The sequence below is a fragment of the Rhinolophus ferrumequinum genome, chromosome 16 (assembly GCF_004115265.2).
Source record: "Rhinolophus ferrumequinum isolate MPI-CBG mRhiFer1 chromosome 16, mRhiFer1_v1.p, whole genome shotgun sequence".
NCBI lineage: Eukaryota > Metazoa > Chordata > Mammalia > Chiroptera > Rhinolophidae > Rhinolophus > Rhinolophus ferrumequinum.
Genome location: NC_046299.1, coordinates 48,367,780 through 48,432,175, shown reverse-complemented (window position 1 = coordinate 48,432,175; position 64,396 = coordinate 48,367,780). Strand labels below are relative to the sequence as shown.

The 64,396-nt window shown below is 41.5% G+C and overlaps 2 protein-coding genes and 2 pseudogenes across 2 annotated transcripts in view; 3 read left to right on the top strand and 1 right to left on the bottom strand.

Annotated features, from left to right (window-relative positions):
- NPFFR1 (neuropeptide FF receptor 1) overlaps positions 1-16,085 on the top strand; it is a 16,683-nt gene extending 598 nt beyond the window's left edge. Inside the window, exons 2-4 of the mRNA XM_033129975.1 lie at positions 6,229-6,574; positions 8,707-8,806; positions 15,184-16,085. Coding sequence (XP_032985866.1) covers positions 6,229-6,574; positions 8,707-8,806; positions 15,184-16,060 — 1,323 coding nt within the window. The 3' untranslated portion in view covers positions 16,061-16,085. The remainder of the gene's footprint in view (positions 1-6,228; positions 6,575-8,706; positions 8,807-15,183) is intronic.
- A 2,832-nt stretch (positions 16,086-18,917) lies between these two features.
- Positions 18,918-20,351, bottom strand: LOC117036247 (methylosome subunit pICln-like; annotated as a pseudogene).
- A 10,512-nt stretch (positions 20,352-30,863) lies between these two features.
- On the top strand, positions 30,864-63,847 carry PPA1 (inorganic pyrophosphatase 1). Its single transcript, XM_033131073.1, has 11 exons — positions 30,864-31,070; positions 32,642-32,700; positions 44,197-44,250; positions 44,981-45,100; positions 47,178-47,264; positions 48,157-48,283; positions 58,387-58,514; positions 58,783-58,868; positions 61,800-61,869; positions 62,891-62,933; positions 63,486-63,847. The coding sequence occupies exons 1-11, from the start codon at positions 31,007-31,009 to the stop codon at positions 63,515-63,517; spliced, it is 870 nt and encodes a 289-aa protein (XP_032986964.1). The 5' UTR covers positions 30,864-31,006; the 3' UTR covers positions 63,518-63,847.
- Positions 50,782-54,458, top strand: LOC117036276 (insulin-like growth factor 2 mRNA-binding protein 3; annotated as a pseudogene).
- Positions 63,848-64,396: the final 549 nt, after the last annotated feature.

The window sequence follows — 64,396 nt, the reverse complement described above, 5'->3', positions numbered from 1 at the left end:
CTTACGCCCCCACCTTCTCTTTGGCCCTGGGTTTTCAGTGGCTCAGGGCTTGGTGTCTGAGACCATCAGAGTGCCCTAGAGGGAAACATTATTATATCTGAGACCTCCAGGAAGATCCCCCAGTAGGGGAATGGCTTAATTGGGTTCAGCGATTGAAATTTTCACACGCTGTAATGTATCCACAAGGGTACCAGGCAGATGCCAGAAAGGACAAGCCCTGGGTGTTAATGAGGTCTCCAGCTGCTGGCCTGGAGCCCATGTAGGGGGGAAGGCCTGCCTGCCTCCACCCCATCGCACCCCAGCCCAAGGGAGTTGCCGGGAATAGGAAGTTTTTCTTCCTTTAGAAAGGTTAGTCTACAAGTCTGGAAACTGGCCTAAGCGTAGAGGCTGATGCCCAGGCGTCACTGAGGTTCGAGAGATGGACAGGGTCATTCCCAGACACTTGCCAGGAACGGACTTTGGAACACGAGCTCACTAAGCAGTTCTCTGAGGCTGAGTGAAGGCAGTGGGGGAAACAGACTGCAGTCTAGCCAGGCAGTTTCTAGCATTTTCTTCTCCCCATCCACACCCACAGAGTTCCCCAGGTCATGGGGACTGATTCGGAGTTGATTTTGAGGCTCAGCAAAGGCGAGCTGCCTGGGAAGACTCCAATAGGCTCTGTGACGGGGATTCTTTCTGGAGGACCCTGGAGAAGGCCGTCTAACATCAGCAACGCCAGTTTTGAGCAGGACCCTGTCACCTGGTGTCAGGATCCATCTTTTTTTCTTTTTCCCCTTCATACCCATATTTATTCATTCAACAACTGTTTGCCAAACCATTTCCTAGGGGCAGGCATTGACGAGAGGCTAGGAAGATGGCTGCCAACAAGACAGTGAAGGTCCCTGCTCTGTAGGAGCTGACTTTCAAGGGTGGGGGGAAAATACACCTGAAAACAAATACAATATTGACAGATTGAAGAAAATAAACACGATGCTGTGCTAGATCCTAGTGGGGCACCTATTTTAAATGGAGTGATCAGGTCAGGCTTCTCTGAGCAGACAGCATTTAAGCGGGAGCTAAAAGAAGGAAAGAGGCAGAAGGAATAGGAAGAGATAAAGGCCTTGAGGCTGGAAAAAGCAAGAGTGTGTGGGAGCCATCACGAGATGGCCAGAGCATAATGCAGAGAGCGGCAGGGAGTGAGGCCAGAGAGATGGCAACCAGAGTCAGAAAATGCAGTAAAGAGTCTGGATTCTATTTGAGATACAATGAGGGGTCGACGCAATAGACCCCTCGTGGCTGCTGCTGGAAACACTGGTGAAAAACTGAGAGGAAACTTGACAGTGGAGGGATCAGGCTGACATCTCCTGAGCCCACGGATCAAGTTTAGCATCAAAAAAAGACCACTAGATGGCAAATTGGTGGGGCCGTTATGGAAAATGGTGTGGACGTTCCTCAAAAAATTAAAAATAGAACTACCTGATGACCTAGCGATTCCACTTCTAGATAGTTGAAGAAATTCAAAACACTAATTTGAAAAGATATGTGCACTCCTATGTTCATTAGAGCATTATTTACAATAGCCAAGATATGGAAGCAACCCAAGTGTCTATTAATAGACAATTGGATAAAGAAGATGTGGTGCATATATACAATGGAATAGTACTCTGCCATAAAAAAGGATAGAATCTTGACATTTGTGACAACATAGATGGACCTGGATGGTATTATGTTAAGTGAAATAAGTCAAACCGAGAAAGACAAATATCGTCACTTATATGTGGAATCTAAAGAACAAAATAAATGAACAAACAAACTCATAGATGCAGGGAACAAGCTGATAGTTGCCTGATGGGAGGGGGGTTCGCGGACGGGATAAAAAAGGTGAAAGGATTAAGAAGGACAATTGGTAATTACAAAATAGTCATGAGGATGTAAAGTAAAACAGAGAGAATATAGTCAATAATATGGTAATAACTATATAGTGCCAGGTGAGTACTTGTCTAGTCAAGGGGATAACTTTGTCAATTATATAAATGTCTAACTACTATGCCATACACCTGAAATGAATATAAAATAATATTGAATGCCAACTGTAACTGAAAAATTAGAGAGGTGGGGGGAATAGGTAAAGGGGAATAAGAGGTCCAAATTTCCAGGTATAAAACAAATAAGTCATGGGGATGTAATGTACAGTATGGGAAATATAGTCAATAATATTGTGACAGCCTGGTACAGTGTCAGGTGGGTGCTGGACTTATCGTGATCACTTCTTAAGATTCGTAAATGTTGAAGATTCGTAACTATGGTGGATACCTAAAACTAATATGATACTGTCTTAGCTACATTTTAACAAAAATCTGTTTTTTAAGAAAGAGAGACCACCAGACAACTTGATTAAGCCTCTATGTCTATGAGTTACAGGAAATCCAGGGGACAGAGAGTAGCCCCGGAAGGTGACATCACGAGGGAGCCCTCAGCAAAATCCAGTCTGCGAGAGATTCTACAGAAAAATGACCCAGGGGTTTAGATGACAAATCAATTGCAGTGGGTAAAGAAGCAGAGTGGGAACCTAGAAACTAAAAGAGATCTAGGAGCCACACAATGAAATGCAGTGTGGAGATGGTGGTGGATTTTATAATGGACCTTAATGAATCATCGGCCTTGTGTCCACACACTTTTTTTTTTCATTAGTTTCAGGTGTACAAAACAATGTAGTAGACATTACACCCCTCACAAAGTGGTAACTTCCCTCCCCCAATTTATTGCCCTTCTGACATCGTTTATAGCTGTTACATTTCCATTGACTCTATTCCCTGTGCTGTACTCCACATCCTGTGACTATATGTATATTAAATTATAGCTGACATTCATTGTTATTCAGCTTCAGCTTCAGGTGTGCAGTGCAGTGATCAGGTATCTACATCATCCCTGAGGTGGTCTCCCTAATAAGACAAGTGCCCATCTGACACCCTACAAAATCTTTACAACATTATTGATTATATTCCCCAAATTGACTTTTGTATCCCCGAGGCAATCTTGTGGTTACCGACTGTGCTTTCTAATCCCCTCACCTTCCCCCTTATCCCCACCCCCCTCCCATCTAGCAACCCTCAGTTTTTCTCTATATCTCTGACATTGTTTCTGATTAGTTTGTTCACTTATTCTATTCTTTAGATTCCACATATAAGTAAGATCATATGGTATTTGTCTTTCTCCATCTGACTCATTTCACTCAGCATAATGTTCTCTAGGTCCATCCATATCGTTGCAAATGGTAAGATTTCATTCTTCTTTATGGCCCAGTAATACTCCTTTGTATAAATGTACCACAGTTTCTTAACCCAGTTGTCTACCGATGGGCATTTCGGTTGTTTCCACATCTTGGCTATTGTGAGTAGTGCTGCAATAAACAGGGGTGCATAGATTTTTTCAAATTAGCATTTTGGATCTCTCTGGATAGATAACTAAGAGTAGAGTTGCTGGATCATAAGGTAGTTTCATTTCCAATTTTTTGGGGTACCGCCATACTGATTTCCATAGTGGCTGCACCAATCTGCAATCCCACCAACAGTGCACAAGGGTTCCCTTTTCTCCACATCCTCGCCAGCACTTGTTGTTTGTTGATTTATTGATGATAGCCATTCTGACCGGAGTGAGGTGGTATCTCATTGTGGTTTTTATTTGCATTTCTCTAATGATTAGGGACGTTGAGCATTTTTTCATATGTCTATTGGCCATCCGTATGTCCTTTTTAGAAAAGTGTCTCTTCAGGTCCTCTGCCCATTTTTTAATTGGATTGTTTATTTTTTGGTGTGGAGTTGAATGAGTTTTTATAAATTTTGGATGTTAACCCATTGTCAGATGTGTCATCACACACTGTTTGCATTGTAATATTGCTATTCCTCCTATCAAAAGGTGGAAGCCATTTCTCCTCTGTCATGAATCTGGGCTGACCTCGTGACTTGCCTTGGCCAACAGAATGTGGCATAAGTGATGATGTGAGCCTAGATCTTAAGAAGCGTGTAGCTTTTTCTCTTGCTGTCTTGGAACTCTGAGACCACCACGCTGTGAAGAAGCCCAGTCTAGCCTCCTGGAGGATGAGAGGCCATCTGGAGGAGAACTGAGACACCCCAGCCAGTAGCCAGCACTACACACCCGCCACGTGAAGCAGCTCAGCTTGGGCGTTCCAGCTCCACTGAGCCATCTGAGGACCACAGCTGCATGAGTGATCCCAAGAGAAACCTGCAGAAGGACCACCCAGGTTGCCAAGCCACAGTGCGGCACCACTAAATTTTGGAGTGATTTGCCACATAATAATAGATAATGGAAACAAAAATCTTATGTGGATCCTCAAACAAACCAATTATTGAAAAAATTATGTAACAATCAGGGAATCTTGAGTGCTGGATGCTGGATAATTGATAATATTATGACATAATTGTTAATTTTGTTAGGTGTGATAATAATACTGTAGTTATGTTTTGTTTGATTTTTTTTTGAGTCCTACTTTTTAGAGATATAAATTGAAATATTTATGGATGAAAGGAAGTCATATGATATTCACTTCAAAATAATCCAGAGAGTTGGGAGGATGGGGAAACGAGATTGACCTTGAGTTGATAATTGTTGGAGGTCGGTGATGTATACACGGGGTTCTTTATTCTCTTCTCTTTTGTAATGTCACTAAACGACATACTCTTGTATATGTTTACTGTAACGTTCTCTTTTGTACATGTTTGACCTTTTCCATATTAAAATAAAGCTGCGTGGGCGCAGGTGGACACTGCGGGAGGGCCTAAGCATGGGACTGTTAATCTCCTCCTCTTACTGTGCACGGGAAGCTTCCAGCTTCTCCACCTCCACCAGCAGGCCCTCCACGGCCCCTGTGCCACCTGCTGGTCCCTGTGGCCCCACTTGTGCCAACTCATCGGGTCTGCTCCCCCCAGACTCTTTATTCTTCAGGTCCCAAGCCTCCGGTGGGCCTCCAGGCTAGTGGCTGAGCTCTGGATGGGACAGAAGACTCCTCGAAGACTCTTTACCTCCTGGCACGGGCCACATTCCATCCCAGAGGAAGGCAAGAGGAGAGTTTACAAGATAATATTATGAGACCCTACATCGAAAGACTTCCCAGCAGAGCTGTGTTTAGACTCTGAGCGGCTCCCTTCCGAACGTGGCTGGAGAGACACACACTGAAACCTGGGACTGAGTCAGACACACGGAGCAGGGCCAACTCTGCTGCATACTCTTGTACCACTCTGAGCAATCATGGAACCCCTGTGATCCCAGTTCTCCCATTTCAAATGGGGCTAATACCTAACCTGTTTACCTCCTAGTGGGAGGGTTAGATAAAATAATAGATATGGAAATGCTTTGTTAAATGCTGTGCAAATGAAGCAGCTGATTACCACAATGGGAGGGGCTGCACGATAGGTGGTAGCCTTGGTTTTGGCTGGTTTCTGGTGAATTTAATGTGTGCTTTTGCTCCTTTGTCCTAGTTCAGGTCCCCTTTCATTCTCCTTTTCCCCACTGCCTTCTTGCCTTTCCCAACTAAAGTTCCGTGGAGGAGAGGATGCAGAAGGACATCAAAGATCTTGGGAGTGTAACAGTCAGGGTCTCAGAAGAAAACAGGGGATACACTCAGAAAGTGTGTAACTGAAGAGAGTTTAACAGAAGGGAAAGTCTACAGGGGGGAAAGGGAGGGCCAGAGAACTAGCCAGGGGTGGTGAAGCCACCTGGGACTGGCACTCACAGGATGCAGTGTCAGTGTGGTCCCACAAGAGCTCGGGTCATAAAGAGGAGACCTAGCAGGAGCTGTGCCCAGAAGACAGCCCCACGGGCAGAACTGGACCAGGCAGGGTGTGAGGCAGGCGGTGACTATCCTGACCTCTTTCTTCTCTAGTCCTTCCGTCTCCCTCAGTGCCTCCATTGACTGAACCTAGTCAGCAAACCAGAGGGCAAGGTGCCTGGGCGATGTGGTCCTTAGAGGTCAGGCTCTGGGGCACAGAGCACGGCTGAGAAGGATGGAGCCTAGATGGGGCAGAGGAGGGTTACGTTTACATGGAGAATAGCCAACATTGGGAGATGAGTCATGCACAGGACAGGGTGGGAGGTGTGACATCAGGGTGGCTATGGGGGGCAAGTTTTAGATCCGAGCATCCATTGACAATTGGAGTTGAGCACATGATCAGGGTTTGGAGCACAGAAGGATCTCACCCATGGTGAGAAGTCCGTCATCTCTTCTTTGTCTAGCCTCCTGACCCCTATGTTCCTTTGCTCCTAGGGGCGCCCTCCCAGCCTTCCAACAGCAGCTGGCCCCCAAGCCAGAACGGGAGTCACACTGAGGCCACCCCGGCCGCCAACCTCACCTTCTCCTCCTACTACCAGCACTCCTCCCCAGTGGCAGCCATGTTCATCGTGGCCTACGTGCTCATCTTCCTCCTCTGCATGGTGGGCAACACCCTGGTCTGTTTCATCGTGCTCAAGAACCGGCACATGCGCACTGTCACCAACATATTCATTCTCAACCTGGCCATCAGTGACCTGCTGGTGGGCGTCTTCTGCATGCCTACCACCCTGGTGGACAATCTCATCACAGGTGAGTGTAGCCCACGGCGGCCGTGGGAGTGCCCTCCCCGGAATCGCTGCTGGCCTGCTCTCTCGGCCAACATGGCATTGTCTCAAACTCTCAAGGCAGTCTGATGACACAGGGATTCGATACTAGATACAATGAATTAGCCATTTTCTTTGTTCCAGCATTGTGTGACTTAACTCTTCCTGCATAGTCTTAACTAATCCTCACAACAATCCAGTGAAGCATATATTATTATTATTATTATCCCCAGTTTAGCAATAAAGAAACCGATACTCAGAGTGATTAAGGGGCAGATAGTTACACAGCTAAGTGTCCAGTCCCACATTCTCACACCCATATTCCTAACAACTATACAACATTCAGTCTTACTCTCCCAGGTATCTTGCATGGGAAGCACTAGAACCAGTGGGAAGGAGTGGGAAGGAGGCAGGTTTTTTCTGAATAAGGACCTAAAAATCAACTGACTTGTGCTGTGCTCCAACAAAAGACAGTTCTGTCCTACAGGGAGCGAGCTCCCTATCACTGGAAGTGCCTAAGTAAGGACGGGCTGGCCATTTAGCAGGGATTTGGGAGAAGGAATTCAAGCAGGACTAGACTACCTGACCTCTCGATTCCTGCCTGTTAGTCCTGCAAATGCCAGAAAGATCCCTGTGTCATCTACTCTCTCCGGGTTCAGAATAAGGCTCCGCAGACCCTGGGACTCTGGATTTCCTGAGCTGTGGAGACCCCTAGAGGTCTGAGCCTGCAGCTTCCGAGCTCAGAGCCCCATTTGGAGTGACTTAACTGGACTTGGGGCAGGGGAGTCACAGCCTGAGTTTCTATAGGTTCTAGGACCCAGGAAGTGGAACCAGAGCAGTTAATTTCCCCTCGGATATACTGATGGAGCCTTTAATTACTGCTGAATACCAGGTTCTTTCAGGGATGCTGATAAAATGCATCCTTCTTCCCAGCAAACCTAGACACATACATATGCATGCATGCACACACATACAGGCGCGTGCGTGCGTGCACACACACTCACACACACACACACACACACACACACACACACCAGTTAACAATGATATGATCACTAGTTGGTTAAAGTGGTTTTGCCAGTCCTTTCCAAATGCCTAAAATTTTTAAATTGCTTGAATAGATAACATATCTACATGGTTCAATAGTCAAAAGCTCCCAAAGATACCCAGTGAAAAATCTCTCCACACAGTCCTCTGGTCTCTCAGCAACTCTCCTGGGAGGGAACCAATCTTGCCAGTTTCTTGTGTCTCTTTCCAAACATATTTTATACAAGTACAAGCAAATTAAGGAAAAGCTAGCTTTTCAGTCAATTCTGCACCTTTACCTTTTCTTTGCTTAAAAACATAATAAATACGTTATAAATAGGATTCATTAAAATTAATTTACGTGAAGTTATTTCATTCTTTTTACAACTGCTTAGAATTACATTGTATGGATGTGCTACAATTTATTTAACCAGTCTGTTTTTGATGTGTATTTAGAAATTTTCTAATAGAATGTTTCGCTATAAAATAAAACTTCATATGGTTTTTCCCTTCCCTTCCCTCCCGTTCCCTTCCCTTCCTCCTTCCGCCTTCGTTCCCTTCCCCCTTCCCCTTCCCCTTTCCCTTTCTTCCTCCCTCCCTCCCCTCTTCCCCCCCTTTCTTTTGGAACACAGGTACAAATGGTTGAATTATTCACATCCACAGTTCATGGCAGAGTGACTTCACTCTGATGTGAAGCCTCGTGTTTATTTTTTATTTATTCATTCCTTTCTATACCCCTGCCCCACTCCAAGTCCCCTTCCTCATAGGCAAACATTCTATTAAATGTCATGTGTGTCTTTTGGTTTGTATGCATTCTTACAGACTGTACATTGGGCTAGGTGGACCCAAATCTCATGGCAGGAAATCATTGGTTGGTAATAAAGATTGTCTCTCCAATAGGCAGAATTGTTGATGGTGGTATGGGCTGGTGAGTTTCTCATTCCTGGAGATGTGTAAGCAGAGAGGATGACCACCTCGCCAGACATGGAGGAAAGACCCAAGCTGCAGAGGGGACTGGCTTAGCCGGTGTAAGGTTCCCGGCTCTCTGTGGGTGAGACATCCCTTACTCTGTGCTGGCCTCTGTCATTGCAGGGTGGCCCTTTGACAATGCCACATGCAAGATGAGCGGCCTGGTGCAGGGCATGTCCGTGTCAGCTTCCGTTTTCACACTGGTGGCCATTGCCGTGGAAAGGTAAGAGGGTTCCCAACTAGGTTGACCTGGGTCGATTGGGCCTGGCACTAGGAAGAGCCACTGTCTTCACTGCAGGACCGGGGGCGGGGGGGGGGGGGGGGGGGGGGGGGGGGGGGGGGGGGGGGGAGGAAGGCTGGGGCTGCTCTGTGGTGGGTGGGGCTGAATCTGAGCCATAAAGGGAAGGCTGCTCTTTACATTTGGGGAGACTGGATCCCACCACCTCTTCTCAGAAGGCTTGGAGGCAGCTCCTAAGGACATTTAATAGGGACTCCTGGGGCTTCTGAGGAGCTTGAAGGCAGACCTTGTTTCCTGCGGAGCAGGAATCCTGCCTTCCATGACTCTGAGCAGGGGAGCAAGCTTAATGGGTGGCCATAGTATGGCTGGGGAGGAAGTGTGTCCCCCTGCTCCTTCACTTCGTCTCCGCAGCCTCCTTGCTGGGCCCTGGCAGTCCAGGCCCTACTGGCATCCACCTCCACCCTATCACCAGCTACTTATGGTATTTCAAGCGTCAGATTCCATCAGATTCTCTGATAAGCATGGCTCTGCTAATGGAATGCAACCAGGAGCCAAGGAGGCTTTGCAAGCAATAAAATTCTGACGAACTGCAGTAAGTCCTCTTCCTCCTCGGTGAGCCCTTTCACTAAGTTACTTAACTAGTCAGAGCCTCGGTTTTTCATCTGTAAAATGGGAAATTCCCTACAGGATGGTTGGGAGTCTTCAGTGAGCTTCTCCTTATAAAGCTGATGCATACCACCTGGCGCAGGGTCCAAATGTCAGCTATTAATGTTATTTTCTTTCTTTCTTACACTCACACCCAACTCCTTGTCTGCTTCCTAATACAGGCACTTCTTAGCTCTGCCCTTTCTATTTATTTACTGATTTATATTACATTTATTGGGATGACATTGGTTAATCACATATACACTTCAGGTGTACAGCTTTATAATACAACATCTGTGTACTCTATTGTGTGCTCAACACCCAAAGGCTAGGGTCCTTCTGCCACCATATATTTGACCCCCTTTACCCTCTGTCCTCCTCCCACCCCCCTTCCTCTCCGGTAACCACCATTCTGTTGTCTGTATCTATGAGTTTTTTTGTTTGCTTTGTTTGTTATTGTTTGTTTTACATCCCCCATATGAGTGGGATCATGTAGTTCCTTTTTCATCTGACTTATTTCACTTGTTTCTTTATACTCTCAAGATCCGTCCTTGTTGTTGCAAATGGCAATATTTCATCTGTTTTATGGCTAAGTAATACTCCATTGTATATATGTGCCATATCTTCTTTATCCGATCACCCGTCAAAGGACACTTATGTTGTTTCCATGTCTTGGCCACTGTGAATAATGCTGCAATGAACATAGGGGTACGTATATCTTTACGAATAGTGTTTTCAAATTTTTCGGGTAGATACTGAGAAGAGGAATTGCTCGGTCATATGGTAGCTCTATTCTCAATTTTCTGAGGAACTTCCATACTGTTTTCCATAGAGGTTGTACCAATTTATATTCCCATCAGCAGTGTGCAAGGGTTCCATTTTTCCCACATTCACTCTAATATTACTTCTTGTCTTATTGATAATAGCCATTCTAATAGGTGTGAGGTGGTATCTCATTGTGGTTTTGATTTGCATTTCCCTGATGACTAGTGATGTTGAGCAGCTTTCATATATCTGTTGGACATATGTATGTCTTCCTTGGAAAAGTGTCTATTCAGTTCCTTTGACCAATTTTTTAATTGAGTTGTTTGTTTGTTTTTGTTGTTGAGTTGTATGCGTTTTATGTATTTTGGATATCAGCCCCTTATTGGAGGTATCATTTACAAATATCTTCTCCCATTGAGTTGATTGCCTTTTTGTTTTGTCAACGGTTTCTTTTGCTTTGCAGAAGTTGTTTAGTTTGATGTGGTCCCGTTCATTTATTTTTGCTTTTATTTCCCTTGCTTTTGGGGTCAAGGTCACAAAACCCCTCTGAGACCAAGGTCCATTAAGTTTAGTACCTATGCTTCCTTCTATGTATTTTATTTTTCAAGTCTTATATTCAAGTCCTGAATCCATTTTGAGTTAAAGTGTCAGCAGTCTAGTTTCATTCTTTTGCATGTGGCTTTCCAGTTTTCCCAACACCGCTTATTGAATAGGCTTTTCTTTTTTCATTGTATGTTTTTGATTCCTTTGTCAAAACTTAGTTGCCTATATATGTGTGAATTTACTTCTGGGCTCTCATTTCTGTTCCATTGGTCTCTGTGTCTATTTTTCTGCAAATACCATACTGTTTGGGTTATTGTAACTTGGTAGTATTGTTTGAAATCAGGGAGTAAGATGTCTTCAGCTTTGTTCTTTTTTCTCAGGATTGCTTTGGCTACTTGGGGTCTATTGTGTTTCCATACAAATTTGAGGATTTTTTGGTTCTATTTCTGTGAAAAATGCCGTTGAAATTTTGATGGTGATTGCATTAAAACTGTATATTGCTTTAGGTAACATAGCCATTTTAATAATCAATGAACACAGAATATCTTTCTATTTCTTTGTGTCTTCAATTTCTATCAACAATGTATTGTAGTTTTCAGTGTACTTCACTTCCTTTAAGTTTATTTTATCCTTTTTGTTGCAATTGTAAACAAGATTGTTTTCATTTATTTTTCTGATATTTCGTTGTTAGTATGTAGGACTGCAATGGATTTTTGCATATTGATTTTGTATCTTAAAACTTTACTGTATTTGTTTATTGTTATCTTTGTTTTCTGGTTGCTCTGTATCTCCATTGTTTCTTTTTCCTAGTGTTTCTGTCTGCTGTTTTAGTTTAGTAGTTTTCTATAATTTTTTTCTGTTCCCTCTTTTTTTATGTTACGTGTCTCAGCTCTAGATTTTTGTTTTGTGGTTTTCATGAGGTTTATGTCAAAAAAAAGTTTCATAGATAAAATAGTCTTTTTTCTTCTGATTACATCTTATCTTCACCTGTGCAAGTTCAGTCCTTTTTCCCCCTCCCTTTTTGTTTTTGTTGTCACAAATTACCCTTTATTATGCTGTGCATTCATTTCCAAATTGCAGAAGTTATAGTTTTTTTAAAAAAATTCTTTTTGTTCCCTTTAACTCTTATGTTATAATTAAAATTTCAATACCTTATTCTGAAATAGAGTTGCTATTTCCTGCTTCTGTCTGTCATCTTACTCAAAGTTTTACATACTTTTATCTTTTTGTTTCAGGTAGAAGAGCTTCTTGAAACATTTCTTATAATGCAGGTCTTGTGGTGGTAAATTCCTTTAGATTTTGTTTGTTTGGAAAAGTCTTTATTCCTCTTTCATGTCTAAAGGATAACTTTGCTGAATATATTATTCTTGGCTGATGTTTTCTCCCTTTCAATATATGGAATATTTCATTCTACTCTCTTCTGGCTTGTAAGGTTTCTGCTGAAAATTCTGATCATAATCTAATGGGGTTTCTTTTGTTGGTTACAGTCTTTTTCCCCCCTGGCTGCCTTGAGAATTATTTCTTTATCATTAACTTTTGACAGTTTTAATATAATGTGTCTTGGAGAAGGTATTTTTGCATTGGAATAGTTAGGTGTTTGTTAGCTTCCTGAATTCGAGGATCTAGCTCTTTCCATAGGTTTGGGAAGTTCTCATTGATTATTTATTTCAGTTGGCTCTTTTTTCCCTTCTCCTTCTCTTCTCTTCCTGGTATACCCATTATTCTTACGTTGCTTTTGCTAATAGAGTCAGATAGTTCTCACAGAGTTCTTTCACTTTTTTCTTTTTTAACTCTCATTTCTCTCTCTTCTTCCACCTGAGTCATTCCTGGATTTTTATCTTCAAGCTTGCTTTCATCTTTCTTTCATCTGGTATGCTCTATTTCCAATGCCCTCAAATGCATTCTTTATCGCATTTGTTGAGTTCTTCTGCTTCAGAATTTTTCTTTGGTTCTTTTTTATAGTTTCAATATCTTTGGTAAAATACCCCTTTTGTTGATTTTATTTTTTTAGCTGATTGAGCTGTCTTTCTGAGTTTTCTTGTATGTCATTGAATATTTTCATAACTGCAATCTTGAATTCTCTGTCATTTAAATCACAGTCATTTATGTGTTTGAGTTTAGTTTCTGGAAAGTTTTCATTTTCTTTCTGAGCTGCCTTGGTTACTCATGGTATTTGATGGATTGTTTCTCTGCGTAGGCAGTTGAGGTAGTGAAGTCTTCTTTCTTAGGCACTGTTCTGCTCTTAACAATTCAGCAGGTTGATACATAGAGGTCTTTCTTTTGTTTTCTAGTAGATGCTATAGCACAAGTTTTTGTTTCCTCTTCCCTGCACTATTGGCACCTCTGGGATCTTAGTGGGGTGGTGTTGCCTCAGTTGTGGAAAATGCTCCATATTCCCCAAAGAGGTGGGCATCCTGTCTGTGTCTGAGATGCCTCAATCTCAGGTACCACCCCCATGGTGGGATGTGGAGGGAGATAGGGCTCTGGGCTTGCAGGTTCCTGGTACTGCCTCCTTGTAACCAGAAACTACCAGCCACACTGTACTATTTGAGGTGTTTCCACTTCTTCCACCAGGTTCTACCACAGTGGGTGGAGGTGTGGTGAGGTGGGGTGGGTTCAGGAGTATGCAGCTTTGCCTTCTTGCTAGTAATGGCAGATGTTAGTCTGCTGCTGCCATACCACTGTGCTGTGTCTCTGCCTGGGTTTAGCAGCAACTGATGCCAGCTACTCAGGCAGAAAGGTTGCTTCTGCCCCTCTGGCCCTCCAGGATGCTGAGTGTGGGCTGCAACCCAATTCCTTCCTTGACACCACGTTATCTGGGGCCGTGACACGTGCTAGGTTGCATCTGTGGCCCCTGTCTCTGTCCTTCCCCACATCTGGCATTTCTTGTTTGGTCTGATACCTCCACCTTCATATGTCTCGATGCGTGCCTCTCTCAGATGTGTTTGTGTACTGAGCGGGGAAGCCTTTGTTGAATTGTAGTTGTCCAACTTGTAGGGAATTATAGTTGTCCAACTTGTAGGGAAGAAATCAAGGGGTCTTCTCATTCCAGAATGATCCTGACTCTCATTCACCCTTTTTAGAATCTAATGTCTTCATCCTCATTGCACCTCTGCCCTTCTCAAATGCAGTCTTTTGTGACCCAGTGATGTTGGCAACTGGGGTGATAGAACTAGATTCCTGTCTCTGCAGTGCATACAACTAGCTGGGTAATTGGGGGGAATCCCTCTCCTTCACTCATGTTCATTTTGCTATCACTGTTAATGATATGTGAATGTGCAACCTCTTCTAGTGGTGTCTGCCATATTCTTCAATTTCTCATCTCCTCCAGGAAGCCTTTCTAGACTGCCCCAGGGTTCTCCTCCATCCATTAACTGATACTGCACTATAGCTAGTACTGCATGCTTTAAGAATTATTTGTTCTCTGGCAATTTCTTAAGTGTGTAATGCTATGAAACCAGTAAGCCAGCAAGGCTTGAGACAGGCCATGGAAGAGGTAGAAGGTGCTGTCAGGCAGCGATAGGGGAGGCTAGGCAGGAGGGCAGGACACAGTTTGGTGAAGTGGAAAGAGCACTTGGCTGAAAGTCAGCTCTAGGCCTGTGTTTTAGTACAGGTTCACTCTCTAAATTGCCACGTGACCTTCCCAGATTAATTAGATTGGAATCGTTGGCCAGGAGAATTGGGCACAGGTATTTCTTAAAATGTTTCAGGAGGTTTTAATGCACAGTGAAGGTGTATAGCTGCTGGTTTATATGGCTTAGTGGAGCAAGACAAATCTAGGTTCAAGGCTGGTCCTTGCTGCTTAGTAGCTGTGTGACCTTGAGTCAGTTGCTTAACATCTCTGAATCCCAGTTTCCTCAACTATAAATTAAGGGTGTGATAATAATCGCTGTTGAGATGTTCTTTTGAGGAAACGGTGCAGATCTGTCCTAATACTATGAAAGCACTGTGGGAAGGATGCTGGCTAAGATGACATAGGGACAGCCAGTGTGGAGGCTCCCAAGGTTTTCTGAAGAATCCACAACTAGCTAAAAATTGTTTTCTTTGATACACCTACCTAATCGCCTACTCGAGGACCGAATGTACAGACTGATCCCTCTGCTAGCTGCGGGCCAATCAGTTTACCCCCAAAAGTGCACAAACAGGATTCATGTTTCCCACACTGCCTGCGGTTTCCTTCTCCCCTCTCTCGTAAATCCTGTTTTTGCCTTTGTTCTTGGCTTCTGAGACCAAGAGCTGACTCCTCACATGTGAGAAACTCAATTAACGTCAGAGCTGCTCTTTGACGCTCAGGTGAGGTGGTGAATGAAACGGACGCGTACCCACCAGCCCTCAGTCAAGGTTAGCTCTCACGTGGGGCGACTGGGACCTGCCCAGACGCGCTGCTTCTCTTTGCTCCCGTGCCGCAGATTCCGCTGCATCATGCACCCTTTCCGGGAGAAGCTGACCCTGCAGAAGGCGCTGGTCACCATCGCGGTTATCTGGGCCCTGGCTCTGCTCATCATGTCCCCCTCGGCCGTCATGCTGACTGTCACGCGCGAGGAGCACCATTTCATGGTGGACGCCCACAACCGCTCATACCCGCTCTACTCGTGCTGGGAGGCTTGGCCCAAGGAGAGCATGCGCCAAGTCTACACTACCGTGCTCTTCTCACACATCTACCTGGCGCCCCTCATACTCATCGTCGTCATGTATGCCCGCATCGCCCGCAGGCTGGTCAAGGCCTCGGGCCCCGGCCAGGCCCGCGAGGAGGCAGCGGCGGACGGCCGGCGCGGGGGCCGGCGCAAGGCCAGGGTGGTGCATATGCTGGTCGTGGTGGCGCTTTTCTTCACGCTGTCCTGGCTGCCGCTCTGGGCGCTGCTGCTGCTCATTGACTATGGGCAGCTCAGCGAGCCGCAGCTGCACTTGATCTCAGTCTATGGCTTCCCCTTCGCCCACTGGCTGGCCTTCTTCAACAGCAGCGCCAACCCCATCATCTACGGCTACTTCAATGAGAACTTCCACCGCAGCTTCCAGGTGGCCTTCCGTGCTCAGCTCTGCCCACCGCAATGGGGGAGCCACAGGCTGGCCTACTCAGAGCGGTCCCGCAGGCTCCTACGCTCGCGGGTCTTCGTGGAGGTGCAGCCCAGCGACTCAGGTCTGCCCTCCGAGTCGGGGCCCAGCAGTGGCGCCCCCAGGCCTGGCCACCTCCCACTGCGCAATGGCTGGGTGGCCCACCAAGGCTTGGCCAGGGAAGGCCCTGGCTGCGCCCACCTGCCCCTCAGCATACCGGCCTGGCATATTTGAGTAGTATAGGGACCCTGGCTGGACATGTGAGACCTAGATGTGATAGCAGATTGGTGTGGTGGTGAAGAGGGTGCCATGATGCCTCCCTCGCAAATACAAGGTAGTGGGCGTCTCTGCCTTGTGATGTCTTCTCTGCTACCTCCCCCCTCAGAGAGAGGCAGAGGAGGGAAAGGGGAAAGGAGCTAAGTTTCCTCCAAACCCTTCTGCCACAAACTTCATCTCTGAATTCTCACAACATTTGGGGAATAGGCTTTCCTTATCCTCCTTCTACAGATGGCAGACTGAGGTCTGGAGAGATGTGGCCAGCCCAGTCTCTCAGCTGGAAATCTCATAGGAGCATGGCTGATTCCGATGTCTCTATGGTTTTACCTCTCCAGCTATCTCTAGAAGGGCCCGTTAAGGTGGAGCACAGTGATATGTGTAAATAGGCTGCTGGAAAGAAGCAAAAAGCAAAACTGGCCTGTCTGTTTGATGCTTTGTGTCCATGTCTTGGAGTCCCTCGTGTGTTGCTGAAGCCACTCCCCTTGACCCCTTCCGAGAACATGGAGTACCCCTCCTGCCAGCTCTGTGTAAGTTTCTCTTTTTGGTGTCCAAGGCCATTCACTTCTCCCCCAAACTACTACAACAGGACGTCATGCCTGAACAGCTGTGGAATATACCCTGGGAAGACTGCAGCAGTTGCAGGTCCTCTGGGTCTGAGCCCTGTGGGTGTAGGGGGTAGGGGTGGGCTCATAGGGGGACCACCACCATCACCCAGGCGCAGACAAGTACTTATAGTGTGACAGGTAGCTACAAGTCCACATGGAGGTGTCAGTTTATTTATTCATAGACAGGAGGAAGGAAAAGCACAGTACCCCCTTTCTGCCTTTGGAAGCACTCGTATGCTTGCTGGAGCTGCCAGCCCAAAGCCTTCCCCCAGGCTTTTTTTCCCTGCTCCCTCTTGGGGGAAGATGGGGAGAAGTTGGTCAACGGAAGCTGGTGTGTCCTTTGGGGCCTCCTGGAAGACAAATACTAAATCCCCAACATGGATAAGTCATGTATCCTCTGATGGGTTTGGGACCAGGAGGTCCCTTGTTTACTCCGGCTCACCCAGCACACCTTTCATCACCTTGAAGAACACAAGGCTTCTTTCTAGGTTATGGGAGGAAATGAAATTGCCTCAGTGATCCTTACACAGCCCCAATAACCTTGCTGGACATTCCCCCTCATTTCTATACAAAACACAGTGTTGCTAGAATTTTAGTGATTAAAAAAGAAACATTTCCAGGGGTCAGGGCAGAGAATGGGACTCTGAGGCTTCATTTGTCTCCTTAATCTATACAGAATAATTTAACTTTGTTTGTTCCACTCTAAATACAGACGTAGGGGCAAAAGAAAATTCCTAAGCAACTGTGTAATCCCTTCTCGGCAAGTCCCCAGGCACTGTCTTGTTTGATTCATACAAATGAGATAGAAGGAAATATTATTGTTGCCATTTTTTATAAACAAAGTAACTGAGGCTCAAAGGGGCCAAGGTCACAGGCCCCAGAAGAGCAGGGTTTGGATTAGAATTTGTCTTCTGATGGTTTCTTGCTGAACCTTATCTTGCCCCTAAGGAAGGTAGATTGGGCATAACAGGGAGGAGAGCTGGAAATTCCCACAATGGTGTTCTGCCTGGCGGTGAACCAGAATGCTTCTGGAACCAGCATCCCCACCCTCAAGCTCTGGGGCTGGGAAATGAGAGTCTATTGTGTTGACTCTTTTAATATCCGGCCTGAACTGCTTGCTCTGTGTGTACTATCTCTAAACCTATGTGTGGTACAGGCTGCTAAGATCCAGAGGTCTATCACAACCCCACCCAGTGTCCGGGAGTGATGGAAGATGGTCTCAGGGGAGGGTAGCCATTCTATCCCTCATTAGCTAATACACGTATGGGCCCCATCTTCGGTGTTGTATCAGTGTTATGTGTCACACAGACTAGACAGTTAACTCACTGCAGCTTACTGTGAAGAACTCTGACTCCAGGCTCTAAAAATAGGCCAGAGAAAGAGCCATCTCCAACCCAAATGCTTGTCCCTGTGGCTGGGTGAGATGAGACACTGGTTTCTTCTCTGGGGTGTGTTCCTCCTTTAGCATGGACTCCCCAACCACAAAATCACAGCCTCTACAGCGGAGGGAGACCAGGGCTCTCACCCAAGCCAACATTTCCACCAAGGCCCCTTTGTTTCATTTCCCACAAAAGATGCCATGCTTTGAAAGACTGTACCTGCCAAAAAACTGCTCGAGGTCGTAAATGATATATTTTGCTGTTATTTTTATTTATTAAAAAAAAATCAATCAATGTCTATGCTTGCCCATTTAGAGATTGGATCTAAATGGTCACAGACACGACTTGATGCTTTTATAAGGGGGTGAGGCATTGTGGGTACCTGTGGAGTGCTTGGTGTTTTGTGTATGTGGTAAAATATACACAACATAAAATTTTCCGATTTAACCATTTTGAAACGTACAGTTCAGTGGCAGTAAGTGCCTTCACATTGTTGGGTAACCATCACCACTATCTGTTTCCAGATTTTGATTTTGATTTTGATTTTATAGAAAACCTAGATTTATGTGTTATGCTACTACAAAAACAAAAAAATTATCATCTGAAGTACTTTGAGGACTTCATCCCAATTTCACTTGTTCTGTTACAGGAACTGACCTAAAAGGCTGGAAATTAAAGGATATAAAACCTGAGAGATTCTAACAGAAGAAACTGGTGGAACATGATGAAAGGAGCAAAAACTAGTTAGAAGCACTTGTGTTAGTGGTAGTTTGTGTGGCTGAGATGTTTCCGAAGAGGTTCCCTAGAGACACCTGAATGAATTAATCTGGGTTCCAAATTAGTAAAAAGATCCTTACCCCTGTGGAGAATGAGTAGAGGCCAAGATTTCTCTGAGATCTCTTTGTCTCTTTCTTTAAGGGATAAGGGTATCCTTAGGCCCTAAAGAGGGTTTATCTTAGATTCAGCTTCTGTCCCATCCTAGACCTTTAAGAGCCTGTGCATTTTCATATAGCCCTGCTGGGTTACGGAAGATGCATACACTGAAGGCACGAATATAGACCCAGTCAGAGGGCACCTACACACAGGAAGTTTGAGGGTAAATGATAAACTACCATACTCTCTTAGTTAAGTTAATTCACCTTTGTTAATAAAGGTCATACGTAGTTTCTTCTGCTGCTGACAACTTGTTTCAGTATAATCTGTCTCAAGAAAGAACTGGTTCAGGTAAGTTTTGGAGAAGGAAAAATACTTTCATCAACACCCACGCCACAGTGAAAAAGGCACCAAGTTCTCTCCTACAGTTAGTTATGAGCAGAATCCCAAAGCAGCGTAAAATCATTTTTAGTGATCAACAGCTGCGTCCTCAAACTGCCCAGCAACTGTTGGTGTCGTATCTACCTCCATCCCATCTTCATAATCTCTTACTGAATCTTCTGCCTGGACTCCAGCCATGATACACTGGCTGCTCGCGAACTGAGAAAGCATTCCTTCTTGTCTCTCCAATGTGGCCTGGCCTTCTGCTGTTAAATGGGATAATCCTTCTTCATAGGTGTAAAATGTAGGAATATCCCCCTGCCCTTGTTCGTGTGCTTCTACATCATATTCTCCATCGTCATCATCTGGATCTGGATGCAAAGCCTGGCATTCACAGATTGCAGTGACCATTGCCTCCAATGATGATTTATCACTAGACACAAATCTAAGTTCAGGAATAGGTTCAACATCGTCATCATCGTCTTCCTCTTCTTTGTCAACAAGAGTCATTCGTTTCTTCTTCAAATTCAGCATTCACCATAACATACAAGTGTTCTCGTGGAGATGCATTCAGGTCCCTGGACACTGCGTGCAAACTAATGGTGGGGTATTCCAGTGAGAATCCTAACCCAGAGCCGTCTAACCAAGACAGGTGGCTCAAAACTCCCCCGGCATTGTCACAGTTCAGAAAGAAATATTCCAAATTTGGCTGTCCAAATTTCAAATATCCAGAGCCAGAAAACTTTCTTTCATGACTCAGTTAGGAGATGGAAAAACTCTCAGCAACATAAAGGATGTCAGTGCCAAGGCCCTTTCTATTCAACATAGCCTCCATATTAGGCTGCTGCCGCCAGAGCCCTCAGCTGACTCTGGTGGTGGGAAACTTTTGAGGAAGCTCATTGTAGAAGTGAGCACCAAGATACAGCTCTAGATTTTTTTTTAACATCCCCAACTGCAACTCTGTACCCATTCAACATCTCCCCATTCCTCCCAGCCCCTGGAAGCCACCACTTTCCTTTCCATCTCTACGAATTTGACTATCTAGGTACCTCATACAAGTAGAGTCATTTAGTATTTGTCCTTTGTGACTGGCCTGTTTCACTTAGCATAACATCTTCAAGGTTCATCCATATTGTAGCATGTGTCAGTATTTTGTTCATTTTTAAGGGCTGAATAATATTCCGTGTGTGTGTGTGTGTGTGTGTACATTTTGTTTATCCATTCATTTGTCAATGGACATGTGGATTGTTTCTACCTGTGGACTATTGTAAATAATGTGTGGCGTTTTAACATGTTGGAAGTAATTCCTGAAAATAGTTTCTGTATGAACCTGAGGACAGAGACCCCAGGTTTGGAACCTGAGATTTCTCTCAACTTAGCATTTATGGGGAACAAAGCAGAGTCTCTGAGAGAAGCTGATTGTCCCCCTCCCCTGGGCCCAGCCCAGCTGCTCTGAACTCCTCTTGCTAGGCTTCCCTTCTTGACCAAAGTGGCTAGAAAGTTGCATGTTCCCTCCACAGGATGATATTTTATGAAGCGATTTTTATAAGTATAGCTTTATTATCTTCACCAGAATCCTGTGTCCTGACACCTGGGCCTGTCAGGAGTCTTGTCCAGCTACCCCCAAGGCATGCAAGGGCAAGCAATGCAGACTTCTCTGGACATGCCCTCCTCCGCCAACGGGCTGCTTGGGTCTCCTAAGGTCGCTGTCCTCTCAGGAACGGAAAGTTCAGAAATGAATTGGATGTATGATGGAGGGAAAGGGCCAGAGGCCTGTTGACACTGAGTACCCCCACCCCAGAGGGGCTCCTGGAGGGACTCTGTGTCCTGTCCTGCCATGTGCAGCACAAGCGGTTGTGCTAATCATGGGTCTTCACTGATGAATGGTCTCTTGACTTCACCAAGACCATGTAGCACTCAACAGACCAACGTGAGCTGGAGGTGGGCACCCGGCCTGGACCCCACAAACCACAATCTGCCCTGCCCTATGCTGAGGACTTTCTCTTAGGGCCTGGAGGACGCATGAGTTGATTTGGGTTGGAATGGAGGGCGGAGTTGGCAAAGTAGGATGACAGCCCCCTATCATTAGTCTACTGTGTATTCATCCAAAACTCAAGGTGAGAGCCAAACCGAGAGCTGGATGGACAAAGCATTGCTATTAAGCTCTGTACTTTTTGCATCTGTTTCCTCAGCTCACCCCTCAGAAGTGCCACTGAGGAAAGATAGATGAGAAGGAGGCGACCCAAATGGGCTTCATGACAAGCAAACAATGTTGAATTCACAATAGATTCCTTGTTAAATAACCCAATTATTTATGTTTATGGCATTTTATTGTTTTTCCCCTCTCTCTCTACAAAAGCACTCCACAATCACTGTGGAAAGTTTATAAAATTTAGATAAGCCAAAGGACGAAAATAAAAAGCACCCAAATCCCACCGCAAGAGATAAACATGGTCATTTTCTATGTACACATCTACCTATATGTTTAACTTTTTTCTAACAGCTTTACTAAGACATCATTTGCATACAATAGAATTCACTTATCTTAAGTATGTTTTGATAAGTCTTAGCTATTGAATACAATTGTGTCACTACCATCACACTCAAGGTATTTCCAGCATCCACCCCCTAAAATTCCCTTGTGCCAGTTTGTAGTCAACCCTCTGCGCCTACTCCTGGACCCAGCTAACTACCCATCTGATTTTGGAATGTCATATACATAGAATTATACAGTGTGTAGCCTTGAGTCTGTCTTCTTTCACTTAGCATGACTTTTTGAGAGTCATCCCTGTTACAGCATATGTTCGTAATTTGCTCCTTTTTACTGTTGAGTAGTATTCCATTATAGGGATATATTGCATTTTGTTTGTCATTTGTTCGTTGATAGACATTTGGGTTGTTACCAGTTTTTCATGAATGTTGACTAATGCTGCTATGAACATTCATATACAGGTCCTGATATGTATATCTGTTTTGAATTCTCTTGGTCAAATACCTAGGAGTAGGTTTGCTGAGTTGTATGGTAAATGTATAGTTTAATTGTAAGAAACTGCCAGTGTTTTCCAATGTTGCTGTACCTATCTGCAGTGTATGGGAGTTCCAGTTGTTCCTGCCAACACTTAATAGTATCAGTCTTTTAAACATTTTCCTGATAACTAGTGATGCTAGGCATATTTTCATTTGTTTATTGGTCATTCTTATATCTTTTGTTATAAAGTGTTTTCAAATCTATCCTTTAAAAATATGATTATATTGTAGACACTGTAGGACAAAAATGTGCTCCAAATCTAAGGGGAACTTATCACTAACAGATGATTTTTAAACCCATCAAGAATGGGTTTAAAGCAAAAAAAGAGTATAAACTATGATAGAGGCAGGGGCGGCTATTTTAATAGGTGGTTAGGAATGGCCTCTCTGAGGAGGTGACATTTGTGTACAGATATGAATAAAGTGAAAGAGGGAGCCATGTAAATCAGCTATTTACATGGCTCTCTCTGGGAAAAACAACCCAGACACAGAGAACAGCATGTGCAAAGGCCCTGAGATACAAGAGGGATCAATGAAAAAAAAAAATTATATTGAATTTCAATAATTACATTTCTGGTCAACTCAAAACATTTATTGAGTTCTTGTTAAAAGCCAGACACAGCTTTGTGTCTGTTATTTATTTCTCATAACGATTATAAAGCTCCATGAGGACAGGGAGCTATTTCACTCACCTTTGTGGACTCAGATTTAGGACAATGACTGGTACATTGGGACTCAATAAATGCCTGTTGAATGAGTGAAGTAATGCAATAAGCAAGTATTTATTATTATTCCCATAGTATAGCTGGGAAACCAAGGCTCAGAAAAGCTAAGTAGTTTATTGAAGGTCATAACAAGGAGATGCTGAAGATGGGTTTAAATCTCAGTTCAGCTGACTCGGAAGCCAGGTTTTTTGCCTCTCCCCCAAACTACTGTGGATTCAACTTCCTATATTTGGGAAACTGAGGTTCAGCATAAAAGAAAGAATTTTGATGGAGCTCCCTTTAATTCTGAAAATAAACCCAGCTGACCACAGGCTCCAGACTGCTGTTTTGGCCACAAGACCACATTTCCACATCATTCAGTGGCTTCCAAAGATTTGAGATGGAAGGAATACCAGCAGTTTAAGTAAAAGGTGTAAATTTAGTTTGATCCAACACTGCATCATGCTTTCAAGGTAGCCATGGGCTGAAAGAGATCCTTTCGACTCCTCTGCCTGAGGTCATTGACGGGGCAAAAGCTGCCCAACTGGCGATGGTGTCCTGCCTTGAGTTGTGTTCTCTTGCTAGCTGCCATGCCCAGACCTTTGAATCCTGTCACCAACAAATGCTGCCGTTGTCATGTGCGAGCAACCAAATTAATGAGGATGGAAAAACCCAAGCTTAGTGATTTAGGCAAATTAATTTATCTGTCACATAGCCAGCGGTGGTGTTAAATCACTCTCTGTGTGAGGAGTAATCACTCCCTACCCCACTCTGTCTCCCTCTCTGCGGGGAGGTTAGAACAGCCAAAGCCAAGCTGTCTCAGTGGCTGAGCGACCTACATTTATGTGTTTTGACCGCCCCCAAGGAAGAGCATTTTGCATAGTGTATTTGTTCGTTCAGAGTGCTAGCTGGCAGTCCTTTGAAGCACCTCTAATGATCATAATCACCCTCTTTATTCTCCTCTAGCCCATGTCTTTGGAAAATGATTCTCTTATTTATGCTATAAATTATGGAAAATAAACTCACTGTGAAAGAGTTCGGTATTTACTTTTTTCTTTCCATCGAATTCGTACTTTCCCCCCTTTTGCATCTGCACTGTGAATGAAAAGTTTCCAGGCAAAACAGTCATCCTCCCCCCAAAAGGATAGACAGTAGGCTGTGTTACCACCAATATAACTGCAGTATTCCCATTTTACAGATGGGAAAATGAATGTGTAGAAGCCAAGGCATTTCCTTGACATCTTCACAGCTCATAAGTAGTGAAATAAAAAAATTTTTCAGGCTTTCTGGGTTGCAATCCAGTGTTCTTGACATTACACCTAATTACCTACTTGGTTAGCTTCTCACTTTTAAGTGTATATGACAGGCTAGACAAAACTTAATTCTGGCATGTGTACACTCAACAAACGTAGTGTCTGTTGAGTTTGGGAATATAGGGAACCTCTCCACAGTCCAGAGAGCAGACATAGAAAAGAGAATCATAATGTACTTTCTTGATGGGATATTGTACTTGGTCAAAGAAGCAATGGAACAGCTGAGGGCATCATAAAAGGGATCCGATAAAAACTTGAAATAAGTCGTAAAGACTGAGCAAGAGACAACCAGGTAGAGAGGAGCGTTTGAAGAAGGGAAGTGGTGTACTCAGATCTTCATCTGTTCAAGTTCAAGCCGGCATCAGGTAGAGAATGACTAGGAGGGAGATGAAACTGGAGACCAGTGAGGCAGGAGGTATTTGTGGGAATCCAGGTGAGAAATCCTGGGATTGGCTACGGCTGTAGAGATGGAGAAGAGGCGACAAGTTCAAGAGGTGTTTGAGAGATCCATGCACTATTAACTGGTAACTGGTAGGTTGTCGGAGGATGGATCATCATCTAGGATGCGTTTAGTTGCCATTACAGAAATTTGACTCAAACCAGCTAAATTGAAAACTAAAGGGATACATTGGTTCATAGAACAGTAAGTGCAAAGGATTGGTTGATCCAGGGGCTCAACAATGTCACCAAGGACCCAGCTTGTCTCCATTCCTCTGCTCCATCTGCAATGTGACCTGCTTCCTTGGCTGGCTTCCCTCGTGGTGCAGAATGCAGCTATCAACAATCAGAACTGCATGTTTTCTTGTTTACATTGAGAGAGAGAAAGTGAGAGGGAATATCTCTTCCATGACTTTCTCCTAAGAGAGCAAAGGAACTTCTCAGAAGGAAGCAGCAAACTCATTGGTTGAAAGTGGATCAGGTATCCACTTCTGAACCAATCCCTGTGGCTAGGGGAATGCCATATTCTGAATCCCACGTTCTTGGATGGGGTTCTGGGATAGTCAAAGGGGCTGGGATTTCAACGTTTGGTTTAAATGACTCAAGGCCCATCCCTGGAACTAGAGGCCATCTCCAATCATATTAATCTGGGAGAGGGGGTTGGGAAAGACTGTTGGGAAGTTGTGTTCGTTAGAATGTTTTTTAGCTGCGAGAAACAGAATACTCTGAGTCAAACTGGTTTAAACACAACAACAACAAAGTCACGTGAGATAATCTCACACAATGTATTACTTATTAGTGAAGTCAACTTATTATCTCCTCATAAGAAGACCTGAGGCAGGGAAGGCCCAGAGGTGGTTAAGTCAGAAGCTCAGTGACATCAGCAAGACCCAAGGTTCTTCCACCTGGCATCTTCATTGTAGGCTTGTCGCTATTACCTGCAGGGTACCTCTCCTCCAGCTTGTAAGACCGCTGGAGATGGCAACCTCCGTGACAATGTCCAAAGGAAGAACACAGCCTTTTCTGCTGTATCTCTCATAGAAGCAAGAGAACCTTATCCAGAAGCTTCTATCACACTTCCCCTTATATCACCTGGGTGAGAAATGTGTCACATACCCACAACCAAACTAGTCATTGGCAAGGGGAATGGAACCACTGTGACTGACTTAGACTCATCAGGCCCTCCCCTGGGCCTGAGATGGCACCGAATTCCCTGAAGCACATGGCCATGCAGGGGTAGGTGCCTTTGTCTCAACAACAGAGTCCTGTTGGGAAGGAGAATGGAAGCATACACAGGCACTGAGCTGGCAACCACCAGTGGCTGCTGCAGAGATTATCCAGGAGGAGCCTAGAGGAACTGAACTTCCAGGTAGGCTGACTGGACAGTTGTGGCACGTTAACTGAGTTAGAGGACTCCAGGGAGCAAAAGGTGAGCTCAATTTTTGACTTGGTGGCTATGAGATGCTCATGGACCAGCCAAGCAGAGAAGCCCTGAAAGTAGCTGCATATAAGTGTTGACCACTCCTTCTTCTTAAAAACCTCTTTCCCCAGCTTCCAAGACACTACGTGCCCTGTTCTGTCTCCTACTTTATCTCTTATCTCTATGGTATTCCTTTTCGGATCCCCTTGTGGACGCCTCTTCTGCCATCCATCCCTGGAATATTGGGGTTCCTTGGGATTCTGTTCTAGGCCCTCTGCTTTTTAAAACTATTAGTATTTCTCTATGCATTTCCTCTAGGTGGTCTCATATTCTGTGGCTTCAATTGTCTGAATCGATGACTACAGCCAACCTTCCTTTCTCTTCTGAGTTCCCGGCCTCATATCTAATCACTCACTGGGCATCTCGAATTGGACTTTGGTCTCTCCCCACCCCCCATACTCTCTATACGATTCTCTCCGTTATTCGATCATTTGGAAGACAGATAATGTACCAAGTACCTTGTGATTTTAGGCAAAGAGGTTGAGAAATAGATTATTACTAATGTGCCTTGGTTGTTTTTAACTGCATTTGACAGGATACTACAAGAAAGAGATGAGCTTAGAAAAGAATTGGCTGTTTTATAAGCAGGGATGAAAGGGAAAAGAGAGAATCAGAAGTTCCAGGACGGGCAGGGCGGAGAGATTCAACTGTTGCTCATCTCTAACCCATAAAGGATAGAAATTGAGAAACACTTTGAGTACCAAGGCTGATTAAGTCTCAGATTAAAACTCAGCCTTGGGACAGAAACCAGAGTAAGGGCACAGGCAGTGGCTTCCAGTAAGTCCTTTGTTGGATAAAATGGCTCAGGGGAAATAGACTAAGGACATGCTCTCCAACTGAGGCTTGATAGGTTCAACTGACCTTACCAATTATGCCTGGAGAGAGGCATGTCTTGAAAGAATTATGGGTGTGGTGATTGGTACAGAATCAGCTGACCAGAATCAGGTAAAGCACTTTCCACGTTGTAAAGAGAGATGTACAGCCAAGATACACCAGTTTGGATTAAAAGATCATGACTTTTACAGAATAACTTTTGGGCTCCCAAATTTCTGTGGACAGGAAGGAAGCTGAAAAAGCTGGCCTTGTCCCAAGGAGTATGTATTTTCCAAATGTGACCAGGAAGGATAATGGAAAAGAAAGGACCTTCTAGAGAGTAAAGCGAAGAGCTATGGAAGAACAATAACGGGGAGCTACTCCCAGGGAGCTGAACTGAAACTTAATGAAGGAATGTTTCTTACACCCGACGGGATTTTGGAATTCCAAGAACCAGTGATGGTTGTGTGCTCTCCCACATTATTTCTTTTTATAAATTAGAATGTTTACTTCTGTGTTTATTCTGTCCTTAATACTGTCCTTAATACTTTTCATATTAAGTATAGATGTGGGAGGCAATAGATTACATTTGTTTGTTTTTAAGTTTGTAAGTGTCTGGATGAAGAGGAACTGTATCTGGACATAATGCAGAAACTATCATGAAACTATCACTACTAAACTTTGAACCTGATGATTGGTTAAGACTTTTGGCTATCACTTTTTGTAAGTTGAGTGAGTAATTTTCATGCATAAAAGGGATAAACAAATATTTATGATCAAAGAAGTAGACTGTGGTAAGTCATGATTTTTTTCACCTTCCATGGCAACCAAACTATCTCAGTAATTGACACACCAATCAACCAGTTGTTGTAGCCAGAAACCTAGAAATCATCCTCAAATCCATTTCCCTCGTCTTTCATTTTGTCCAACCAATAATCAATTTCATTAATTCTATCTTGAATATAGCCCTGTATTCAACCTTCTCTTTTATCACCCAAATCCAGGGAATCACCATCATCTTTCACCTGGGCCACTGCAGTAAACTTTTCATTGTTCTCCCTGAGTCTAGTGTTGCTAAACTTCAATCCAGGCTCCAAGCTGCTAACAGAGCCATTTTTTAAAGCAATTCTGATTATGTCATGTTCCTGCTAAAACCCTTCTTAAGTTTCCTATTGTTCTCAGGAGAAAATCCAAACCCCATATGACGCCTTCTAAGGCCCTCCACCTGTTAACCCTGACCACACCTCTGGTTTCATCTCTTAATAATCCATTTCTGACTTCCGTCTTGTCCCCTTTGACATATTAACGCCGTCTCATCCTTCAGGTGACAGATTAAGGGTCACTTCCTTGAAGAGGTTCTCTGCTCCCATAACGCAATATCCTGTGCTTCCTCTATCACTTTACTTATCCAAATTGATTGTAATTATTTGTTGAAGTCTGTCTTCCCTTCAGACTGTAAGTTCTGTGAAGTCCAGGACCGTGTCTTTGTTAAGTGCTACATTCCTACCACCTCGCACAGAGCACGGCCACAATAAGTGTTAAATGAAACTCAGTTATAGATTTGAAAGTTTCATGTTATGGGACCTACAGGTGGTAGTTGACAACAAATATATACATGACACAACTTAGGGAGAACGTAGCTCTAGAAAAAGAGAACAGGAGCAGGAAGACAATGATGATTAAGACGAAGAGATGAAGAAGAGGCTTAGGGGGAGAATGATTAATGAGCAGCCAGAGAAGTTGGAGGAATGGCAGCAGAGAATGCAATCACAAGCCAAAGGAGAAGAGAGCATCAGGAAACTGGAGGTACCCAACAGGGTCAACCACAGCAAAGAGGACAGGATACGGACTGAAAAGTGCCATTGGATTTGGTTACAGAGCAAGAAAAATAATGTTTAAGAACAGTTGGGTTCATCCTTTGTCAAACTAATATACTTCAGAAGGTCTTTCCCCCTCCTTTTCATGAATTCCTCTGTCCATTGGTCCAGCAAAGACTCACTGAACATCTACTCTAGGCCAGGTACTGTGCTAAGCCCCAGGGAGACATGAGAAGGAGAGTAAGGTCTTGGGCCCCTGGAGCTCACCACCCTTCCCTGCAAGGGAAAGTTACAAGGCATTTACTCATGCCCCAGTGAAGCCAGGGCTTGGCGTTTCCCTGGAGTGGGTACTGGTTGGCTCTCCCAACACATTCAATGACATAAGAGCTAGTGCTCAAGTCCAGAGGTCAGCGAGACTTTATTATCTTGCTCTGAGCTGGCAGGAGGCAAAAGGGAAAGTTGTGTGGCACACTATTGCATCATTTCTGTCTGTTCATAAGTCAGTCACAGATGAGAGTCTGGGTTTTTCCAAGAAAACTAGTTTCATCTGCTCAAAGGCAGAAAACAGAGAGCAGTTCAAAAGAGCATCTCCTCAAAAAACTCTGACGTTGACCCTACTTAGCATTCACTCTGCAGAGATTCCTTTAACTTTCAGTAATACATTGTATTACCGACTGAACTGCTGCTCTACTATTTTTGTCTCTCCTGTGTTCTAACTACAGTAAAACAGTGTGGTGCGGTGTTCAAAAAGGTCAGTGAGTCGTGGCCTTCTGAAAATTACAGGGAATCTAGATGGAGAAGAGAGGGACACTCTTTCTAACTAATTAACAAATTATCTTACTGGGTTTTCATTTAATGTAGGGAACAACTCATTTCATGTAACTGACATTGTTTCGCAAAAAAACGTTTAAATTAAAACGTCTTTAAGGCATATTATGAGAAACCCAGCACCTCAAAAATTTTAAATACAACTAGGCATCGTTTGAAATGTGAATAATCATTTCCGAATTTATAATTAGGATTTTGAAATATACTTTTTTTTTTTTTTTGACATATAAGATTAGGGATTTTAGTGATGCAAATATCTGCCCTCAACCTCAATCAGACTGTCGCTTTTGGGTGTGGTCTGACACGATGCAACAGAAGTAGAAAATTAAACTTCATGGAGCTTACATCTGAGAGAAACGTGGCCTCAAGGAACTCTGAGCTCACGCCTGGACTTTTCCAGTGCTTCCATCTGAGGTACCTGAGGACCTGGGGTGCGTCCTGCCTGGGGTGCGTCCTGCAGCGAGCAGGCAGAGTGACTCCCTGGGTGCTTACAACCAGCCAGGCTCTTCCTCCAACTCTTGTGTCAACTCAGTAAATCATCCCAACAACCCATAAAATAGTTACTACGATGACCATCTCCATTTCCCAGATGAGCAGCTCCGTCAGAGAGGCTAACATGGCCTGATGTCATAGCCTTAGAAAGTGGTGGAACCGGTACTTAGCTCTGGTAGCCATTACAGGTGTCAGTACTATATATACCTCAGCTTCACCTAAACGGATCAGAAAAATACAAATGCACATCCTTAAGACGGCAGGCAGGGTCTGTCTGGTAAAGCGGGTGAGTTGTAAACGACTTTTGAGATAAGGAATTACTCTGGGCGGAAGTGCGTGTGAGAGTCAAAGATGAGTTCCCAGTGCGTGGGTGGGGAGCGGCCAATTCCTGGCTGGTCCCAGCTGTGGACTTGAGCTTTCACCCTCCTCTGTCACAGCCCCAAAGCCCAAGCCTGCCGCCAGCCACGTGGCCCAGCTTAGGAGCCACCCAGCCAGCCTGCGGAGGCCGGGCCCGAGGGGGCGGGGCTGGACGAGAGGACGAGCGGGACGAGCGGAGTGCGCCTGCGCGCGCGGTGGGCCGGGCGGGGGTGGGGTGGGCACGCGAGCCGGAGCCCAGTTAAAGGCCGCTCCCGGCGCCTCTCGGCGGCCAGTTCACGCAGTGCGCAGGCGCCGAGGTCTCCCCTTGTCAGTCGGCGCCGCGTGCGGGCTGGTGGCTCTGTGGCAGCGGCAGCGGCGGTTGGTCGTCTCCTGCACCATGAGTGGCTTCAGCAGCGAGGAGCGCGCCGCGCCCTTCACCCTCGAGTACCGAGTCTTCCTCAGTGAGTGTCGGCGGTCGGCGGCCCCTCCCCGCCCGCCCGTCCATTCATTCCCGGGCCTCGCCTCGCGTCCCGCCTGGGCTCCTGCGGCCCGCGCTCGGCCTCGCGTCCTGGGCGCGGGCTGGGCTCCTCCAGAGGGTCCCCGGGGCCTGGGCCCGCCCGGCCATCCCGTTTCACGTGTCCGGCCCGCGGGCGGGACGGCGTGGGTCGGCGTTTGTCTTTCACACGCTAAGTTGGAGCCGAACCTGGGTCAGGCTAGTTTGCAGGTGTCCGGCTCGGGCAGTGTGTGATGGGAAAAGGAAACCTCTGAGTCACCCTAGAAAGGTACCTGGAGGTAAACTAATCCCCGTACGAGGATTGCTCAACTTGAAGGAAAGGGGTGGGGGCCAGGGTGCGGGGGGCGGTTGTGACTCCCTAAGACCTTAAATCCTCCACTATAGCTCCGACTTTAGGCACCAAGCGGGTTATGTCCAGCCCCTCGTTCCACAGACGGGGAAACTGAAGCCGGGATCAGGAGAGGTCAGTGGAGGACTGGATCCATCTGTTGGGGGCGGGGGCGGGGGGGATCCCTATAGCGCTCCTGCTTTTTCCACCGCATGTTTCCCCGTAGCATTGATTCTGGGAACTTGCTTTATGAAACAGAAAGCTGTTCCCTTCAAGTCATAAATTGGTGACGTCAGTCTGGCAAGCCGAGTAAGAAAGTGCCGAGTTTTTTCCCTTCTGCAAGGAATCGTTTCAGGGGGTGCCTACCCCACGTCCGCTTTTAGGGCTGCACTTAGCGCGCAGGAGGCTGCAGGCTGGCAGCGCTCCGCTTTCCTCGGCGCACCTTTTGCCTTGTAGGTGGAGGAAAGCGACCTAGGCTTTATCTTTGTTCTCTACCCTCCACCCTGCCCCCAATTTACTAGGAATAGATTATGGGAGATAACGGAGGCGTTCGAAAATGTGTCACCAATGGCGTTTCTACTTGAACTTCTTTACAGTTTTATTTGGAAGGCAATGGGCAAGGGCAGTGAATTTTTGAGTTCTCTTGTGTGTGAAGGGCAAGAAAGGAAGGGTTTAGAGGGAACGAATGGGGAATACGGAAAGAATGAACAAAACTCCTATCAAAAAGTAGCCTGGGGAGGGAGGAAAAGGAACGTGAACTGTAAAGTTTACACATCTAGTTGAACATTAGACTACCACGTAAAATCCAGGAAGGGTGGGACTCCCCATTTTATTTAATGTTGGAATTAAGCAGCAAGGGCAGTGCAGGGACCTTTGACCAAAAAAATCACTGAACTACTTTTCCGATTTTATGGAGTTAGTGTCAGCTCCAGAATTTCTCTCTATGGTCTCTATGGAAGGAATTTAGAGCGGTGACTGTCTGGTTTGGGGGGGAGGTGAGTGGTGTTGATAATGGGGGAGGCTATGCGTGTGTGGGAGCGGGGGTATATGGGAAATCTCTGTACCTTTTCAATTTTATTGGAAACCTAAAACTGCTCCAAAAAATAAATTTTTTTCCCAAAGTATATGTCATGTATCTGGAACTATAATTAACAACAAAAACCGATAACTTTTTCTAATTTGTTTTGCAGAAAATGAAAAAGGACAATATATATCTCCATTTCATGATATTCCGATTTATGCAGATAAGGTAAGGTGTCCTTTTTTGAATGTAGTTTCTTTTCTGAGATCAGTTAGATTCACATGGATATTCTTATGTCTGAACAAGTGATTAAAATACCTCACTGTGCTGTGAGTTAAAGGTCCATTGAGTAAATAAGAAGTCAGTCTTAAATCTAGATTATGCAATTAAAGAAGCAACTACAAATTGGGAAAGGAATAGAGGAATACAAACAAATGTTTTAAAAATGCCTTGGTTAACAAAAAAATCACATTGGTCTTTATGTGTATTTGGAACTAAAATCTTAGTTCTTCATTAGTGGTTTTGAAATGAACCAAATAGCCAGCCCAAAATGGGAGCTGTGGGTTATTAACTAAACAGTAAAAATAAACTAGGTTATTCAGTGAATACAGGAAAATTCAGTACTTTTAATGGATTGGTAGTATTAATAAAGGTTAGTCTTTATTAATATTAATAAAGTTATTAATTTAATAGTATTAATAGTTATTAATACTATTAATATTAAATAGTATTCATAAAGGTTAGTCTACAGACTTTTAAAAAGAGATACCAGTGAGCTGAAGAACTTTAGCACAAATTGATAGGTACAAATTGGTAAGAATCTTTACTCTCTTAGGGAAAAAAGTCTACAACTATATATTCCAAAATATTTATGAACCTTGGGAGGTAGAATGAATTGCTAGTGACTTTTTTGTTTTATTTTAATTTTTGCTTTTTTATATTTTCTAACCTTATTGCTAAGAGCCTGCATTATTTGTACAAATTTAAATAGTTATTTAAAAAAAACAAGACAACATCTTTTTTAGCCCCCTTCCCAATTGAAGTTTGTACTGTATTTAGGAACTGACACAAGGACAGATGTTTGATTCTTTTCTCTACCTTAAAACATTTTCTTTTATTCAGTCAGGAAGCTTGATTCACAGTGAAAGCAAATCTTTTGGGGCTAGAAAATCTACCTAGGTTATTGATCTTCCTTAGCTAGATGCTGATACAGAAACATGTAAACATCACATTCCAATGTACATCTAGAATACTAGTAAAGGTGAAATGTCATCCTGGTGTGTGCTTGCCTATCAGAAAGAAATAGTTCTACCAGAAAGTTGCTGCTGGTCTGTATTGATACTTGAACGTTGGCAGAAAATCCAAACTGTATGTTGCTTTGCAGGAGCCTTCCTGAGCTGGGCTCCAACTGGAGGCAGTGGAACAAACAGCCCTAGGCCAATTATTGCCACAGGTACATGAGGGACTTCTAACTGGCATGTGTTCTCCTGTGGGATTATCAAAGTTGTATTTATTCAGAAACCAGTTTGTTACATCTGGTTTCCCAGGAGTTGATATGAACCCCAGGGTCCTTCCTTCCCCTTGAATTGGCATCATTTGGTTGGCTTGAATTATATTTGTTGTATAATTCGTATGTATAGCAAAGTACTTTATAGTAACATCTCAGACCATTTTGAGTAATGAAGAAATATAAAACGATGACCCCATGTTTACTGATGGTACCTTGGCATACGGATGAACTAAGGAAGGAAAATATTTTCTTGACATAATATCTGTTTTTTGTATGTTCCTAACTGTCTTAGTCCGTTCGGGCTGCTATAACAAAACACCACAGACTGGGTTGCTTACAAACAACAGAACTTTATTTCTCCCAGTTCTGGAGGCTGGAAGTCTGAAAGGAAGGCGCCAGCATGCAGGGGAGGGCCCTCTTCTGTCGCAAACTTCTCCTTGTATCCTCACCTGGCAGAAGAAGCTAGGGAACTCTGTGGGGCGTCTTTTATAAGAACACTAATCCCATTCACGAGGGTTCTACCCTCATGTCTTAACCACTTCCCAAAGGCCTACCTACTGTACCATCACCTTTGAGGGTTAGGATTTTGACATATAAATTTTGGGGAGACACAAACATTCAGACCCTAGCAGTAAGTGATTGGACAGCGTTCTAGCCAAGTACCAGAATGATCATTAACTGTTGTGGTATCTAATCATATTACTGCTCAAGTTACCCCAAAATAGGAAACCAAGACTACATTTTAGTGGCGCTAAATCATCTTCCCTCAAATTACTCAGACTCCTTGAAGTCTCATACAGGACTGATTATGTCTGTAATCTGGGATTAATCAAATGAAGACTGCTTTTGTATCACCCAAGGCTGGCTCAAAAGCAAAAGCTCTTGCAACAACTCTGGATTTCTCCAGTGGTCCAGACCGCAATAAACCTTAGCACTTGCAGGAAAGAGTTCTTTTGTTTTCCTTTGTTTTTAAGGAAGTGTAATACATACAAAACAAGTAAGGGTGTGGTACACAGAAATTTTTTTGGATGATAGCCTCAATAAAAGATCTAATTGATTCAGTGGGTTACAGAAGAGTATGGTTTTAAAAACATTCCCATGTGATTAAGTTTATGTGAATACATTTGTTTGTGTGCTTGGCCATCGACCTTATCCCTGGTATGGTCAGTCATTTGAGGGGTGGTAATGAGGGAAGGTACTTTTAACACAACTCAGTTGACTCTACTGAGAAGAAAATGCCCAGAGGCTTACCTGACTCCAAGTCAGGATCTTTCAATGTGGACTGCATTCCATTTGGTATATGTGCCATTAGGTAATCTATCCAGCCAATTCTGGGAATCCTTATGACTCGGATACCCTGTTTGGATACCCAAATCCACTGGGAAGAAGGCGGCAAAGGCAAGGACTCACTGGATTTTTTTTTTTGGATTGTAAGAGTGTCCTTTGCTCTGGGTCTATTTGGGGATCAGATACAAACACCTGTAACTCAGAGTGTCCTCTGACATAAAATTTCTAAGATACCAGAAATTTTAAAAATCTAGAACATAAACAGTGTGAAACATTGAGTTGATGAAACCTTTATCTAAATATGAAAGTGTTCAAACATTATGATTTGATCTTTAGTTTTAGAAGTTTGTTATTTTTCTATTCCATCTTAAACTTTGATGTTAAATACTAGTTCTAGCAATGCAGGTTTCTATTTGCTTTGCAGGTGACTGTTGGGAGTATATAGTATAAATATGGAATTACATTTCTTTTCTCTCCTAAAAGTCAAGCTTCCAATCAAATAGGTTGATGCTTCAGAAATTTAGCAAAATATTTTCTGTAGTATGTATCATTAACTTTTTAAAGATATTATCTCACTGTACCCAAAACTTTTAGACTCCTATACTACTCAAGTGGATACTTTTTAGATTATTCACTTTCTTACAGGGTTTGCCTTGAATTTTCTGTTTCTTTTTCTAGACAGTTCCATAAATGGAAGTTTTAAAAACATCACAGGATTAATAATTTAAACACTGTTTGTCTTCCCCAGTTTGTTACATATGTGGAATGGTGGGGTTTTCCGGGTAGTTTTGTTGTGTTTATCTTTTGGTTTGCATTTTCCAAACCAAAGTTAGATGAAAACTGAAACATAGATGGAAACATAGATGAAAACTGACAATAATTAAACTTAATTGACATGTCATGACTACTGTAAGAATAAGCTCCTATTTTTTTCCCCTCAGATGAGCTTTAAGATGACTAAAATTTGAAAATAGCTACTCTAACCATATCTCTGGTTTATCAACTTTATCAAAAAAATAAAGTTGTGATGATGAAATGAAGTCTCAATGCACAAACAAATGAAAATAGGGTGATCATGATGACCACAATGACCGATTATTTCTGAAAACTTTGAGAGCTCTATTTTATGGAGCAAAGATTACTGAAGAGGCCAATAATATTGTTAATATTTATTGAATGCTTCCTGTCCCTTAGGTACTATGCTAAAGCCCTTGTGTGGATTATCTCATTTAACCATCATGTCATTCCCTGAGCTAGGTTCTTTGATTAACCCCACAGTCCGTGATCAGCAGCTAGAAGGGGTATTGGCAGCCTTCAAACCCAGGCATTCTGGCTCAGAACCTGTGGTCTTAAACCATCGAGATACGTTGCCGCCTGTGAGGCATGTACGTGGGGTGGATTTTACTTTGTGCTTTTTTTGTATTTTCCACATATTCTACAGTAATTCTCTTTGATAATGCAGGGAGAAAAAGCTTACTTAAATTTTGTTTTGCTATAGCTTAGAATTCAAAGGAATTGAGTATTCACTTTTTTTCTTTGGGAAGGCTGTGAGGTCTTCTAGTCCAGGATTCTTGGTGGCCCCAAGGTCCTGGAATGCCTGTTGGTGGGATTCTGAGAGTCTGTGAACACTCTGAAATTGCAATTTGGTATAAATGTGCATTTTTCTTGGGAAAGGTTTTATGGTCAAAACTGAAAATCATAGAAAAGTTTGATAGTTGGAAAGGCAGACTCTTTTGCTTGGTTTTTATAGAGTAGAAAGGAAACAGATTATGATCAGAATATCTGTTTTAAAAATTTAGTCATTTTAAAGCTCATCTGAGGGGACAAAATAGGAACTTATTTGTATTACTACATTTCAATTAAGTTTTATTACTTTCTATAGGTCCTTATGGCAGTAGGTATTAACAAATATTATACAAGAATTTGTTGGAACTGCGGAGTAGAAAATCTGTGTAATCGGAAAACAAATGAGTATTACTGAAGGGTGTTTGTTTTTAATTTTAATGTATTAGCTGTCATGCCTGGACTCTTAACACAATTTGTTGAGTGAACTTTTTGTTTGGTATAAGTCATGTTTTCCTTTGCAAAGTTACAATTCTAAATGAATAAGGGGCACACAGCGTGAACTTTGTTCGTCATATTTCATTCTGTCCGCTTCTCAAGTAGACTTTTGTCCCTTTTCAATAAAATAATTCAGGAACCCATTTCCTTTTCCTTTTTTTTAATTAAACATTTTTTCGGCTTTATTGAGGTATGATTGGCAAATAATCATTGTATTTATTTAAGGTGTACGATGTGATGTTTCGATATACGTATACATTGTGAAATGATCCCACCAAACAAGCTTACATGTTAACCCATCCACCACCTGACATACTTACTTCTTGGGGGGTGGTGAGAACATTTAAGCTCTACTCCCCTAGTGAATGTCATAGACTCATGCTGTGCAGTAGGTCTCCAGGACTTACTCATCTTGAAACTGACAGTTCGTACCCTTTGCCCAACATCCCTCCCTTCCCCGCTCTTCCCAGCCCCTGGCAGCCTCCATTCTGCTCTCTATTTGTATGAGCGCATACATTGTCTTTCTGTGTCTGGCCTATTGCACTTGGCATAACATCCTCCAGCTTCATTCATATTGTCATCAATGGCAGGATTTCCTTTTTTAAGGCTGAATAACATTCCATTGTGTATATATACAGCACATTTTCTTTATCCATTCATCTGTTTACGGACACTTAAATTATTTCCATATCTTGGCTATTGTGAACACAGGAGCGCAGATAATCTCTTCGAGATTCTGACTTCATTTCTTTTAGATATACGAGTATACCCAGAAGTGGGATTGCTGGGTCATATGGTAGTTTTATTTTTAGTGTTTTGAGGAACCCCTATATTGTTTCCCCTAGTGGCTGTACCAATTTACAATCCCACCAACAGTGCGCAAAGAGGAACCCATTTATCTTTATCAACTTAGAGTATATCCTATAATCACAAAACTTTGAAGTCAAAACTTAACATGAAAGGTTAAGAGCCACTGTCACTTGGTGAACACTTAATAATAAGGTCAAATATTCTTGCAAATGATGAAATCTGCTATATCTTTTCAAAAGCACCTTTACGGGAGTAGAGCATTTCCTTATTTAACTACATGAACTCTTCTGATAGGGATTTTATACCCAAAACTACTCTAAAAGTTATAGTTTGCCTTTCCCCCTGCCTTCTGCAGGCTTGTCACAATCATCCCACAAAGGATACCAACCTTTGTCTTCCTTTCTCTGTAACTGTAAATGGGGAGCTGAGAGCTTGGATGCCAGAGTAGAGATTTAGAACCCAAAGCATAGCGGGAGAACAGAGTTCTGAGAAGTCCTAACAGTGGGGATAATAAAACCAGGAATACAGGATTGAGCTAAGTAATAGTTGAAACCAGTTAAGGTTGAAGAAAGAAGGCATGAATTTCTAAGTGGCTGGTACTAAAATTTCTAAAATCTCGTCTCAGTATTTTTAAGTGCATAAACATTGGAAATATTAGAATGCATAATTTCCCCCAATTTTTTATTACAAAGTACATATGACATAAAAATTTTAATTTTAACCATTTTTTACGTATACAGTTCAGTGGTATTAAGTTCGCTCATATTGTGCAACCATCACCAACCTTAATCTCCAGCACTCTTTTCATCTAGTAGTAAAACGGAAACTCTATACCCATTCAGCAGTCACGTCCCATTCCCTCCTCCCCCATTCCCTGCACTTAAGAATCTCACATAAGTAGAATCATACAATATTTGTGTTTTTGTGCATGGCTATTTCACTTAGCATGATGTCCTCAAGGTTCATCCATGTTGTAGCGTATGTCAGACTTTCCTTCCCTTTAAGGCTGAATAATATGTATATGAGGTCTGACAATTCAGTTCGCGAATGTATCCTAGAAAAAGTGCTACATCCCTCATTGCTGAATATCACTATGGTCACCTTCCAAGTGCTCCCCTTGGGAAGCTATGCACTGATGCCAGTGCCTAGTCCACCCTTCAAAGTAATTTTGGAACTCTTTTTCTGGAATGGCCATCAGAGCTGTTGTCATATTACCCTTGATGTCCTGAATGTCATCAAGATGTCTTCCTTTCAGTATTTCCTTTATCTTCGGGTAAAGAAAGAAGTCACTGGAGGCCAGATCAGGTGAGTAGGGAGGGTGTTCCAATACAGTGATTTGTTTACTGGGTTAGAACCCCCTCACAGACAGTGCCGTGTGAGCTGGTGCGTTGCTGTGATGCAAGAGCTCCTTCGGGACCATTTTTGTTGCACATACTTTTCTCATGCCAAGATTTTTCAGTTAAGATTTTCCTAACTGTTTATCTATCTATGTTTACTTGGTCTGTTATGCTTCTTAGAGTCAGCCGATGATTTTGACGCACAATTCAAGGAATTTTTGCAATGTTTTCGTCAGTTCTGTTCGTTAGTGGCTGCCCTGACCTCTCTTCATCAGTGATGCGTTCTCTCCGCTCAGAAAAACGTTTAATCCACTTGTGCACTGCCATTTTCTTCATGGCATTATCCCCATAAACTTGGACTACCATGTCTCTGATTTCACTTCCACTCTTGCCAAGTTTAACAAGAAATTTAATGTTTGCTGCTCTAATTCAAGCTCAGACATTCTCACGACAGCACACAAAAACACGCAACAACAATAATGAACGCCACTCAGCAAGCCACCGCCACACATCTACTCGAACATAGCTGTGAGACACTGATATTCCAAGGTTATGAAACCTTCCCGAGCTGTTTGTACAGTGCTGCCAATGTAAGCGCACGGTGGCAAGTTCGCAGACGTAATTGTCAGACCTCATATATCACCTTTTGCTTTTCCATTCACCGATCAGTGGACACTTATGTTGCTTCCATATTTGCTGCTGTGAACATAGGTGTACAGATAGCTCTTCAAGACCCTACTTTCAGTTCTTTGGGATATATACTGAGAAGTGTAATTGCTGGATCATACATGTTAACATAAAATTTCCTGGGACCAAGAGACCAGAGAGAGGTTGACAACTCCGTCATTACATTAAGAGTTTATTAAGGGAACTTACATATGAAGTGTGTCTTGGGCGGTAGCAAGATGACATGGATATCTTCTGTGCCTTCTGCCTCCCAGACTCTCTGTTTTATAGCTAAAAGCAGTGAGTCTCGGTGCTGGGAAACGAATTTGTGTTTAAGGGGCGGGGGACCACCCGATACTGACGCCCAGAGGCACCAGAGCTGGTTCAGAGACAGATAGTGTCCAGGGCGGCTCACTGCAGAGTCCTCGTGTGCGTTCCCAGACCCGGATGGGCCGGGCAGGAGTCAAGATGATAGATTAGCTTCAAGACTGGGTCAGCTCTATCCACAATGCACACTATAATAATTCTATTTTTAATTTTTTGAGATTCCGCCATACTGTTTTCCACGGAGTCTGTATGTACCATTTTACTTTCCTACCAGCAGTGCACAAGAGTTCCCATGAGAATGCATGTTTTAACAGTAAAAGTTTTTCTAGCAATGAAGTAATTGGTTGAATTTCTCACATCAGTTGCCCTGAAAATTCTAAGTATCACCGTTCACCTAGTGGTAACCCCTTGAATTGTAGTGATGTTGTCTAGGAGAAATAAACTGTTCTTTAGTAGTAGTTCCTGCTAAAGTATGAGAACCCCATTTTTTATATCAAAATATTTAAAAACACTTTCCTTTGTGATAATAATTAATGAAGAAAATAATGACAAAAAGCTACTACAAATTCATTGCTTTAAAAAAAGTACAGGGCGGCCCGGTGGCTCAGGCTGTTGGAGCTTGGTGCTCCTGACTCCGAAGGCTGCCGGTTCGATTCCCACATAGACCAGTGGGCTCTCAACCACAAGGTTGCTGGTTCAACTCCTCGAGTCCCGCAAGGGATGGTGGGCTCCGCCCCATGCAAGTAAGATTGAACACAGCACCTTGAGCTGGGCTGCCTCCCGGATGGCTCAGTTGGTTGGAGCGCGTCCTCTCAACCACAAGGTTCCCAGTTCGACTCCTGCAAGGGATGGTGGACTCCGCCCCTTGCAACTAGCAACGGCAACTGGACCTGGAGCTGAGCTGCGCCCTCCACAACTATGACTGAAAGGACAACAACTTGACTTGGAAAAAAGTCCTGGAAATATACACTGTTCCCCAATAAAGTCCTGTCCCCCTTCCCCAATAAAATCTTTAAAAAAAAAAAAATACAGTCATCACCATAGCATCTACATATCCTTAAAAATGTGCTAAACATTCATTTTATAGACTAGTTTCTCATGTAGGTTTGTGGACCTCAAGCTGTAGGCTGTGGCCTAAAAGCTAGAAGGACCTGATTTGGAGATCCAGCTCTTCAAGAGTTCAAGCTTTTGTTCTGTTCACTGCTAGCCTTCAGCACCTAGAAAAGTATCTGACATGTAATGGTGGAATAAATAGTTGTTGGAAAAAAATAATGAATTGGATATGTGGCTCCTTGCTATTTTTGGCCCAGCTAATGTTGGGGTTTTTTTTGTTTGTTTGTTTTGTTTTTGACTTTCCATTAATTACACAGGTTCACAATATTAGGAATGTGGTTTTGAGATCTATATGGATTTATCATTTCATTCCATTGAAGTTTTCGATGTAGTTTCCAAACTTTGAATTAGTGATTTCAGCTCTATTTGCTACTATTTTTTCCTTGAGGCAAAGTATTCCTTTAGTAATATTTTCTTTAAAAAAAATGACCAACCAGTCTCCTTGGTTTTTTCATTTCAGTTAATCTTTCATGTAGTAACAGCTCCATCTTGTGAGCCTTTAGGATATTGCTACTGAAAACTTCAAAAGCCATGACTGTTCTTGGAACATAAACATACAGATCTTATATTTTAATACCGTAGTGGTACTAGACAGACATAGTTCTTGAAAACTTTTAGTGAGTAGAATGAAATTTAATCAAAAATTGTGTCTACCTGAAAAATTAATATTACAGTTTCTAAAACCATCCAGTTATTACTTTACAAGGATAGAACAATTTATTCGGTCCTAGATTTAAATAATATCTTCTTTTGTTGTGGCTTTTATTTTGTTAGCTAGTAAGTATCAGGAGTCTTGGAGCAGAAACCCATGGAATGCTATAGTCTCTGTTGGTTTGACCAAGAACTTAAATGAGGGATAGAAGTTTTACACTCTTGAACATTAATCTGTAGCTTTTCTGCTTGGTTGAAAGTAGCAGCAAAGCAATTATTGGCTTGAAACCTTTGACTTATTCCCTTGTAGTTTGTCAGTCCCTGTTTTTTAAATGCAAAGTAGGAAAGAAATAATTCTAAAAAGTTGTGTAACTAAATGATTTTCATTTCAAATTAACTTTTTAAAATATACATTTTATAATAGAGTAATTGCAGACTTGGCTTCATGTGTGCCCTTTGTAGAGGCTGTAAACTGAACAACTGCATTTAAAGTTTTATTCCTTGGTAAAAGTAATTTTCGGACTCCTTAAAACTCAGCTTTAATTAGAGACCCCATGTCAAGTTGATATTTGGGTATGCAAAATAAGATGACAAAGTCTGATTTTCTTTCATTGTGTTTTTAAACAACAAGCACTTGGGAATTTAAAAAACTATATCATCTGTTTTAAGTACCGGTAACTCCCATATAACACAGTTGTTAGGTTCCTAAAAAATACCGTGTTATGCAAGTCCGTGTTATACGAAACAAAGAACAAGTACAAAAAAGGGGGTTAGGTTCCAAAAATTAAAAAAAAACACATACTATTATATTTTTATAATTAAGAGAAACATCTTTATTAGAGCAATTTTCACCAAAAGTATAACATATTAATATGTATTAAATGTTTTCTTCATCATCAGTACTAAGCACCATTAACCGAGGGTGTTTTCTTTTTGACCAGACATCTTCATCCTCTGAACTTAATACTCCATGAGCAAAATGGATTTAAAATTCTAATAAATTTTAAAATTCTGCAGTCAAATCTGATATGACATCCACGCTCAAATGAAAATTTTCAAATGAGATACCTTTTGCTCTTAAAAGCTCTTATTACGCTCCATGTTGTTCGGGGACTTCTCTAATTCTCAAACTGTGTTAGAGTGAAACTGTGTTCTAGGCTGCCGTGTTGTACAAGGGTTTTCCCCAATTCTCGAACCGTGTTAGAGCCAAACTGTGTTATAGAAGTGCCGTGTTGTACAGGGGTTACCTGTAGTCAGGTTAAGGCTGTAAACTAGTTACACTAGAACTGCCGTTGGCTAAAATATTTTTGGAACATATTATTTTATCTTCAGTGTCAAAATTCTTATCCTTTTGAGGAGTAATTGATTTTAAAAACAGCCAAATTAGGAGACTAGTGTGGATAATTGAGCTGACTAATTTTGTTTGAGGCTGAAACTAAAGCATGATAAAGTAATTAAATTGATTTGGGATTTGTCTTAAAATCCACCTCTGAAATAGGCAATCCAAAAATATTTTGAGTAATTGCAGTCACTGGAGGAAATAAATAGCCTATAGAGATGGTTGCTTTGAAGATGACCTTTCTCAGAAATACAAGTTCTGTTATGTTTAAAAACTGTTTCTTTTCTTCACCGAAGCATTCTTTGCACACATACCCCGACTATTTTATATGAAAAATTTAAAACATCCAGAAAAGTTTTGAAGAATTTATACCATGAACAACCATACACCCACCACCTTGATTCTGCAATAGTTTTGCAGAATAATATTTTGCAAAAATAATATTTTGCTATATTTGTTTTACCTCTTCATCCATCAGTCTTATTTTTTGATGTATTTTATTGCAAGTCTATTGACTTCAAAGATCCGATACAATGAGCTGTTTAATTTTGGAAGAACTAGGGCATGCTCATTGAAAAAAACAAATTAGCTCTGGTTACCATCTCTCACCTTCTGTCTTTCAGGATGTGTTCCACATGGTAGTTGAAGTACCACGCTGGTCGAATGCAAAAATGGAGGTATGTTTCGCTTAACATTGATAGTCAGATTTGGATATTAGTTTTGATCTAGCCCCGCTGATTTGCTCAAGTGTTAAACAGCTAAAGTTCAAGGCTTTCCTCTTCCTAGTGCCAATCTATTTTCCAGTTTCTTCTCTCATTGCCAACTATTATTCTTCCTTCTGTGCTCCAACTAAACTCAACCATTTGCAATTTGCAAATTGGTCATAAACTTTCCTTCCACACACGTTTGCTTTTGGAGTTCCCAAAGCCTGAAATTACCCTTTTCTTCTCTGTCCTGTTCTTTTTAAGCCCATCACTGACTTCCGCAGGGTCATGGGCTTTGGTTAGTTGCCCCAGCCATACATGATTTTGTTGGAATTTCTGTTGCATTATGTTAATTAAGTGCTTTAAAGGAAAGCCGAAGTTGGATAATGTTTACTTTGCCCTTTTAATAAAAATCTTTTATTTCTCAAATGCTAAGATTTATTCCAGATAAGTTTAGTTTTTGCTTTCTGGAATTAGTAAATGTTCCTTTTCTCTTCTTGATAGTTCCTGTACACTTCAAATGCTTTCCACTTAAAGGCTGATTATGGAGAGACTGTTATTTCAAATTATAAAAATGTTAGGGGTAAAATGTATCATTAAAGTGGAGCTTAGGGGATGTGCATTCCATAATTAATTTCCTAAAATCCTCTATGAAGGGTATTTCACATCCAAATATATAATGATTTGAAATTTTTTATTTCAGATTGCTACGAAGGACCCTTTAAACCCAATTAAACAAGATGTGAAAAAAGGAAAACTCCGTTATGTTGCAAATTTGTTCCCTTATAAAGGATATATCTGGAACTATGGTGCCATCCCTCAGGTATGTCTCTGTGCAATTGCTAGAAACTTTTTAGCTTACAAAAAAAAATAAATTAATAAATTAACCTACTGCTATTAGTAAAAGAGATTTAAACACCTTCAGAAAGTTTTTGCTATGATAGATTTTAAAAAATGTAAGGCATGGGGCGGCTGGATGGCTCAGTTGGTTAGAGCACGGGCTCTCAACAACAGGGTTGCCGGTTCAATTCCCACACGTAACGGTGGGCTGCGCCCCCTGCAACTAAGATTGAAAACAGTGACTGGACTTGGAGCTGAGCTGCACCCTCCACAACTAGATTGAAGGACAATGACTTGGAGCTGATGGGCCCTGGAGAAACACACTGTTCCCCCCCCCCAAAAAAAAAAATTAGAAAAAAGCAACATAAGGCGTAATTAACTCATTTTAATACTTCCTTGAAAAGCTTATTTTCAAGATAGACAGAAAAGTTAAATGTTTAAGTTTACATTTGAAAGTTTGTTCTTTTCTGAAATATTTACCTTTCTATATGTACTAGTTATAAACTACACAAATTTCTTTTTATACAGAATGGGTGACAGCTCTGTTAAGAGACAGTGTAGGCTAGTGGTTATAAAGCACTGATTTTTTGGTGCCAGATCAACTAGGGTTCAAATCCCAAGGCTGCCACTTCCTAAATTACCTAATTTGTGTCTGTTTCTTCCTCCCCAAGACATGAATATTTCTCCCTGAGTTATTAGTTCATATGACTATTGTGAGGAATAAAGCACCTAGTTCTCACAGCTGTTGACCTGTACGTTTAGAGTCCTGATTCCTTCCTTAAGCCAAGCTCTCCATGGTAAAGTAAGAATAGGATTCTATTTTCCTTAACAGTCAGCTCTTCCAAGAGGGGTGGGTATCTGCATTGTATACCAGTTTATCCCCAGCACAATGCCAAGTGTGTTGTAGGTCCTTATGTAACGTTTGAACGAAGAATCACTATAATCATGTCTATTATGAGTAAATGATGGATTTAATTCTGATTTGGTTAGGCTAATGCTATGGCACTTATGATTTTTATACAAAATATTCAATTTATTTTTTTCCTGTTGATAAATGGTTTGTTTTTATTAACCATTAAATCTATTAAGTGGAATCTATTGTGAAACAATCGATAAAGTTACAAAAGCATAGGTCAAATTCATCTAGCTTGTTAGGTAATTACAAAATCATTCATTTGCCTTAATTATAGCGCTTCACCTTGTACGTCAGTTGATTTAGTCTTTAGCCTTGAAATATCATCCTGCTGGGAAAACATTGCTGAAATTCTTATTCTTCTGTAGGTTGGATTTGGCTTTGGTGAATCCGGTCTTTCTTTATCAACTTTTTATATTTTTGCCTTTACTCCAGCTGAGTAGGCATATAAATCCAAGCAATGTGTTCTGGATTGGGGGAGAAAAGAACCAAAACAACAGCTACATTTTAAACTTGACTTCTTGGCAAATATAGACCATCTGTTCTTTTGTGAGACGCTCTCTGTATGGGCTCTCTTTTGCAATTGAGCAGGAAAGAAAGCCAGCAATTTAGAGCTTCAGAAAATCCTGATTGAACTTTTCAATCTTGGCTCCTGGTCAGCGATGATACTTTTACCATCAGAACACATAGTTTCTGTTTTAGTGTTACTGCCTACCTACTTCTGCTTTGGAAATTTATTTTAAAGAAAATCTAGTTAGTAGAATATAGTAAAGTACAAAGAATTCCTCAAAGCAGTTTTCTTTTAATATATTTTCAAAGTAAAGATTTGAGTCTATATCTGTGTTTGCATTTGCCTCAGTTATTAGGTGGTTGGGTTTTGTTTGTTTTAAATAGGATCATCATTCATTTTAAAGCTTAAATTTAGTTTAGCCTTCAATGCATAATAGGAGCCCTGGGACTTAATTAAAACTATTGTGTGTAATTAAGATTCTGAGATGTGAATAAAGAATTTTACATGAGAAAAAATAGCTGAAGATTAATATTTTTGCAGAAAGACTCATGGGCTGTTATCTTTTAATGTCAGCATGATCCACTCTGTCACTAGCTTGTACAGGAATGCTCTAAGCCTTTTTCTTTTTTCTTCTAGACTTGGGAAGACCCAGGACATGATGACAAACACACTGGCTGTTGTGGTGACAATGACCCAATTGATGTGTGTGAAATTGGAAGCAAGGTAATAGGATCTGAAATGTTTTTCTTTAGTATTCAGGTGATATTAATGAAATATACAAAGTTCATACTTTAAAAAACATTGTGAGTAATGATGTCACTGTGAGTGATTCCATTTCGTTCTAAACATTTGTATAATTTATATATTTAAACCTAGCCTAGAAAAAAATGTGCATTTGTGTACATACATGACTATACATATATGTGGAAGAAGTAGACATGTTCTGCATTGATTTAGAAGGCAGGTGACTAACTGGTCAACAGGTAAAAGGTACTAGGAGGCAAATTTCATCTCAGTGCAAGGCAGACCTTGCGTAATAATTTGGAGTGATCAGTGGATTGAGCCAAGCCAAATCATCTCACGAGCTGGAGGTTTATGGTAGGGATTCCTCTCTCAAGAAAGGTTGCTCTAAGATTCTGACTATAGTTGTATTTCTTTGTAATCTTTCTCAGGCTCAGGGAAATAGTAAACAAGTGAAAAGAAAGTCGTCATTCAGTTTCTTAAGTCATGAAGTTCAGTCGTATTGTATGACTTGCCTAGCTCACTGGCTTCTGTAAAATAAAAGGTAAAGAAAGCACATTGAAATATGTATTTGAAACAAATTATGGAGGGTTTATTCTTTGGCACAGTTAAAGGCAGTTAAAAAAAAATGACCCTGAAGCATGTAACTGATTTTCTTAAGACCTGTAAGTAATAAGGGGTACCTATTTTCAACTTCTATAAGACTGATAGGCATTAACTTATTTAGCTTTTTAAAAATGACTTACAGGAACAATCTTAAGGGAAACTTGCAGAAACTTGTCGTCTTCTTTATTTCCTATTATCTACCAAGTAAAGCTTTTCTTCCAAAGTTTTGTGCTGTAGTGTTGTCCTGACCGTGGTTATTGACTTTCAGGTATGTGCAAGAGGTGAGATAATCAGGGTGAAAGTTCTGGGCATCCTGGCTATGATCGATGAAGGGGAAACTGACTGGAAAGTCGTTGCCATTAATGTGGATGATCCTGACGCAGCCAATTACAAAGGTAAGACAGTTTGAAGAGTCTGAGGTCTTTGCACCTAAATCTAATGCACCATTAACCTGAATTGTAAGCTCATGCCTTTAAGCTGTGAAAGAATAGAGGAGCAAAACGTTTGGCAGAGCGTTGTTGTTTCTGATACTGAACTTCTGTAATTAACTAAGTAAATGTTCTCTTTCATTCCAGGAAAGGAAAAACCTGATCGTTTGTGTTTACTGTTTTCTCCTTTCCTTCCCTACATACTTGCACTCAGTTGCTCTACTTATTTATTTTAATTGAGATATAACCCGCCTACCATATAAGTCACCATTTTGAGTTGTATAATTCTGTGGTTTTTAATACAGTCAGTAGATTGTGTAAACATCACCACTGTTAATTCCAGAACATTTTCACCACTCCAAGAGGAAACCCTGTACCCCTTGGCCGTCACGCCCTCTTCCCACATCTCTCAGTTCCTGGCAGCCGTTAACCTATCGTCTGTCTCTGGATTTAACTGTTCCGAACATTTCACATAAATGGGTTCATGTGATAATGTGTCTGGCTTCTTTCATTTAGCATATAACATGTATCAGTACTTCATTCTCCCTTTTTTGGCGGTGAAATTAACATAACACAGAATTCCCCATTTTAACTATTTAGAGTGTACAATTCTGTGGCATTTAGTACATTCACAGTGTTCTGCAACCACCACCACTGTCTAGTTCCAGAACATTTTCATCACCCAAAAGGAAACTGTGTACCTTTAAGCAGTCACTCCCTGTTCCTTCCTCCTCCCCGGCCCTGACAGCCACGAATCTGCTTTTTGTCTCTATGAAGTTTCCTATTCTGGATATTTCACACGTGTGGAATCATAAAATATGGGGCTTTTTGTGTCTGGTTGCTTAGCCCGATGTTTTTTAGGCTCATTCATTTTGTAGCATGTATTAGTTCTCCTTTTTATGGCTGAATACTACTTCACTGTCTCCATGGTATGGATATGTACTATAGTTTGTTTATCCATTTATCTGTTGACATTTGGGTTGTTTTTGGCGATTAGGAATTATGCTGCTGGTGTGAACATTCCTGTACAAGTTTTTGTGTAGACACATGTTTTTAATCCTCTTGTGAGTATAAACCTAGGAGTTGAGTTGCTGAGTCACGTGTTAACTTACCTTTAAGCTTTGGAGGAACTGCCAAACTTTTTTCCTAAGCCAGCTGCACCATTTTGTAGTCCTGCCATCAGTGCATAAGGGTTCCAATTTTTCTACTTCCTTGTCAACACTTATTATTAATCTTTTTTATTATAGCCATTTTAGTGGGTATATATTTTTGTTGTTGTGTTCTAAGAGTTCTTTATACCTTTATCAGATATATGACCTGTCTGTATTTTCTCCCATTTTGTGGATTGTCTCCCATTTTGTGGATTGTCCTTTCATTTTTTTAATGGTGTCCTTTGAAACACTCAAGTTTTTTATTTTGATGTAGTCTTATTTATTAAAAATTTTTTGTTGCTTTTTGGTGTCATATCTAAGAAACCACTGCTTAATCCAAGGTCACAAATATTTACATTTATGTTTCCTTCTGAGAGTTTTATAAATTTAACCCTTACATTTAAGTCTTTGATCTATTTTGAGTTAATTTTTGTACATGGTATGAAGTAGTAGTCCAGTATCATTCTTTTGCATGTAGATAACCTATTGTCCCAGAACTATTTGTTGAAAAGACTGTTCTTTCCCCCAGTGAATTGTCTTGGCCCCATTGTTGAAAATCAACTGACTATAAATGTATAGGTTAGTGAGATAAGTTGATTATCTGAAGTCCTCTTTGAAAAAAATATGTTTATAACTCTGTGTCTAATTTATCTTGACTATTTTTATATTACCCTCGCCTCTAGTTAATGATCTAATCCACTTACTTAGTTATTGTATTAGTTTTCTCTTGTCTGTCTGAAATGGGTCTCACTGGGCTAAATTCAAGGTGTCAGCAACATTGTATTCCTTCTAGAGGCTCTAAGGGAAAATCCTTTTCCAGCTTCTATAGGCTGCCCATGCGCTTTGATTCATGTCACCTGTCAGTCTTCAAAGCCAGCAATGGCAAGTCAAGTCTTTGTCACATCTCTGACTTTGACTTTTCTGCCTCCCTCTTCCACTTTATAAGGACCTTTGTGATTACATTGGGCCCACCCAGATAATCCAGGATAAACTGCAAATTTTAAAATCAGCGGATTAGCAAATTTAATAATCATTTGCAAGCTTCATTCCCCCTTGCCGTGTAATAATATAACATATTCACAGGTTCTGGAAATTAGGATGTAGACATCTTTGGATGAAACTGTTCTGTATGACACTGCCATGGTGGATAGATGATGCTGTGCATTTGTCAAAACCCATAAAATTTTAGTGTCAAAATAATACTCCCCTATTCCCCCCGCCCCTTCCAAAGAGGTCCAGCTCCTAATCCCCAGAACCTGTAAATATTTTACCTATGTGGCAGATGGACTTTCAGAGTAAGGTTAGGACCTTGAGATGGAGAGAGTATCCTACGTTATCCAGGTAGGCCCCATCGAATCACATGAGTCCTTGAAAGCGGAGAACCTTTCCCAGCTGTGGTCAGATGTGATGGCAGAAGAAGGGTCAGAGAAAGGCAACATTGCTGGCTCTAAAGATGTCGGATGGTGGGAGCACATGCAGAGAATGTGGGTGGCCCGTAAAAGCTGGGAAGGGCAAGGAGACATTCTCCCCTAGAGCTTTCAGAAAGGGCACAGCCCTGCAACACCACGATGTTAGGCTGATGAGACTCTGGAACTTCTGACCCACGGAACTATAAGATAATAATTTTGTAGGTTTTTTGAGCCACTAAGTTTGTGGTAATTTGTAACAGCAGCAATAGATAACTTATACACAGCACAAGGAGTGAACCTCAATATGTGAAAATTTAAAAAGTTATTTGTGAGGTCATTTCATGGATGGAATGTAGACTGTGACAAAAGAATCTATTATAAATGTGTAAAATAACCTCACTGAAGGGGCAGGAGAAAAGGTGCTGACCAAGTAACTTTGGAAATGAGTGGAGATGGTAAGATAAAGGCAAAAAGGAACTGCACATAAGCACACTGTGCGTACCCTAGTTGGTAAAGTTGTTTCTCAGTGGGGTACAGGTTAACAATTCTGAAACCACTGTACATGTGTACTGAGTTTGAGCAATTCAGTGAATAGATGGTAGATGGTGAGAACCAGGTTTCTTCTCACTGTTGGAGTGGGAGGTTACAGATAAGCAAGGGAGGGAGCTAGAATGATCCGTGTCGTGTGGCAATGGATTAGAGTTGGAGTCATCAGTAAGAACAGTTTGACTTAATAAAGATACAGGTGATACATGTAGATATATTTTTAGATGTGTGTATATACTGGGTTAGGATACACACTTCTATTTCTTTGCTCTATTAGATGAAAGGGCCTAAAAGAGCCTTTCGGAAGCCATGAGCACACCTAGCCCCCAGACCTTGGTTTCTAATACCAGTCCTCAATAAAGGGAACCAAGGCTCTTTGGAGAGATAGCTGATTCTAGGGCTGGGGCAGGGAATATATAAAGTAAGCCTGGAGCATTTGTAGTGCCAAAAAGTAAAGACGTGCTTTAAAAACATGATAGGGGTATGTCAGGGGAACACACACCTGAATGCACTTCCGGTGGCCGAGCTGACACAATGTGAGCAACAGAAGAAAGTAGTATTGGATTATAACCCAAAGTATGAAATAATATCCATTCTGATTTAAGTAAATGATTGAATAAATAAACAAATGGGGGAAGAATAGACAAATCTCCCGTGCAGAAGAATTCCAAGTAATTTATGTAAACACTTTTACCCTCAAGGAGATGGAACATACTCCCCATTCCTGAAGTACAGGCTGTGCAGAGTGACCTCTTTCAGAAGAGTCCAGTATGGAAAGGGGCTGGTAGTCTAGTCTTGAGAAAAAGATGAGACAAGTCCCAATAGAGGGACATCTTACAAAATGCTTGATCAATACCCCTCGAAATAACCAAGGTCATCAAAACAAGTTTGAGAAACTGTCATAGCCAAGAGGAGCCCGAGGAGACGTGACGACCAAAAAATATGCAGTATCCTGGGTGGGTGGGATCTGCATCATAGAAAAAACAGACTTGAGTTAGTGTATCACTATTGGTTAATTAATTGTGCCAAAGGTCTTTATATAAGATAGTAATAACAGGAGAAACTATGTGCAGGGTGGGTATCTGGGAACTCCGTAATATCTTCACAGCTTTCCTGTAAATCTAAAACTGTTCTAGGGCTTCCAGAGGCTAAACAGGGGAGCGGGCCTAGGAAGCGATTTGAGGGAGCAGAGCTGGGCGGAGACCCTTTCAGGAAGTGGCATTGTTGTGTGTAGTTCAGACCAAGCCTCGCTGCTGATTACTGGAGTCCCGAGGGGCTGAGGAAGGAATGTCGCTTGTCTGCATTAAGCCGCCCTTCCGTTGAGGAAGATTGCAGCAGTGTTTCACAGCAATGGAGGCCCCTGTATCCAGAGTGAAGAAAGGGTTGCACCGACTATTTGTGGTAGTGTTGTACTTTCTGCTGCAAACAGCCAGGGTACAGCGCATGAAGACTGGCTTCACGCTGAGGTGCTGGGTAGTTTGCTAGTCCAGTGTGGAGAGGTGGCAAGCTGTGAGCAACTGAACACTGCCTCAGTAACTATAGTTGTAAATGCAACCTAATCCAGTAAGGACCAAGCTAGATAACCTTTAGACAAACTGAATGGAGTCCAGTTGGAGAACGTCATGTTAAAAATGGCCCACATCCCAGATGAAATGGCTGCCCAGCAGAACTCCTCGCAGCAGTCCCGAGGTCTCCATGGATTCAGGCAGAGGGGCTCATCGAGGCAGGGGTCTCCAGGATCAGTGTCCACACAGAAACTGGGTGACTTGCCTCTATGCCTGCGGGCTCTCGCTCAACTCATAGGAGCCACTGTAGGAAAAGAAGGTGCCACCATTCGGAATATCACCAGTCTAAAATCGAGGTCCATCGTCAAGAGAATGAAGGTGCTGCTGAGAAGTCAGTTACTATTCTCTGTACCCCTGAAGGCACCTCTGTGGCTTGTCAATCTGTTCTGGAGATCATGCAGAGGAAAGCTCAAGATAAGAAATTCACAGAAGAGATTCCCTTGAGCATTTTAGCCCCTAACTTTGTAGGCCATCTTATTGATAAGGAAGGAAGAAACCTTAAGAAAAAATCTACTGAGCAAGACACAGGCACTACAATCACAATATGTCCTTTGCAGGAATTGGCCCTGCACCATTACAGTTAGAAACAATGTTGAAACATGTGCCAAAGCTTGAGGAAGAGATCAGGAAGAAAATCAGGGATTCTTAGGAAAGTGATATTGCTTCTATGAATCTGCAAGCACATTTCATTCCTGGATGAAATCTGAATGCGTTAGGTCTGTTCCCACCCACTTCAAGGGCGCCCCCCCCCCGCCCCCTTCAGCTATGGCTCCTCCTTTCCTACTGCTTGAACAATCAGAAGCGGAGACTGTTCATCCGTGTATCCCAGCTCTGATTGGTTTTTCTTGTTGGGATTCTACAAGGAGACATGAACCATGTTAATCCTTGTTGCCAATGCCTTCGGAATGCTCTGCTCTAGTTACTCTCTGAAGGTGGAACATCTTCGGCTGGTGACGGAAGTCTTCAGATGCACTTGCCAGTGAATCCTGTATTTCCTGCTGCAGCTTCTTACCCATGATTAGAAAACAAGGACTACTTTGTAGACTCCAAAGACTCAGCCAGTGCAGAGCGACTGGTGGACTGGGGCCTTGACGAGCTGTGGGGCCACATTTACTCCTGAAACTTCACCTTCATTGTTATCAGACTCTTTAATAAGGTGTACATGTCAAAGACGTGGGTGTTCCTCCAGGAAATCACAGGATTTCTGTGCTGTTCTAAAGGTGGCAGCCTCAGGACCATGCTGCTGAGGACAGCACTGTGGTTTATCTGTTAGGTTGTAACTTATCTGTTGGGTTCTTAGGTCTAATTAAGGCAGTTGATTTTGGGGACCAAATTAAAATTTGAGTTCTTGTGCAAAAGTCAACATCTTTACACTGCTCACAAGAGTGCTGATGGTTATAGATGTTTAATGAGGTTACAGCAATCAGCCTACAGCCATCTAGTGGTAGTTTGTACCTGATTTCAGATATCCTGGCAGGGGTCCATTCTTTCTCCTATGCACTGTATTTTCTTAGTCACAGTCGTGTAAGCTAGGAGATGTCAAAGCCCTATTATTCTGTTGTTACCATGTTGTGCCAAGAAAGGGTTTTTTTTGTTAAGATTTGCCTCATTAAGATTAATAAGAAAGATTGGTCTTCTTACTGGAAAGAGCATTGGACCAGGGGCTGACATGCAGATTCTTTGGCCCATAAATTAACTTTTGTTAAGTGCATAATTATCTGTAAATACCATGATTTTGCTGGTGAGGGGGTGGGGAAGGAAGGCAATGAAATGACAGACCGTAGGTGAAAAGCTTTGCAAGTAAAAAGCACCACATGAGGGACGATAAACTGCCACTTTCACCTTCTACACAAGGAATGTTTTTCAAATATACCAAATAATACTGGTTTTTAGAAAATTTATGGAAAATTGGTATTTTGATTAATATCACTTTGACCCAGCAATTCTACTTCTAAGTAGCTATTTCATGGAATTTATTTATTCCTCATAAATACGTATATACAAAGATGCATTACAAGGATATTCATTGCAACAAAAACCTGGAAAGAGCTAAAATATCCATCACCGGTTAGATGGTTAGATAATTATCGTCTGTCCAGGCAATGGACTACTGTGTGGCCGTTACAAAGGATGAGAAAGACTTGCATGTACAGATGTGGAAAGACCACTAAGGCAGAAGGTATTCCTTTCTGCTGTTTTTTTGCCTTACAGAGTATGATCTCATATATGTTTAAATATGTGTATATTTGCATATGTATATAAATATACATATATTTATGTATATTTAAATTTTTATAATATAAATTTGTATAATATAAATTTTTAAAGAACTAGAAGAACACTAATCCTTTAATAGTGCAATGGGAAGAAGGGTAAAGGGAGACTTTTTGTTTCAGGTGCTTCTATATTGTTTAAATTTAGTGCAGTGAGAATGCATTCATCCCATTTGTTAACCCCTTGGTGGCACAACTGTGATTCTGTTGATCGTGTGTCCATTTTCGCGTGTGCTACTTACACAAGAGCACACGTGCTAAAAGGCATGCTGTGGCCACTGTTAGTGAAGCACGCCTGTCATTATGTCAGCACTATTCTGCCAGGGCGCCATTGCCCTGCAGTAAAGGTTATTAGAACCCTGAAACTTCCATGGGTGGCTGGTCCCATGGTGCAAGTGGTTTCGGTTTTTCCAAAGTGTCAACCTAAGGCAGTGTCCGTCTGTCATCAGTTATCTGGAGAGTTTATCAGAGTTTCTAGATAGAGAGTGCTCTTTACTAGCCACAGCTTCGGAAGAACACTCACAAAGCTGTGGGAGAGGACCCCTCCCCACTAAAGCAACCAGGTTGGCATGTCACTCCCCATGACAGCCATATCCCCTCCCGTCTGAGTTGCGGGAATCAGTGAAAGCGAGCATCTCACGCGTGGTTGTGGGATACAACACTGCCTGGCTGGTTAGAAACTGAACCCAAGAAGGAGCCGCACAGAATCCGGGCTGCCTGTGGCAGGAGCTCAACGTGGCCTCAAGAGGAAGTTTTGGCAGCTCTGCAGACCACTGGCTTTGTCTCTGTACTTAGTGGACAACACAAGGGAAAAATATTGACAGGGTGCTTTTTTCCTACTTGTTTTTCTGGGTCTGATGTCAGGGTTCCTCAGTCTGGATGCAGCTTATTACATTTCAATGTGTGCTTCACAGTCAGACAGTTAATCAGCTCTTATAGTTTTTCCATGCTGTGGTATAATACAAAAATATATTTGATCGTTGTCTCCAGTTCTGGCAAAAAAAAAAACACCAAACCCTTGGAATTTCCTGAGTGATGAGTGTCTTTGTTATTCAGGATGAGCCCCTTTCATCACGCCTGAGTTTACACTAATAAGGTGACTTGGGTGGCAGGGCACAGCCAGCTGGAGACTGACTGGTCAGCAGCGGAAAGACCAAGTGCTTAGAGGGTGGGGACTTTCAATCCCACCCGCCAACCTCTGGGACCAAGATGGGAGGCTAGCTATCGAGCTCTATAAAAAACTCTGGAATAATGATATTTGGATCACTTCTGAGTTGGTGAAAACCTCAGTGTGCCGGGAGGGTGGCATGGCCGCCCTGAGAGGGCGTGGAACCTCCATGCCCTGCCTGCCTCCATATCTTGCCCTAGGCACCTCATCCATTTGGCTGTTCCTGAACTGTATCCTTTATAATAAACCAGTAAACAAATAAAGTGGTTCCCTGAATTCTGTGAATCATTCTGAAACCTGAGGCCAAATGAGCCTGGGGCTCGTGCTGCCTGCGCCGCTTCAGCCAATAGACCGGCACAGGCGTTGGGTCACAGCATAAGCGTTTATCAGAGCCTCGGTGTTCTGAGAAGGCAGCAGGTTAACACATCCAAAAACTGTCTTAATATTCTCAGACCAGCCTGGGACATTTAACGGAAAATCGGGGATTCCTCCAGAGGCTACAGGATGTTCCAGGGGTGTGCGTGGAGTCTTCCCTCAGGCGATGTGGCTCCAACGTGCTCATCAACACAGGAGCAGTGATGACAGTGACCTGGAAAGAATGCTAGGCCATAGAGATTGTGATCAGTAAGCATGGGGGTCTTTAATTACAAGTTTCAGGGTAATTTTCTAAAGCGGAAGTGGGACAAGGAACATTTCGAGCTCAAGCTGTAGGGGAATCATCTATTACTAAGCTTTAGGGCAAGGAAAGGTGTGGCTGGGACGGGTGAGGCTACCATGGGGGTCCCAGCCAGGCCCTGCCTCAATTCTAGCAAATGATCAGACCTGCGGAGAGAGTTGTAGGAAACCCTCATTTATAGAGGTCGGGCAAAAGTGTGGGTGGCCTGGAATCTGCTTCAAGTGGGGAAGCCGTGGGGGACTGAGCCCTTTACCTTGTGGGATTTGACGCTAATTCCGGTAGGTAGTGTCATCGTTGAATGGGATTGTTGGGCACCCGACTGGTACCTGAAGAACGGGAGAATTGGTTGGAAAATTTGTTGGCAAACACCCGACATTTGTATTTCAGATTTCTGGATTTTCAAATTATTTCTGTATTAAGTGACACATTTTATGTGAATTATCAGTTCTTTAAAACGTATCAGTGTTCAAACATTTCCCAGTTCACTTTGTAAACTTTCCATATTTTCAGTGGTACTATAATAACAAAATGCATGATATTCTTTAGCTATGTATATTATGGACTAGACTTAAGCAAAGTTATTTTAATAAGCTTCTGTTGTTGAACGTATTCCTCCTTCCCCAAATACTTTTCTTGATTGATATTTTTAGCACTTGTATCTTCTATTTGCTTGCATTGAGCAGGCAGCTCGGTCACTTACAGGTGAGTTTGTTGATGTTGAGGCTAGCCACTGTTGGTGCTTATACAGAAACTTTAAAAAGTTTTTTAAAACAGGACACGTTTCTGTTGGCCAGAACAAATGCTTTGTGATAAGAATGCCTATACTGTAGCATTAGAAAAGTCTAGTCACATTTAGTATGTAACCCATCAGTGGATAACAGTATAATCCATTTTTCTTGTCTTTTGGTATGTAATTGGGGTATGATCTGAGTGGAACCTCAGCCTGTCTTTTTTAGCATCATCTATCCTTCTCATAGAAGTTATCCACACTTGCCAAACTCCTCTTTGTTATGTAGCCCCCAGTCATTTCTCTCTCCTGTTATCTAAAGAAGTTACTATTGTAGTGGTTGTTCTCTTACTACTCAACATCAGAGCTAGACACTAAACAATTTCCTTTTAATGGCTGTATATGTTCTCTTCTCAACAAGGTGGTCAGCTCTAACATTATCTTGAATTTTTATTATAACCATCCCCTAGCTCCCTCAAAGTAAATACGTACTTGATATTTTTATCACATAAATAATTACATATGCATCTTGCAATCTGCTTGTTCTCTTTTAAGATATTAACGATGTCAAGCGACTGAAACCTGGCTATCTAGAAGCTACTGTGGACTGGTTTAGAAGGTACAAGGTTCCTGATGGAAAACCAGAGAACCAGTTTGCTTTCAATGCCGAATTTAAAAACAAGGTAATGTGTTATTCAGAACTGTAGCTTTAGGTTTGTTTCTATTGAGACTTACAATTTAACATGTGATTACCATTTAAAGACTATATGATTATAAAAAAAATGTCTGAAGACATGACAGTCTTGATGTTGACTCATTCATTTAAATGTTTTCTTCTGTTTTTGACACAAAGAAATGATTCAAAAGAGACAAAGGTATCAAGCTTTTGGGAAAATGTTGATACTAAGGATACTTTTCTATCATTATAATACATATATCTTCAAATTATAGGATTTTGCAATTGATATTATTAAAAGCACTCATGACCATTGGAGAGCATTAGTGACGAAGAAAACTGATGGAAAAGGAATCAGCTGGTAAGCGTTGACTGTTCTCTGCATGTTTAACACACAAAGCTGACCAGCTTGCTCCAAAGATTTTAATAACCACAACACACTACCGTTACTTTCACTTAGAAAAGAGAGAACCTGTTTTGTCAGTGAGTGCTCAAGTGAGTGGGAAGGTAGATATAGAAACAACGGGAAAGCACTAAGGTAGTCTCTGAACAAGTACAAACTAAAACTACACGAGGGACAGTGAGCGCGCGTTGTGAGGGTAATTGGGAAAGGCGGCTTAGCATCCGGGTTCTCAGAATGTAATGGGAAAAATAAAATTGAGTGCAAGGGTTGGTGTTCTCTGATATCAATATATAAGGTGCATCAGCCTAAACCAGTATCTACAGTGCACAAAAAGTTTATTGCCACTAATAATAAAAGCTGATTTAATTGAGCAGTGAATGTTTGCCGAGCATGTAGCAGATACAGGGAGAATGAACTTACCCAAAGTCATCCCACAAGAAGTGTTCTGGAGTTAGGTTCAGGACAATATACTTCCTCTTAGGTAATTAAAGATTTGTAAGAGAATGTCCACATCAGCACTTAACTAATGATGTTCTGGAAATAGTAGTCAATGAAGTGAAAAGGAGAAATGATGTGTTTTGATGCAGGAATATTGGAAATGATGTGTTTTGATGCAGGAATATTGGAAAAGGGGAGTAAATTGGGGCAGATAATATGACTGTGTATCCAGGAAACCCTAGAAAAAACTAAAGAATTCGGCAAGATAACCAGTTACAAAATGAGTATATATGTACAGCTGATCCTTGAACAACAAGGGTTTGAACTGCATGGGTCCACTTACATGCAGATTTTTTTCAATAAATAAATATCGTGCTGTAAATGTATTTTCTCTTCCTAATGATTTTCCTAATGTCATTTTTTTTCCAGCTTTATTGTAAGACTACAATGTATAATACGTATAACATACAAAACATGTGTTAATCAACTTTATGTTATCAGTGAGACTTCTGGTTAACAGTAGTTTATTATTAAGTTTTTGAGGAGTCAAAAGTTGTATGTAGATTTTTAACTGTGTGGGAGGTCCGCGCCCCTAAGTCCCACATTATTCAAGGGTCAACTGTATAAGTGAGATCATATGGTATTTATCTTTTTCTGTCTGATTTAGTTAATATAATACCCTCAAGGTCAATCCATGTTGTCGTAAATGGCAAGATTTAATTATTTTTTTATGGCTGAATAATATTTCGTTGTATATATACCACATTATCTTAATCCATTCATTCATCGATGGACATTTAGGTTGTTTCATGTCTTGGCTACTATAAATATTGCTGCAATGAACATGGGGTGCATATATATTTCTGAATTAGTGTTTTCGTTTTTATTGGGTAAATACCCAGAAGTAGAATTCTGGATCATATGGTAGGTAGTTCTATTTTCAGTTTTTTGAGGAATCTCCGTACTGTTTTCCATAGTGGTTGTGTGCATTTCCCACCAACAGGGCACAAAAGTTCCCTTTTCTCCACATCCTCACCAACACTTGTTATCTCTTGTCTTTTTGATGATAGTCATTCTAACAGTGTGAAATAATAATCTCAGTATGGTTTTGATTTGCATTTCCCTGATGTCTAGTGATCTTGAGCACCTTTCCATGTACCTGTAGGCCATCTGCATGTCTTTGGAAAAATGTCTGTTCAGGTCCTCTGCCTGTTTTTTCATCAGATTGTTTGTGGTTGTTTTTCATTTGTTTTGCTATTCAGTGTATGAGTTCTTTATGTTTTGGATATTAACCCCTTATCAGATTATGATTTGTAAATATTTGCTCTCATTCAATAGGTTGTCTTTTCATTTGCTGATGGCTTCCTTTGCTGTGCAGATGCCTTTTTGTCTGATGTAGTCCCACTTCTTTTTGTTTTTGTTGCCTTTGCTTTTGGTGTCAAATCCAAAAATTTATCACCAAGACTAATGTTAAGGAGCTTACTGCCTATGCTTTCTGCTGGGAGTTTTATGGTTTCAGGTCTGACATTCAAGTCTTCAATCCATTTTGAGTTGATTTATATGTATGATGTAAGATAATGGTCCAGTTTCATTCTTTTGCATGTGGCTGTCCATTTTTCCCAACACCGTTTATTGAAGAGATTGTCCTTTCTTCATCTTTCTTCATTGTATATTCTTGGCTTCTTTGTCATAAATTAATTGACCATATACTCGTCTGCATGGGTTTGTTTCTAGGCTCTTTATTCAGTTCCATTGATCTATGTCTGTTTTTATTCAATTACCATACTGTTCTGATTACTGTAACTTTGTAATATAGTTTGAAATCAGAAAGTGTGTGATACCTCCAGCTTTGTTCTTCTTTCTTAAGTTTGCTTTAGATATTTGGGGGCCTTTTGTGATTCCATACAAATTTTAGAATGATTTGTTCTATTTTTGTGAAAAATGTCATTGGAATTTTGGGAGGTATTGCATTGATCTGTAGATTGCTTTAGGTAGTATGGACATTTTAACAATATTAACTATTTCAATTTCATGAGCATGGAATATATTTCCATTTATTTTAGTGGACATTGCATTATTTTATAATGAATATTTATATATGATATATGTATTATTTAGAAGATATTATAATTTCTTCAATTTTTTTTATTAGTGTTTTAATTTCACTCTACAGATCTTTTACGTCCTTAAATGTATTTTGAAGTATTTTATTCTTTTTGATGCAATTGTAAATGGGATTATTTTCTTAGTTTCTCTTTCTGATAGTTTGTTATTAGTGTGTAGAAATGCAACAGATTTTTGTATATTGATTTTGTATCCTGCAATTTAAGTAAACTTCAGATTCAGGTAAACCAAACTTGAATCTCATCTGGCCTACCATCTTAAACTTGTTTTTGAACTCTTCAGAGAGACATTTTTGTGACTTATGACTACTTTTGTTTTATTTAATAGCATGAATACCACAGTGTCTGAGAGCCCCTTCAAGTGTGACCCTGATGCGGCCAAAGCCATTGTGAATGCTGTATGTAACAGTTTCCTTGAAAATGAACATACCTGGTGGCTAAATGGGAGGGGAGGTATTTCTTTCAACAAATATTTGAGTGCCTCCAGTATGCTTATTACTGTATGAGGTCTTGAGATTACAAACCATGGACACATGTAAGTAGACATGTAAGCGTAAAATCTGAAGAGGGTCCTGGTGAACTCTAAACTGGACAGATAGCAAAATAGGAGGATTTGTAACAATCAAAATGATTCCAGAATATACTGACTAACTCAAGTGCCTGTGTACCTATCATAAGCCAGTTTTCACAAAAGAACCAATGGGAACTTACTTGACTTTGTTATAGCAAGGCCTGAGAAAGTTACCAAATTTCAGTTACCGTTGCAGGGGTGGTTCATAATCCTAGAAAAGACTTTCATGTGAGGTAGTAAACCATTTGTTAAGAAATAATTTTGGGTTTGTACTATTTTTAAGAATCTGATTTGGATTAACCAAAACACTGAATTAGATCATCTTAATTTTCATTTATAGTATTAAACAAGGAAAACAAAAGAAAATGAGGTGTGACTTTTTACTGCTTTGTAATTGGGGTAGTACAAGGAAAAATAACAACTTAACGATGAAGCCAAAACATTTAGATTTATCTTTATATATGAATCCCAACAAAGTTGAAGTGAATAAGAAAAATTGAAAGGGAAACGCCATTGGTTAACAATCATAGCTTTTCAATGAGAACACTGCCTACATTAAATGGTATGTGTACATATAAAATCATTGTATATGCACAAATTAGTTTTTTCTTTATTTCAAAAAGCATTTTATTATTTATTCTCCTGTGTGTCAATAAAAGCGAAGAGGCTTGAATTTGTTAGCATTTCTTAGCCGTAAAGCAAACCTTGTTTCTATAAATTATAAATTATTTTTAGAACCTAAGAATTGGAACACTTGTCTTTAGATTCATTTTAATTTTTGTGCCAGTATACTTTTTTAGCTTTTTTCCCCTGGGATTAGACTAATATATTTTACTATTTTATTTTAGTTACCACCACCATGTGAATCTGCTTGCACAGTACCAACAGATGGTAAGATCAATATTCTAGTAAAATTACATTAAACAATGTATGTGTGGGGAAATTATATCTGTATCTATAGAGAAATCTTACATACCATATCCATACATTTTTAGAGTTCCGCAGTATATGTGGGAAGAAAGTTGGCTGTACATACCACCTTTAATGTCACCCCCCACACCCCCCATCACAGCAGTTTCCAAACCATGACCCACTGTTCTCTAGGTTCCAGGTAGATGCCTTGTGGACACTGGAGCCGGCTTGGGCGCTGGGTCCCCATCTGGCCACAGGCTGCTTCACCTAGAAACAGTTTTTTCCCCCTTTAGATTTAGAATTCTCTGTAAGGTTCTTGTGAGAATCGCATGTCTATATGATTAAGGAAGCCCAAAAGAAAACAATGATAAATTACCTGTTTTTGCTGCAGTGAAATTTGCATGTATGAAAGTTTGTTTTAAGGTAATACATAGTAGGATACATTAAAGCAAGTATGTTATTTGTTATATGTTGGGTGTATTCTGATTATTAACAAGTATTCTAATTTGTTTTTCTTTTTTCTAAATATAGTAGATAAGTGGTTCCATCACCAGAAAAACTAAGGAAATTTCTCTGGAATACAAGCTGATATTGCTGCATCCTATTCATCTGGACATAGTAGATGCAAAAGTAGTGGCTTTTCAGAACTTTAAATTTATAGAACTTATCTAACAAAGCAAATTGTGCTGTGACCAATCTAATATATTCAGTGTGTTATCCATCTGAAAGCATTTTTTCATATTTCAACTAAGATAACTTTCAGTACATGCTTAAATATCAAAGCAGTTGTTGTAATTTGGAAGTCATTTGTGAATAAATATGCAAGATAAGTACATATTAGATATATATGTTTACCAGGTGTTAGGAAATAAAATTATTTTGCTGAAACTTGGCTTATGATATTTTTATTTAAATCTGAAGCTAGACTTTACCAAGCAGGCATGGGTGCTATTTGGTATTTGTTTTCCTTCAATGATCTTACAATTCAATTTTATAATTATTACACTAAAACTTGATTTATTTTTAGTAATATGAGAATGAAATCCCTTATTTTACAGTAGTCTTGATACTATGCTCTTAATTCCTAGCATCCCAAAAGATTTTTAATTTATGTCATATTAGCAGAAAGCACATCCCTGCTTACCTTTTCAAATGATATAGCTACTTTTTTTACTTCTCTAAGCACCTAACTGGACCCTTAAGTCATTTACATTATATTGTGAGTTATCAGCCAGAATAACTTTGTGATTAACTTGGGCTTTGGATCTATCCACACCTGAATTTTTAATCCTAGCCCATCCGCTTATTAGCTCTGTAATTGTCAGTTACCAACCACCCAACTTCAGCTCCCTCATTTGTAAAAGAGATGTTACTCATGTAATATGTTAAGCATTCAGCTTATTTTCAGTTGACATTTTTATTGAGATCATTTTTGATTCACA

Bases quoted from the DNA above. Each gene is read 5' to 3' on its own strand.
- PPA1 (XM_033131073.1), top strand. From the start codon at position 31,007: ATGAGTGGCTTCAGCAGCGAGGAGCGCGCCGCGCCCTTCACCCTCGAG. The intron at 31,071-32,641 runs GTGAGTGTCGGC...TTTGTTTTGCAG, and splicing joins CGAGTACCGAGTCTTCCTCA to AAAATGAAAAAGGACAATAT. The intron at 61,870-62,890 runs GTATGTAACAGT...ATTTTATTTTAG, and splicing joins CCAAAGCCATTGTGAATGCT to TTACCACCACCATGTGAATC.